Consider the following 70,460-nt stretch of genomic DNA (forward strand, 5'->3'; position numbering starts at 1 on the left):
CTTAGGGCAGTAGATCAGAAACATCTGGAAAGTTTCGAAATGTGGTGTTGGAGAAGAATGCAGAAGATCAGTTGGACCGATTATGTGAGAAATGAAGAAGTGTTAATTAGAGTCAGTGAGCAGAGGAATATCCTACACGAAATAAGAAAACGGAAGGCTAATTGGATTGGTCATATCTTACACGGTAACTGCCTTCTTAAAGAAGTTATTGAAGGAAAGATAGAGGGGCAGATAGAAGTGACCAGAAGACGAGGAAGAAGATGTAAGAAGATGCTGGATGACCTTGAGGACAGAAGAGGATATTTTCATTTGAAGGAGAAAGCTCTAGATCGCATCAAGTGGAGGAACTGTTTTGGAAGAGACTGTGGACCTGTCGTCTTGATAGATTACAGATGAATGAATGAATGAATGAATGAATGAATGAATGAATGGCGTTTTATCCCAGAAGACAGTATTCTTCATGACAATGCCATGAGAACTTAAAATCCAACATTCAACAGCCTCAACATACTCTAAAACTCACTTGTTCCATATGGTGAATTAAAACACTCTGGTAAAGCAATCAAGTATGATCCATTTTCCTTAGCCTTCTTGATGAAGCTTAAAGCTCGCTTTACATTTTCTGCTTTATCTTCACCAACAGCAAGCTGGATCAAAGCAAGGCGGAATGCTATAAAAAGAAAGATATAAAAAAGGGCACACATAAATAAAAATGACATCACAATATGATAGCATACAAGGGATTTAAGGTACCTTGCCACACACTCATAACGCTCAATGACATATTTATATATAAGGGTCTATTATCTTTTTACTAGACAAGTTTCAGAGCGTTAGTAAGCACAAGTATAATGTTCGCATTATGCAAAGTTAATCGAATATCCAAATTTTATTTCCCTCTTATAATTATGCTTGGTAAAGCTATCCCTGTAAGACTGTGGAGGCCCATAAGGTTTTCAGATGTCAAGGCTCCCACATTTTCCTGGCGACTGGCTCACAGATGGCAATGAGGTTGCTAGCCTTATGGGCCAGCTGTTCTTTATCCCCAGGAAAATTTCTGCAACTCACTTCTGTTAGAGGATGAATTTTGTCCATATAATCACTCTTAACCAGTGACAAGACACCTTTCTCTTTCAGAGAGTGATAATACACCTCAACACATCGTCACAACCTAGAGGTCCATTCACAACACCAAGATCGTGCAATCCTTGTATGGTCACAGTCCTAGAGTCAGAAACAAATTTTAGCTTTGCGATTATTCACTCAATATTCACTCCATTGTGAGTTTTACATTTATGTGGTCTATTCTGATTGTGTTTAACTGAAGTTTTTGTTTTGCTTTTCAAAATTCCAGGGAAAAATATTTTAAGAAATGTTATTCTCAAGAATTAGGAACATCAAAATTGGCATTGTAAGAAACGTTGTCAAAAATTGTTAATGTGACTGAATGAAGCACCAAATACATTCTTTCATGTGTATTTTTCCAAGTGATCAATATACAGCAACTACAAATGGATCACTTTATCATCAAACAGGTTGTCTCTTCTTTTGCTGCCAAGATATCAAGCAGGGTAGTAGGGTGGTTATTGTCTAGACTCATACACAGGAGGTGATCAGTTTGAATCTCTGCCAGTACAGCACCTATCATAACTGAAGATTTTCACAGTTTTCCTCAATCCTTCCAGACAAATGCCAGGATCATAACTCAACTAGGCAACAACTGTTTCATTTGAAAGATATTCCATTCATCGAACATCCCAACTGATAATATTTTTATTGATAATGCAAGGATAAATTCACATGATGTTATCTTTATTAGTAATGGACTATCTGATCACGACACACAGTGCCTTGTACTAAAAAATATCGATAACCTGGAGAAGAAAAAAGTGCAAGGAAGCACAACAAGATTAGTAAACAAAAAATCAATTGCACAATTTCTTAATAAACTCTCTAATGAGAAGTGAGAAAATATATATAAACTTAATGATGTAAAAGAAATATTTAATTCATTTTTAAATAAGTATTTACTTGTCTATGAGTCATGCTTTCCGAAGCAAAATGTAACAAATAAACATAATGACAATGACTGGATAACAGCTGGAATATGTACCTCCTGTAGATGGAAGGAATCTCTGTACATTCTCAGTAGAAGCAATTACAACTATTTATTTAAATCATAATATAGAGCCTACTGCACAATATTAAGGAGAGTAATAAGAGAAGCTAAAAGGAAATATTATAATCAGTTAATTACTTCAGCTGAAAACAAAATAAAAACTACTTGGAACATTATCGACATTGAAACAGGGAGGAAAAACAATAATAATAATAAAGAACGTTTACCAAAAACTTTTCAAAATAGCATTAAAAAAATAAATATTGAGCAAGCTGCTCATAGTTTTAATAAATATTTCACATCAATAACAAAAAATCTTAATATAAAGAAAACGACTGTTTATACTGCAATGTCACACTTGCATACCCATTTCCCTAACGGCTTTGCAGAAATGAATTTTAACTGAGATGCAGAAGAGGAAACAATTAGTATAATTAATAAATTAAAATCGAAAAACTCTTCAGGGTACGATGGCATAACTAATAAAATAATAAAACTGTGCAGACAACAAATTAGTAAACCTCTAACCTATGTAAGGGGGCACACGGTAGCGGAAGGTCGCGGGATCGAATCCCAATGAGGTGGATTTTTTTTCAATTTACCTAATCCTTCCAGCCACACTATGGCCCTGGAGTTGACTCAGCCTCTAATAGAAATGAGTACTAGCAATATTCTTGGAATATTCTTGGGGGTAAAGGGTGGCCGGCGTGTAAGACTGACAACCTTACTGCCATCTATGAGCCAATTGTCTAGAATATGTGGGAACCTCAACATCTCACAACCCTATGGGCCTCCACGGCCTGTTACAGAGATACCTTTACTTACTTACTTATGTAATTAATAAGTCATTAACCATGGGTCTACATTCAGAAAGATTAAAATATGTGATTATTAACCCAGTATACAAAAAAGGGGAAAAGGCTGTTAAAAGTAACTACAGACCAATATCTATAGTAACTGGGTTTGCAAAAGTATTTGAAACTGCAATTTCTTGAAGACTCAATGATCATATCTTAAACATAGGATGTTAATTTCAGAGCAGTATGGATTCCAAAAGGGATTATCAACTGAAGATGTTATATATAAATTAATGAAAGTAATATTTACAGCTTGGAATAAAAAAGAGTATGTAACTGGTATATTTTGCGATATAGCCAAGGCGTTTGACTGCGTCAATCATGAACTTCTATTAATGAAACTGCAGTACTGTGGAGTGCAGGGTGTATTATTGCAATGGTTTAAATCTTACCTCCAATACAGGAGGCAAAGAGTGGAATTACATTATATAAATAATAAATATTGTTCTAACTGGGAAATTTTTGGATGTGGTGTGCCTCAGGGATCGGTGTTGGGACCCGTACTTTTAAATATATACATATATGATTTCCCCCTTGAACTAAGTAAAACTTCTGAAGTTATTATGCTTGCAGATGACACTAGTATTCTTTGCACAGCTAAAGACTACTATAATTTAAAAATAAAATTGGATGTTGTTTTTAGTCATATGTTTATGTGGTTTCAAAACAATCAATCTGTGTTAAATCTGGATAAAAAAGATTATAAAATTCACCCCAACAGCAGCTACGAGCTACCCACTACATATGTTGTTTCTTAACAAAATGCTGAAAGAAATACAAACAATAAAATCTCTCAGTTTGCAGCTGAACAATCATCTGTGTTCTAAGGGACATACAGAGTTTTTACTTCATTCACTGAGCAGAGTTGGTTTTTTAATGCGAGATTTATCCTATGTATTAAATATTAGCAATCTTAAAGCAGTATATTATGCATATTGTCACGTATTGGGTGTATAACACGACAAATAACTTCACGCCGTTGTTTGGTATAGCGAATTTATTCTGTTCGCTCGCCTTACACACACTTTACAAACATTTGCCCTTGCAGTGTTACAATCACTGCTTATGATGTCCCGGCAGTACTGGACTCTCTTCTCTGGCGGTTATTCTAGGACTGACTTCTAAGATGGCTCGACCGCGACTGACTTCTTAGCTGGCTATTCCGCGACTGAAGACTTCTCGTCGAAACTGGGCTTTTATAACTTTGGCCGCTGCTAGGCAAATGAATCCTCTGTTATAGCAGTGGAAACGTTGCTTTGTCGGTTCCCCGTCTCCTACGCAATGACCCATTGTTATTGCGCTGTCTCTGTGGGAACGCTTCGCGTATTCGTCGTAACCGTGGAGATTCCTGTTAGAACTACAGTAGAGCGAATGTTGTTTCCTATGCAACGGTCTGTTCTAGCGTTTCCATAGAAGTGACTCTTCTGGATTCCAGACACGTTACAATATTATCATTCATTGGTGAAATATGCTTACTTACTTACTTACTTATGGAGCTGAGCCCTTCTTGAGAAGCCAAATCTGCAGCTACTCAAGAATTTCCCAGCATTTCATGGAACCCGAAGGTTCATTACCGTGTTCACAAGAGTCCTCCACTGGTCCATATCCTGAGCCACATCAATTCAATCCATACCATCCCATCCTATCTCTCTAAGATACATTTTAATATTGTCCACCTACCTATGCCTTGGTCTTCCCAGTGGGCTCTTTCCTTCTGGCTTTCCCACCAATATCCTATATGCATTCCTCTACTCCCCCATTCAGGTTACATACCCTGCCCATCCCATCCTCCTTGACTTGATCATCTAATTATACTTCGAGAAGAATAAAAGTTATGAAGCTCCGCATTATGCAGTTTTCTCCAACCTCCTGCCACTTCATCCACCCTCGGTCCAAATATTTTCCTCAACACCCTGTTCTCAAACACCATAAGCCTATCAGTATGAGGGGTGAGCCATAAAAACCGGCCCTTGCACCACGAACTTCAATGATCAATTGTGCTTCCCCTTTGGCTTAATCCTTTATTAATTCTACACTTTGAATGAAATGTAGCACTTTATTTATTGGAGCGTCATAGAAGTCACTTGGTTCCATAAAGAACTGACCCAAGTAGCGAAATTTTAAGTAAGTTATAGCCTCACAATCACATAAGATGTGTGTGGCTGACTCATCTTCTTGTAGGCACCTTTCCCAAGTTGGGTCATCTGTCAGTCCCAGTTTGAAAAGGTGCCCTTTTAGGTGGCAGTGTCCAGTATGTAATCCTACCACTGATCTTAATTGATTTTCCTTTAATTTTAACAGGTCCCTCGTTCTTTTGGCAGAGGGTCCTGATATACATCCTTTTGCCTACTTCAGTTCAGTCGTGGATTCCCAGTGTTTTTTGTGATTTCTGTTAGTAGAGTCCCTGAATGCTTTCTTGGCAACTCCAATTGAGATGCTGCAAGCTGGTTCAGGTCCTCTGAACAGTTGTTCAGACCCTGTTCTTGCCAGATGATCTGCGGTTTCATTCCCAGCAATACTCTCCTACTGAGATTCCGCAAGCTGGTTCAGGTCCTGTTCTTGCCAGCTGATCTGCGGTTTCACTCCCAGCAATACTTTCCTACTGAGATGCCACAAGCTGGTTCAGGTCCTATGAACAGCTGTTCAAATCCTACTCTTGCCAGCTGATCTGCGGTTTCATTCCCTGCAATACTCTCCTACTGAGCTGCCCCAAGCCGGTTCAGGTCCTATGGACAGCTGTTCAGATCCTGTTCTTGCCAGCTGATCTGCGGTTTCATTGCCTGCAATACTCTCCTCCTGAAATGATGCAAGCTGGTTGAGATCCTGTTCTGGCCAGCAGATCTGCGGTTGCATTCCCTGTAATACTGCAATACTCTCCTATTGAGATGCTGCACGCTGGTTCAGGTCCTATGAATGGCTGTTCAGATCCTGTTCTTGCCAGCTGATCTGCGGTTGCATTCCCTGTAATACTGCAATACTCTCCTATTGAGATGCTGCACGCTGGTTCAGGTCCTATGAATGGCTGTTCAGATCCTGTTCTTGCCAGCAGATCTGCGGTTGTATTCCCTGTAATACTCTCCTACTGAGATGCTGCAAGCTGGTTCAGGTCCTATGAACGACTGTTCAGATCCTGTTCTTGCCAGCTGATCTGCAATTTCTTTCCCAGTGATACTATCCACCTGAGATGCCGCAAGCCGGTTCAGGTCCTATGAATGGCTGTTCAGATCCTGTTCTTGCCAGCTGATCTGCAATTTCTTTCCCAGTGATACTCTCCTGCTGAGATGCCGCAAGCTGGTTCAGATCCTGTTCTTGCCAGCAGATCTGTGGTTTCATTCCCTGCAATACTCTCCTACTGAGATGCCGCAAGCTGGTTCAGGTCCTATGAACGGCTGTTCAGATCCTGTTCTTGCCAGTTGATCTGCTGTTTCATTCCCTACAATACCCTCATGATCTTGCACCCATATCAGCTGAACTCTGTTGTCTGGCCAGTTGTGTGAGGGATTGGTGGCACTCCCAGACCAATTTTGAAGTGACTTGGGGTGTTCCAAGTGCTTTGATTGCGGCTTCAATATCTGGTAGAATATAGATATTCCTATTTTTGTAGTTTCTATCTAAATTCTCAACTGTGCATGCCTTAATGGCATACACTTCTGCCTGGAATACTGTCATATACTGACCAAGGCCAAAACTACGTTTCCGTCCTGTTCCATCACAATACACTCCAGCTCCAGTGCCTTTATTTGTCTTGGAACCATCTGTATACCAGATTAGTCCCCACTTTGTCGGGTTGAAACCCCTCTTTGCATTCACTTCTATCAGGAAATCTGATCATGAAGGGTTTATCATAGACATGTTTCAGTATCATTTTATCAGATCCAATCTGTATGATGGGTTCCTTTTTCATGTCCTGAATCATGTATGCATGTCCAAAACCTTCAGATTTAGGTCTCCATTGATCATTGCAATGTAATCTGTAATTTCCTAACTTGGCCTCTGCTTCCATCTGCAGATGCAGTGAGGGGAGTCCTAGTAGGATTTCCATTGCAGCTGTTGGAGCTGTTCTCATTGCTCCCGTAATTCCCAAGCAGGCCGTCCTTTGCAATTTGCTTAGTTCAGCCTGACTTGTTTTAAGTTTAACTCTAGGCCACCATATAGTGGCAGTATAGGTAATTACACGTCTTACTACAGCAGTGTATATCCAATACACCACCTTTGGTTTCAATTCCCAGGTTTTTTCAAACATGTCTCTGCATTTGATTTGTTTCATTCTGGTCTGTCACACTAACAATTACAAAGACAAAAACAACAACATCCAGTGTGACTATTTAAGTTTTATCACTTGCAAACTCATCATCCTTACAGTTTCAATCCCTACAGACCATCCTCAGAGGGTATCAATACTTTTTCTGGATTCTTAGTATTGTCCGTGTTTGTTCATGGCTTGCTAAGAATCTCCTTTCTCAAGATAGACAGGCGGCACAAGATCAGCCACCTCCAAGAAAGACAATAGGAGAATTGACACGAACCTGCATGGTTTATAAATGTTAATCCTAAACAACAAAGTTTTTAAAAAACTTTAAAAATTTTAATACCAGGAAGGCTGCTGTAACTGAAAAGTTGAACATTGTGTACATTGTGTATTTCAGATATTATATGTGTATGTCTATAATTTAACACCTATTGTAATAGTAGTTTCCGGAAAAAGTATTGATACCCTCTGAGGATGATCCGTAGGGATCGAAACATGTAAGGATGGTGAGTTTTCAAGTGATAAAACTTAAACAGTAACACTGGACGGTGTTGTTTTTGTCTCTGTATGCCTCTGCATGTCCAGAAGACCCCTGACACAGTATAAGGGATTTCCCATTGATAAGGATTGCTATGTCATCAGCATATCCTACTGTGAAATGACCTTTACTGTTGAGCTCCCAAAGATCATCCACGACCAGGCTCCACAGCAGAGGGGAGAAAACACCTCCCTGCGGACACCCTCTCGCCGCACATGCTCTCAGGGTCTCTCCAGACAATGTAGCACTTATATTCCTGCTTTGCAGCATAGCACAGCTCAGTCTGCATATTGCGGGCTCAATACCATGCCTTTCAGCAGCCTGTTTTAGTATGTCAAAAGAGGTTCTGTCAAAGCCTCCCTCTATGTCAAGGAATGCTCCAAGGGCAATATCCTTCTGTTTGATGGTATTTTCTATGCGTGTAGCCACATTATGCAGTGAGGTTTCAGTAGATTTACCTGTTTGGTAAACATTTTGGTTTCGGTGCAGAGAATGAATCTTCAATGCACCGTTCCTAATGCATCTATCTACTACTTTCTCCATCACTTTCAAAAGGAAAGATGACAGGTTGATAGGATGATAAGCCTTAGCCTCGGTATAATCAAGTTTCCCGGGCTTGGGTATAAATGTCACTTTTGACATGCCTCCAGGCCATAGGGATAAATCCATGCACAATGCAGGTTCTGAATATGCAGCATAGGTGTGGGACTAAATGTTCCACCCCTTGCAGCAGAAGTGCTGGTACAATTCCATCTGTTCCCGCACTCTTAAATGGATTGAAGATACCTAACACCCATCTAATTTTAGATTGACTGATTACCCGACTGGCCAGGTTCCAGTCTCCCCTCTGTTATGTGTCCACATATGCCCAGGTTCTGCTGGACCCGCCCATCACCTGAATCATCAATCAGCTTTGAATCAGGGAAGTGAACTCTGAACAGTTCTTTTAGTGTCCCTTTCCCAGTTTGAGTATACTTGCCATCAGACAGCTTGATAGTGCTGACCTTGTTGGTCACCTGTTTTGCCATGAGCCTCATGAGTCTGGCACCAACTAGTACATCACTGATCTCCTGGCAGTACCTCCTCCATGAGGATCATTTGGCTTTCCTTATTTCTTTATTATAACAGGTGAGGGGTTCCTTGTAGGTGTCCCACAGCCCTGTTTTTTTGCTATATTAAATAGCTTTCTTGTTTTAGCTCTTAGCCCACTCAGCTTGTTATTCCACCAAGGTGCACTTCTTGGTAAGCGAGTGGTCTTGGCTGGACAATTATGATAATAGGACAAGATAATGGCCTGTTGCAACTGCTCAACAACTCAATCTATGTCCCTTATCATGTGTATACTTGGTGAAATAATCTCCATATTTACCTTTAGGTCATCCTTGTACGATTCCAAATTGGTTCTCCTAGGATTCCTACAGGTAACTTGCTTTGTTATTATGTTAGCTATTTGAAAGCATATTTATCTATGGTCTGATAAAGATGGCTCACCAGATACATGCCAATTACTTATCAGGTTTTCTATTTTATCTTTCCCTAGTGTCAAGTCAATAACCTCCTTCCTATTGCAGACCACAAAGGTAGGTTCCTTACCATGGTTTAGAATATTCAGGTTCGAAATCACCAGAGATTCCATAAGGCTTTCTCCCCTTGGATTGGTGCTGGTGCTCCCCCCACAGAATGTGGTGTGAATTGGCATCACACCCAATGATGAGTTGCTTTTCCCTGCTATAGCAGTAGTTTATGATGTCCCTCATTTCCTTCGTTGGTGGTGGTTCAACTGCATCATATGGTGTAGAGGAGAATATTTGGACCAAAGAGGGATGAAGTGACAGGAGGTTGGAGAAAACTGCATAATGAGGAGCTTCATAACTTGTACTCTTCTCCAACTATAATTAGAATGATCATGTCAAGGAGGGTGAGGTGGGCAGGGCATGTAGCATGAATGGGGTGAAGAGGAATGCATATAGGATATTGATGGGAAAGCCAGAAGGAAAGAGACCACTGGGAAGACCTAGGCACAGGTGGGTGGAGAATATTAAAATGGATCTTAGAGAGGTAGAATGGGATGGTATGGATTGGATTGATGTGGCTCAGGATAGGGGCCAGTGGAGGGCTCTTGCGAACACGGTAATGAAATGAACCTTCGGGTCCCATAAAATGCTGGGAAATTCTTGAGTAGCTGCAGAATTAGCAGCTCCTACAGAAGGGCTGTTCCAGGAGTAATAATAATAAAAACTCAGAGAGGGGTGTATTATTCAGATGTCATTCTATTTAATACTCCGCCCTAAAATATCTCTGCTTTAAAAAAATGATAAAAACAAATTCAGGTTGTTCTACGAAATTATTTGCAAAGTAACTTTTTTTACTCTATTGACGAATTCGTTGAACATACAAAAAACTCAAATGTTAGGAGTGAATAAACAGTTCTGTGTGCTTATATTATACTTTGTTGAGACTTTGCTTGTTATAAGTGTGGTAGTATTTTTTATTGCTAATGGGGTGGGACTAAGTCCCTTGTACTGCAGCCACTACTGGCCTCTTGTACCAGCCCCAGATGATAGGTGAGGGTGATTGTGGAGCAATTGGTGGAATGAAGATTGGCAGGGGAAACCTAAGTACTCAGAGAAAACCTGCCCCAGCGCCACTTTGTCCACCACAAATCCCACTTGACCAGACCCGGATCAAACCCGGACCGCTGCGGTGGAAAGCCAGCGACTAACCGCTTGAGCTATGGAGCGGCCTAAGTGTGGTAGTATGTATAATAACAGCTCGACAAATCCCACAGTTTGAATTTTGAAATATGTTAAAATGAAACTATACTTATAATATAGTTGGCCAATTCATGCAGAATAACCAAAAGTGGCAATTACACAATATCGAATCATTATAGTTGGAAATATGAAACATTTTATTCAGGGTCGAATGTGACAATAGTGTTTCCTCGACTTATCTATGTCTTGACCACTTGTGCTGTCTGCATGAGGCCGATTTATATACTCTATTGGACCTAAGATGTATGTCTTATCATGAATTTGTAATATGTGACATATTTTATATCCAGCCCCACGGCGAAAGGATTGGCTCGATGAAATGAAAATAAATGTAAATCCCACAATAATAAACAGTCTAGATGGTGTCATTACATAACCTCCCCTCCCCTAAAAAGTCTCCTATACTCATCAACTTCTGTCAATTTTGCCAATACCACTGCCTAGTCTTCGTATCAAATTGAAATTTGAACTGAAACTGTAGTAGGACATATACGGTACACAATCTGTTTTGCAAACTACACTATCGGAAAGTGCACCTAACCCTATTTCGGTTCGGGTGACGGAAAACATCTGTATTCAGGTATCAAATTCCGCTACATAAAGAAATATGCTCAATTACAACAATATAATGCGCTTTTGGATATTATATGTACTAACACGCAAACATACGTACTTCGGGATACCATACTATCCACTAACGAGGCTAACGAGACACCTGCAAAACTTCGCTTAACCGCGCTCATCACTGTAGCACGCACGGATTACACTATGCTGCACGGACAAACAAACACATCAAGTCCATTATACGCTTTTCTTCAAAGAGAGGGTAGAGAATGAATTACTTACTTACTCAAGGAGCTGAGCCCTTCTTGAGGAGCAGCCAATTCTGCAGCTACTGAAGAATTCCCCAGCATTTTATGGAAACCGAAGGTTCATTACCGTGTTCACAAGACCCCTCCAGCAGTCCTTATTCTAAGCCAGATCAGTCCAATCCACAACATCCCATTCTGCCTCTCTAAGATCCATTTTTATGTTCTCCACCCACCTACACCTTGGTCTTCCTAGTGGTCTCTTTCCTTCCGGCTTTCCCACCAATATCCTATATGCATTTCTCATCTCCCCCATTCATGCTACATGCCCTGCACACCTCATCCTCCTTGACTTGATCATTCTAATTATACTTGGAGAAGAGTACAAGTTATGAACCTCCTCATTGTGTAGTTTTCTCCAACCTCCTGTCACTTTATCTCTCTTAGGTCCAAATATTCTCCTCAATGCCCTGTTCTCAAACACCCTCAGTCTATGTTCCTCCCTTAATGTCAGAGACCAAGTTTCACACCCATACAGAACCACAGGCAAAATTATACTTTTGCATATTCTCATTTTTATGTTTTTGGACAACAGACAAGAAGACAAAAGGTTCTGGACTGAATGGTAACAAGCATTACCCAAATTCAATTGCCTCTTAATTTCCTCCTGAAATCAGGTTTCAATCTGTTATCGTTGTTGCCAAATATCTGAACTGTGCCACATTTTTAAAACATCTGTTTCCTATCTTTATGCCATGATTTTGCCCTGCATTTTGGTGATGAGACAGCAACATATACTTAGATTTCTCTGTGTTTACTTCTACATGCACGTAAGTGCATTGATTAAAGTTTGTGTTTTTTTCTTTATGATATCTATATTATCACCCAGTAGATTCACATCATCGGCATAGACCAGCAGCTGATGTGTTCCATTTAATTGCAGTCCCACCTGGTTTCCTTGGACCTTCCTAATGGCATATTCTAAAGCAAAGTTGAAAAGGAGTGGTGATAAAGCATCTCTGTGTTTTAGACCATTCTGGATAGGAAATTAATCAAATATTTACCTACACGGACTTTACTATATGTTTCGTTTAAACATATTTTAATCAGCCTAACTAGTTTCATGGGTATCCCAAACTCTATTAGAATATTGTACAATACTTCCCTCCTAACTGAATCGTAGGCTTTCTTGAAGTCTACAAATAGCTGATGTACTGTCTAATTGTACTCACATTTTTTCTCCAATATCTGACGAATGCAAAAAATCTGATCTGTAGTTGATCTGTTATGTACAAATCCACACTGATGATCCCCAATAATTTCATCTATATAAGGACTTAACCTTGAAAGAAGAATACTGGATAATATTTTATATAAGTTGATAGCAGTGATATCCCCCGATAATTACTACAGTCAGTTTTATCACCTTTCTTGTGAACTGGTACAATAATAGACTCCTTCCACCGATCAGGCAATTTTTCCTTATGCCAAATAGAAGTAATTAGATTGTGGATCTTAGAACGTAGTATTTTGTCCCCTGCTTGAATAAGTTGTGCTGGAATTTTATCATTACGTGGCGATTTATAACGTTTCAATTTTGCAATAGCACTTTCAACCTCAAAAGGGCTAGGATCAGGTACTAACGGCTCAACTGTATTGATTTCTCCCTGCCTAACATCACTGACCCTACGTACATTCAATAAATGAGAGTAGTAGTTCCTCCACCTATTCAAAATGTTGTGGGAATCAGCAAGATCACCATTCTCATCCTTCAATTAGCTACTTCTAGGTTGGCAACCCCTCTTAAAGTCACTTATTCCTCTATATCGGTCTCTAATGTTCTTGTTCTTACTGTTTATTGCAAGCTCATCAATTTTGTCTTTCAGATATTCCCTATTTTTGATCCTGAAATGCTGGCTGGTTTCGCATCTTATATTGTTCAGATTATCCAAATTTATTTTGTTTGGATCCTGTAACCATTGCAATTTGGCTTGTTTTCTTTGGTCTAATAATTTTGAGCATCCTTCATCAAACCACGGCTTATGCTTCTTCAGTTCATAATAACCTAGACTAGATAACTAAAGTCCAAAAACCCAACATATCAGTAACCTAGACTCTCCTTGGCAGAAATTTTTATATTCTCTCTAATGGTTTCCAAAACTTTATTAACATCCACCTCAGCGTCCAAGTTTTCCAAAGCCGCAAACCTATTTGAGATTTTAACACGATACTGCTCTTTACCCTCTACCTCATTTAATTTCCTGAGATTGAACCTCTCCATATGAACTGTGTGCATTGTTTGTTTGCTCACTGCCAGTCTTTCCTTAACCTTTGCCACCACCAGGTAGTGGTCAGTATCACAATCTGCTGCCCTGAATGATCGGACATCAGGTATACTTGAATGCCATCTCCTATCTATCAAAATATGGTCGATTTGATTGTGTACCTTCCCATCACGAGATGTCCAAGAAAATTTATGAATGTTAACATGTGGGAACATTGTACTTTAGACAGATGTGGCAAAGTTTACTACTCTAATTCCATTATCATTACTAATTTCATGCAAACTCTCATTCCAAATCGTTGGTTTGAAAATGTCTTCCCTCTCTACTTTCGAATTACATAAGAAAATTATATCAGCACACACGTAGTTGAAGTCTATTAGGATAAGGGCACACCAAGGAAATTGGAAATCGCAACGCAACCACAATTTTTTAGAATTGTTATCAGCCTGAGTTGAACACATTACTGTACTGAGGAAACTGCAACATAGTTTCCTCAATTTGCGCTGCTCCATTAAGTAACAAATGTTCAACTCAGGCTGATATCAATTCTTGGAAATTGCGGTTGCCAGTTTCCTTGGTGTTCCCTAGCCCTTAGTGATATATGTCATATGTAATAATGTAATACTATGAGGTAGCTGGTGTCGTATCACTATTCCAAAGGTTCATGCCCCAAGAGAGGATACAACTAATGATATAAATGTAGTTTCCATGAGGAACCAGAAGGTGCATTCGATAAAATGTAAAGGTGTCCCTCTGACCCTAATTAATTAAGCAACACGCCATGATGACGTGGAAGGGCGGACAAATAGCTCCACCATCTTTTATCTCAGCAGCCAGAGAAGGTATTTTCCAGCCACCACTTTGGAAAGACTGTTCACAGGAAATTAGTAATGATAATGGACTTAATAGCAAACTTTGTGACATCCATAAATCTAATTGTCAGGAGTATAATGATCCCACATTGTAACATTCATAAGTTTGCTTGGAGATCTCCTGATGGATAGACGCACAATCAGATCGACAATATTTTAAATGACAGACAGCATTTAAGCGGACTACGATACTTATCATTATCTGATGGTGGCAAAAGTTAGGGAGAGACTGGCATTAAGTAAACGAACGTAAAAATTTGATATTCAAATTCAAATTTGTTTTGCATTCTACAAATCCATGATAGAAAAGCCTCTTGGATACAGAATAAGTTATACGTCTTAAATTAATCGTGGAATTAATTATCAGTTCCAAGTCTTGGTTTATAGATAACGGAAGATAAAGAATACAAAAACTGACATTAATGACCGACGTATAAATCGATTAATTGCACTGAAAACTTAAAACTACTGACAGTGGAATGTGTATCCATTTGTAAAATGTCCTTATACTCAGTACAACAATTAAGAAGTTGGTAAGAAATACTCAATAAACACATACAAATTAATGAAAACACAAACGATTTATAAATTTACGAGTTCATCAAGAATAATTATTATTTTAATACGATTAAAAGTTGTTAAAAAAACTGAGTATAGAGAATATAAGAACACAATGAGTATGGAAAATATGTTTGAAATTATCTTTAATTACAGAATTAATTACTAAGGCTAAAGTGAGGTCTCAGAGCTATTAAGATGTGTGAGCGCTGGAACATAGAAATCAATTAATGTAAGACTCAGGCCATGTACTTTTCTCATAGACTTAGGCCTCTGAGGCTCATCTTACACTGAATGGATGGAATATGTCTTTTGTCAATCATGTAGAATATCTCAGTGTAATCTTCTGTAAGGGGATTACATGCTTTGCACTTAGAAATTATTGTAGCCAAGGCCTTCAGAACACTTATCAGAATTTATTCCCCACTGAAAGGGGAACGTTTAAGCACCAACATCAAACTAACTCTCCATAAGGCACTGATCAGATTAGTAATAACGTACACTTGTTCCGCCTGGGAATTAGTGGTAGACACCTACCTCTTAAAATTGCAGCGCCTGCAAAACGAGGTTCTGGGAACCAGTGGAGATTTTTCAAGGTGCACACCAGTCCGTGATTTGCACCAAGCTTTTAACCTTCCATATTTATATGATTATATAATAATATTGTGCAGGAAAGAAGCAGAAGTCATACAGAATTATGAGAATGAACATGTTCAGTGCATAGGACAAGGTGTAGCCGGACACAGAAAATATAAGTGGCTTAATCTTGGCAGTGTTCAAGCTTACGACTATTCAAGAGACTAGGCTGCGGTTGTAGCGTAAGACATGTAAGATAGGCATGATATGCTCTGCAAAGCCTATACTGACAGAGGGCTTGAGTGTAGTGTAGAAGCAAGAAATTTTCAGCAACATGCTATATAGGTGAAATGTACACTTGACGAAAGGCTAAGCATGTTCATAGGAGACAAACCCGTCTTCTTCTCAGAGAGGATGTTTCATAAGGACTATGACCTCAAGGGGTTCAGTTGAAAAAGAAATCTGGTGGTGAGTCTCAAGGGGCTTCATGCCAAGAACTGATTGGCAGTAAACCGACAGTCATAAAGTAACTCTGAGTCTGACTTGATAGTCAATGTGAAGAGTAGGAAGTTTGTGTGAGACAGCCGCCAGCCTGGGAGTTGTGGGATTATTGCCGGCCAGTAAGGGCATGAAAGCTGAGGAAGCTATGGCGTTGGTAAGCGTTACCAGGTGACAACCGGTGAAGATACAGCAAAATGAAGACTTAGTAAGTGCTGCTGTGAATTGTAGAATGTGTTAATTAGATATGGCACTATAGTCGCTTGTAGTTATGATCTGTAAGTGTTAAGTAAATCCAATTACCAATCCAAATCCCATACATAGCCACTCAATCACACGAAAATATTAAGATGTTCAATCAATCTAGTGTACATTGCCTTTCAAAAACCCTAGAAAAGGAAGTTAAAAGTGATGTAGGTATATAATTAGCTGCATTCATAAAGGTTTTATAATAGGGAATTTTAAGCAATCGTGAAAAATTCCTGATGAGATGAACTTATTGCATATGTGTTATCGCAGAACACGCAACTTGCTTTTTAGAACTTTTAAGTTTTAAACGTTAAAATCTCCTCTACATCACTAGTGTATATATACTACATGTTTTGACCAACACTGGTCATCTTCAGGTGTCTCTAAAATTGCTGATGAAACCACTGTGCTTCCATTTATTAAGTTAAATTTTTGGGACATGCCCTCGTCTATGTGCTCATGTGTCCTGTGGTGACAGGTAGTTCCTCTTATTGTGTCGTGTGTAGCTGTTAACAGCTACACACGACAATAAGAGGGTTTGGTGGGAAAGCCAGAAGGAAAGAGACCACTAGGAAGACCAAGATGAGGTGGTAGGATAATATGGAGATGAATCTTATAGAAACAGGATGGGATTGAACTGGATTAATCTGGCTCAGGAGAGGGACAAGTGGTGGGATCTTCTGCACACTGTAATGAATGTTCAGTTTCCATAAAGCATTTGGATATTGAGTAGCTCAGTGGCAGTCAGCTTTCCAAGGACTCAGCACAATGGAGTGTGTTAGTTATGTAACCCTAGAACACTGGTTGTTAATTACACTGACAAAACACTCACACTGCTAATATGGGGATGTAATATACTCATATTACTGGAATTAACATACAGTATCTGAAACGCTCTTCCATAACTTATCCATTTCACTGTTGTGGAAAGAATACAACAATGTGTGGTTGCATATTATGACAGCAGCATTTAATTCCAGTACATGATAAAAACAAGTATAACATTTAGTAAGTAAAAGGCTACTATGTTGAAACTAGGCCATGCCATAGTTCGGCAGTTAGTTGCTGGCTTCCCACTGCAGTGGCCCGGGTTCAAGCCCAGATCGGGTTATGTGGGATTTGTGATGGACAAAGTGCTATTGGGGCAGATTTTCTCCAAGTACTTCGGTTTCCCTTGCCAATTCTCATTCCATCGATTGCTCCACATTCATCATCATCTATCATCCAGGGCTGGTACAATTGGTCAATTAGTGGCCGACATGCAAAGTGGACTCAGTCTCACCCCAACCCAAGGAGAACACAGTTGAAACAAATCACACAGTCAATAAATTTTGGAAGTATCACATTTATCCATTATCTATACATCAACTCTCCATATGTCTTCAAGGCATACTGCTTAATTAGTTAAGCACAGGGACAACATTATCTTTCACCTTTATGAGCGAAAGTACTCAATAATGTACAATGTACACAAAATCAATTGAACTGAATCCTACTATAGTTAAGTGCTCACAAAGAGCTGAATCATGTTGTACATATTGTTAAAATGTCAGCAGAATCAGAGAAGACGGTAATGTAAGGCCATACGGTCTGCTACATATCTACCAACATTCTGGAGGAACATGATGCCACTGTCACCTATTCTACTCTGAAGATGGAGACCCTAAGGTCCTCAAATATGTTACCTACCTATCAGACCCCATAGAAAACCACAATTCTCACCACTATGAGAATCTCAAATAAAATACAAGCCAGAGAACTCTTCATCACATCTATTAACTTTCTCCACTAATTTCAGAGTAGATGCAATACAAGACATGTCTCTCTTGATCCAAACTCTGAACGCGCTGTTTCTCTTCCCATACAACCTATTATGAAAATCTATTTGTATCTCTTGCACACTGGCTGTAGGTTTGAGCATTAAAAAAGACTTGTCATTTTAACACACAACATAGCAGGAGGAAATGCCCATAACAATGAAAAATATGAATGTGTGATGGCACTACACATCGAACATTAGAAGTGCAAAATGCAAGCACAGCAGTCTCAACAGAAAGTTTTAAAACACCTTACAATGACAAATTTTGATCGAAAATGTAGTGTACAATGTGGTTTTAAATAGGTTTAAGTCTCATTATGTATATGTAGTAACTTTTAAATGAAGTTTTAAAGGAGTGTTGCATGCAAGACGGAATATCAGAGACATCTGTTAATTAATAAACAATGTGCAACAGGATGCTACAACATAACCCTAAAAAAGAGTGAGATATTTATAAAATTAATTCAATGGTTTTGAACAGTTTACTGCAGTCAAAAAGTTTGTTTCTCCATTTCAATGAAGGAAGGATCATCCAGATATGACTTCTTCATACTACTTCCCAAATCTCTCATCACATCTTGAACAAGAAAGAAACACTATGTAAGATTTGAGGCTTTCACGGCGGTGACTATGAAGAAAGAAACACGTCAGGATAATGTATGACCCTTAAATTACTAAGCACTTGGTATCATGCAAAATTCTTTTTAATGTTCAACATATTGTGGGGGGGTTTAACAACAGGCGGCAGGTTACACATCCATCTCAATTACAGAAGTTTAATTCACACAATAATCCTCATATTGTTTGGAATACACTGCATGATAAAAAATGTCACATATTGCTTAATTTTTTATGTATTTGTCCAGTGAAGCACGGGTTTTGTAGATCATGTGACAAACATACAGATCAATTAACAATTTAAAATTGCTTAAAGGAAATGTGAAACTTGTTCTGGACCCAACATTACCAGCCTCAAAATGGGTTTCAGTGTATCACCACATTCTTTTTGTCACAGTAATATCACTACATACTTTCATTTCATTGCAAAAGTTACTTACATACTTATCACATCTACAACACAGTAACGTCTTCACAAACCTCCCCCCCCCAACACACACACACAGTTACTGAATCATAATATTTCAAAGAAAATAAATGGGGGAAACAATACAAACAATAAAATTCAATCACCCAACATTTGAGGATTACTGATCAGCATAACGTTTAATTATTTAGAAAAGAATGAAAATCATAACATGATCTGAAATATTGCATATTTCAAACTAATGCCATATGTCAAGATTTAATTTATCTCGTGTACCTAACCACTGGGGAAGATGTCACTTTTTAGGATTTCTCAAAACAACAGACTGAAGTGTTGTGATCATACAATCCACACTGCAATTAATTGCAATTTTCATTATATACATCAAAAATAATTTAAGGTTGGCTAACCCAGCTGCACTATGGCCCTGGGTTTGACTCAGCCTCTAACAGAAATGAGTACCAGGAATTAATTAAATAATTTTCCTGGGGAGTGAAGCACAGCTGGCGCGTAAGGCTGACAACCTTACCGCCATCTCTGAGCTGATTGTATAGATAATGTGGGACCCTCAACATCTCACAACCCTATGGGCCTTCACAGCTTGGTACAGGGATAGCTTTACTTTTTTACCCGTGTTCTAGTGTGTGCACCAACACAGGGGCATGAACAGTATTATGTCTTCAGTTCGAGCCAAAGCAAGGTGTGCCTGTGAGAAAGGAAGGATTTAATATTCTGCACCTACCCTCAAACCAGGATCTGACTTGCAACCAATGGTAAAAACTGTTACACTGATTTAGGTTCATCACCGTAGCAAGTTAGAACCCTCCTAAGAGACAGTCTAACTACAGAGAGTGGTGATCTTGCCTTATGTGAACTACAGGTCCCATTGGTCCGGTGGTAAGGGTTACAAGGTGGGTAGACATGACTCTTTCATCATGCCAGGTAACCTGTCTAAGGGAAGGAAACATTGAATAAAATCCCTGGCCCTCCAAGAGGCTGGCAACTTGCTCAAGTAAGAAGAGAGTTACTCACAATCCTCATTGTTTCATGTTTGAGCACAGAAGGGGCTACCAAGCTCAACCTTTGCAGATGATGATGATGATGATGATGGTGGTGGTGGTGGTGGTGGTGGTGGTGGAGGAGGAGAATAATAACATGGTTCTTAGGATGGTGTAGAGGCAGGGTTCCTGATCACCATTCCTCCGAGTTTGACTGGGACAGGGAGTTCTTACAGAGATGGGATGAGGCAGTTCATGGACTAAGATGGAAGAAAGGAGATTTTAGATACACAAATGACAAGTCTGGAAGCAGGCAGCTGTTTCATTGCTCACAATAAGACACCTATATTAAGCGATCATTCTGTTGTGGTTAAGGTGTTTATTATTAGTGATTTGTGCTGTTCAACAAATAAGATTATCAGATTCAGAAGAGAACTGAACCTGGCTTGATTAGTCTTGAAACTGAGAGCCAAGATCTTCATCACCTAACTCAAGCAAGCAAGATCCCGTCCGAAGCCTACAGGCTTTTCTGTTTTGGTACGCAACGCACCACTTATACTCTGAGACTCATGCTCACTGACTAGTCTGGTGCCCTGTTAACCAGTCCACTCTCAAGACCATACACTACTCCAAGAACCACAAAGGGAATACATGAGGTTGCTGACAGATGAAGGTCAGTGACAACAAAGGTTGATTGCAGTGTATTATTACAAAATATCTCATACACCTGCATATATTTATGAGTTTAATGCACATTTCTCTATAATTAAGAGATATCCTAGATTTTAAGATACATGACACTAACAGTGATATCTTCATTTTAAGTCAACTCTTGATTTATTTGAATTTCTGCAATTTATTACATATCTATGATTAAAAAAACTGAACTCAAGAATCAACCCACACAAATATCACTGCAATAGCCCACCTTAATCCTGATCATTCCTTCTACTGGGACATTACTCTTAAATCACATACATGGATATTATGAAAGAAACATGGAAGTAACAGGAGTCACTATGGCATTAGAACATACAAAAACCTTTGAGGTTATGGCATAACCTACAAACATTAACACCCAAACACATGCCTGGAAAATTCAGAATTCTATGTTCATGTGATACAAAAACTAAACCATCATAATTAAAAAAGTGTATCTAAATGACTCCAATATTACATTCCAGATCAAGTTTGGAAGGCAAGAAAATGTAAGGCCATAGTCAATAAAATTATGCCATTTAGAATCTTAGAAACATGAGTGTTGCTTCTTTGTCCATTACTGAACTAACTATATAGAGTGCAGATCTATATAACTGCAGCATATTTTAAAGCACAGTAAGGCATCCTGGCATATGTATAACAATGTTTGGCAATATGCAATGCAGACTGCTAGAAAACATGCTACTCGAAATGTAATTCATTACTTAATGTGTAGAAATTGCACAGTTCACAAACTCTCTTCAATGAAAAAGAACTGTGACGTGTTCATTGAGAGATTTCCTATTGTCATTTCCTCAGATACTCATTCTATGCTCAAAAGGAAGGCAAACGAAATTAGTTGAAAATCCTACTCTCTCATATCTTGTTTTATATTGGTTTGAGAAAACCTAACAAAGTGACATTCAAAGCTGATTTAACATATTTGCCTTTCCAGATCTATAATCACAAAATAAGAACATATTTTTGAAACATGCAAGATGGACAAAGCCATGAGCACACACCATTTAATCATACTACTGTAGACTTAATAGAAAGGGAACTGGAACTTTCAGTAGAACAAGGACATTATGATTGCGGTTCTAATCCTGGTTTTTTGAAAAAATATCTGAAACATTCATTCTTCATAAAGCATTGTTTAACAGTAGGAAGATGCGGATAAATAAATTTAATAAAATAGTCAGAGAAGGCTGAAGCATATAGACCTAAGTCACTGTCCCTAATAAAACCATTTTCATTTCATTCATCCTTCTTTTGGGGGGAGAAAAAAAAAGATGTTAAGACTACATTTATTTCCATCTTCAGACAATTCACATAATATTAAATTATAAGTAGAATATAAACATAAACAAACTACAATTTTGGACTTACCTTAACTTTTAAATACAGTAAACTCTTGGTTATGCAGTATTCAAGCACCTAGAATTCTCATCCAACTGGCAAACATTTCAAGGAATATTTATCCTTTTTATGGAGTCATTCAAAAACAAATTTTTCATGTGCACATGTTCACCCCCATGTGGAAATTCTGCCAGCCATCACTTGCAGTGCTACCACCTGTCAATCTTCTTGCAGATACCATTACTGTAAAGGCTAGTTGAATTTGTGACTGCATTACAGTATATATATCTGAAATCTTTCATCCACCAATCATTAATCAGGTATGTTACCTAGCAAGACTGGAACTACAGCAGAAGAGATTCATTCTGATATATTGGGTTTTCGGACTTTATCCATCTTCCTGGTTTTTAAGATAACTAATAAAAACACGACGTTTCGGAAACTGGATCTGTTTCCGTCCTCAGGTGAAGGAAAACACCTATTCTGTTGGGTCCGTTAGAAAGAGCTAGCCTCAATCACTGGACGATTGAGTGATCCAGTGAGTGAGGCTAGCTCTTTCTAACGGACCCAACAGAATAGGTGTTTTCCTTCACCTGAGGACGGAAACAGATCCAGTTTCCGAAACGTCGTGTTTTTATTAGTTATCTTAAAAACCAGGACGATGGATAAAGTCCGAAAACCCAATATATCAGTGTGTTATACACCATCGTCAGAATCCTACAGTAACTACTAGATTCATTCTGACCCTGCATAAGAATTCTGCAGGTTTCTCTCATGGAATCAGCCAATTCATGTATCCAGCAGAATCCCTTTCCCCATACATGCTGAACAAGGGGGTTTACTGTACTTATTATAACAAAAAATATACCAGACTTGTATCTTTGAAGCTGAAATAAGAAAACAAATATTAAATTATACAATGTAAATGAACTGACAAAATTATCATGTAACAACATGGAATATTCAGTTGACTGTGTGCATTACTAACCTGCAGCTATCCACATTCCATCATACAGATAAAGAATCAAAACAAAACAGTTCAGATGAGCTCATGGTCAGCCCTGAGGTAGCATTTAGAGTTCTAAAATATAATCTACCTGCAAAGTGTGATAAGCAGGAACAGAAACTGAAAATGCACTACTCTGTTCATTAATACCTTATATTAAGTAACATCATTTTACAAATACAGTCACAGTAAACTACATTTCAGATACTGTGCTCTTCAATGATGGGGATAACAACTGCTGGAATGAAGACAGGAAGACAAAAAAAAAAAAAAAAAAACTTAAAAAATGAGATGACATATAATCACTTTCATGCTACATCATTAAAATTAATGTTGCACAAGTCTTAAAGTTTTCAAACACACACCTTTAGGGCAATCCTTTTCATATGACTGAGCATTTTTCAAAATAATTTGCAATTCATGACACGCATTACTTCAGGAAATGAAAGTGTGACATCCACAGAAAAGAAACAGAGTTTGATAAAATTTCATGCCACTTGATCTGTAGAATTGCAACTAACAATTACAGCAAGTGCAAATTCTCTAAATGCCACCTCAACACCCATAACACCGAAGTCACAGATACAGTGTATATAAAGGACTAGATAAACTGCTACAGAAATTAATTTCTCTTTCAGACCAAAAGCCTTTACACTGAGCAGTGCATTCAAATACCATTTTCTCAAGTATCAGCAATCTAATAAGAAATACATTAACTTGACACACAGGGTAAGGATTGCACACAAAGACAATAATCTCACAGATAACAGTTTCGCATTAAATTAAAATAGTGTCAAAAGCCAAAAAGTTGCATACAAATATTGCATCACATCATGACATGTTCTGTTAATGTTATATTAAAATATGTATAAGTTACCAAAAAAACAACACATGTCCATACTCATGAGGCAGGTTAATCTATAACAACTCAACTTGCCTATCAACAAGTGCAATGTTTGAGAATAAAATTTCTTAAATGTGTGAAATTAAGTAACTCACAACACAAGGACAAGAGTCTTTCAATTAGTTGGTGACTTCTGTGGACATTAATACTTCCAACTCTGTTATCTACATAATAAAGGGTCTATAAACATTGCATGATATTGGCATCAAGAGGATACAATATCCCTGGTATGCTACTGCAGTTTTCTCATTGATGCTGGTTCATATTTTTATATATTATATTAAGTATAACTAGCATAAATTATCACAACATTCTTTTAAGTCTAAGCACTTCTGCAGATGATATGAAAATAAAATGCCTATTTTCTACATTGGCATATGCTTTTATCATGTCACATGAAGCAGACAGCACCTCCTCCAGCAAGTCTAATGTCACATCTTGTGTACCCTGCAATATAATTCCTTTCTTCCCTTATCACACAGATTTATTTGTTACGATCACAGTTGCATTATTTCGGAGACTGCAGCTATGGTTCCAGATTCATCTCCACTGTGGTCAGTCCTGGTAATGTTGGATGATAACGGTGGTGCTGCCACCATCACCACCGCTGCCACCACCAACATCACTGCTGCCATACTTCTGCGCTCACAGTCGAGCACCTTATGCTGGCTCAGACAGGCTAGTTGGTCTCGTAACTTGTAAGCAAGGCTGCATCCACTGGCTCCATGCATGATGGACATGTGAAGCTTCTCATAAGCCAGTCATCAATACATTCCACATGATAGGTGTGCATGCAAGGCAAGTAGCGTATTGCATCGCCTACCATGAATTCGATCATGCAGATAACACACCTGCAGGCAATGAAAAAAAAAGTGTTGTTGGAAAAAATATTAGGAATGATATGTCTAGAATAAAGAAAGTTGGATACAGTCTTCTGTATTTAACTTCTGCATCATGTTATGTTTAGTAATTAAAAAATAATAACTATTATGTTTACCAGTGGAGGGCTCTTGTGAACACGGTACTGAACCTTCGGGTTCCATAAAATGCTGGGAAATTCTTGAGTAGCTGCAGAATTGGTGGATCCTCAAGAAGGGCTCAGCTCCCTGAGCATAACTATTAAGTTTACTTTCATAACTGCTCACACATTTCAAGGATGACATTTTACTGAAAACTACTATACTTTTCAATCTCTCAGGACATCAGCATGTGGTACACTATAAAATTTATTACTGAATTCTCATATCTTTCATAATTACTATATTAAAATAGGATTCAGTTCTGAATATTGTTCTACTGCATTACATATGCTTAAATTATTATTATCTCTTTTCCAAATAAAATCAATATAAGTAAGTAAAGTAAAGGTTTACCTGTAATAGGGGTCTCACATTTTCTAGACAATCGGCTCACAGATGGCAGCAAGGCCAGGGCCATGTCTAGAGGTAATGTTCCCACCTCATGACTCGTGGTACGCGGGTTCAAATACCCGGCGGAGGTCGTCAAATTTTTAAGGGCGGAAAAATTCAGGGAACAAGTCCTCCAGGAGGGACTTTAAGCTGTGTGTCCCGTGTCGTAACTTTATGGCACGTAAAGAACCTCATATCCCCAAAGGGGATCACTGAGCCAAATTCCAGGACGTTTCCCGCCCAACAATAGTCTCTAAGGCCTCTGATAGATGGGGGAAGCATTATAGACACCGCTAAGCAAGTGACCGAACTTGCTTGCTCGGCAGGACTGATGGTACGCACCATTTATCGGTAGGGTATAGAGACTGGTAGAATATAATAGAGGGAAGCACAATAGATCAAACTGGTCGCGGTGCACGGGGAAACCCACCCTCTCTAAAATAACTAACTAATAAATAACTAAGGCCAGGGCCATAGTGTGGCTGGAAGGATTAGGTCAATTGAAAAAAAATCCAATGACCTCATCAGGACTTAAACCCGCGACCTTCCGACTTGTAGCATAGTGCCTCAACCAACTACGCTACTGCATGCCCCACCCCCTTTGTTTAACAGACAATACTAAATTTCAGTACCCTTCTGGAATTGTGCACAGAAGCCTTGATTTTGAAGCAATGATTTCCCTTACCAATCAAACTAAAAAACAGGGTACTGAATTTGTGATGAGTTATAAGTGCATAAAAAATTTGGGGAAATAAAAATGAGACCTACTCCCTGTTCTTTTTACATCCTTCATATGTTCCTGCAGGAAGATGCTGAATCAATCCAATCCGTTTTGCAATTTTGACTTGTTCCTCTTCAGTCAGCTGTGCAGCAGGTCGGCACACGTTGGGGGACGGATAGTAGACTGGCATAGCCTCCTGAAATGCCCCAAATAATAAAAGTGAGACTAGCACAGGCAAGAGACGTTAAAATTACACAACTCACAAATACATTTTATTTATATGCTTGAGAGCTGGACACCTGAAAGATGAAATGAGAGCCGTCCAAGAACTGTGGGAAGAAGAAATATTAACCAAAATGGAAAAAACGCCAAGAAAAGATGGATGTCAAGATAGACTGAAATCAAGAATTTCAAAGAAATACAGATGTACACTATTTAAAAACCAGACATAAACATGACCTGCAAATGGCAAATGTTAATCTCACTAAATGTCAGGCAGGAGCACAATACACAGGTAATAAGTTATTCAGTAAACTCTTACACCTGAAATCAAAAGTTTATATCATGACATGAACGTAGTAAACCCTGCATAAAAAGATTACCTCTTAACTCATTCTCCCTACTCTGTAGATGATTTTACTTACTCACGCATGGAGCTGAGCCCCTCTGGAGGAGCCGCCAATTCAGCAGCTACTCAAGAATTTCCCAGCATTTTATGGAACCTGAAGGTTCATTACCGTGTTCACAAGAGCCCTCCACTGGTTCCTATCCTAAGCCAGATCTATCAAATCAATAACATCCCATCCTATCTCTCTAAGATCCATTCTAATATTGTCCACCCACCTACGCCTTGGTCTTCCTTGTGGTCTCTTTCCTTCTGGCTTTTCCACCAATATCCTATACGCATTCCTCGTCTCTCCCATTTGTGCTACATGACCTGCCCACCTCATCCTCCTTGACTTGATCATCCTAATTATACTTGGAGAAGAGTACAAGTTATGAAGCTCCTCATTATGCAGTTTTCTCCAACCTCCCGTCACTTCATCTCTCTTCGGTCCAAATATTCTCCTCAACACCCTGTTCACAAACACCCTCAGATGATTTTACTCACACCGAAAAATGTTAAGCTTTTTGTATCTCTGTGTGAAATAAGATTCTTGTTTGTAGTTCTCTTAAACATTTTTAAGCTGCATGTGTATCTATATGTGAAATATGTTTCTCTAGTTGTATTGACATGTTCTACATCTTTCAGTTTTGCTCAAAGAAGGACCTATGGAATGCAAAGAAATTCTCCTCTACTCCCCTCTAAGCCACTCAACTGATTGTTTTATATCTTGGTCACAAAACTTATTTGCATTCAGTTCTGCACGAAAGAAAAGTTCCTATAAAAATCATAATTTCATCTTATGATCTGGAGCAGAAAAAAAACACTTTGTAATACACCAGTTTCAAATGACATGCTAAAACACATTAAGACTGAAATTAAATACACTTAAAAGTTAGCACATGTAACTTACTTACTAATGGAGCTGTGCTCTTCTTGAGGATCTGCCAATTCTGCAGATACTCAAGAATTTCCCAGCATTTTATGGAACCCGAAGGTTCATTACCATGTTCACAAGATCCCTCCGCTGGTCCATATCCTGAGCCAGATCAATCAAATCCATACCACCCCATTCTATCTCTCTATGATCCATTTTAATATTATCCACCCACCTACACCTTGGTCTTCTGAGTGGTCTCTTTCCTTTGGCTTTCCCACCAATATCCTATACTAGCTTTTGCATTTATAGATGAAGCAACTATAACCAAAATTAAATCTTTTTGTTCATCAATGAGCTCCATTATGTACCACACAAACATAAAGCTGTACTCTAATAAGTGGCAATGTGTATCAGTGTATAAAGCAAACAGAGTTACATGGAAAAATTGGCAAATTGGGCATGGAAAATCAAGAACATATTGTTCAAGTCTGGTGCAATGGAAAAAAAGAAAAGACTGAGAACATGAAGGAAATATGTAACACGATAGTACCTTAAATTAGGCCATTACCATTTCCTTCCACATTCTAAGTCATTATTCACTAACCATCCTATTACTTCATGCTACATAATCTCAGAAATTGGAAGGATCATTAAATGAATCAAGAATGAATGATGAACACACCAAATTGACAGGAGCAGGGGCCTCAAATCTGTAGAGTACCAATATATCATTACTGAACTAACTAACTCCATGGAGCTGAGCCCTTCTTGAGAACCCACCAGTCACTCAGATACTCAAGAATTTCTCAAAATTTTATGGGATCCAAAGATTCATTACTGTGTTCACAAGTGCCCTCCAATGGTCCCTAAGCCAAGGCAGATGAATCCAGTCCATACCTGTCTTTACTGAACAGAATATTAATTAAAACCAAGAGAAGAGTCAATTAACAGATTAAATTAACAGTGGAGGGCTAACATAAAAGTGGCTTATACTTAAGAACATCACTGCTCTCCAACTGAAGAATTTGTTACCATTACACGAAGTATTTTTATGTACCGGGAAAAACAAGAATTTGTCATTTGGAAACTGAACTTCTTCAATAAGTCTGTATATAGTTCATCTATATATTACTTTACATCCTGTCATTTTAGTTTACAATTAGCTGCAAGCTTCAAACCAGACATGGTTACCTACTAGGCACCTACATTATTTTTTAATTTTTTATGGATTTACATTTGATACACAGACCATAAATATTTTCATCTATTATGATTGCAGAGACTCTTAAAACATGTTCTAGTAGTCAAGTGATGTAAAATGGTTTCAATAGTTTTAAAATTGTTGCATGTGAGTTCTTTATAAAAGGCTAGATCATTCATGAATTTTATACAGGAAGACAAAGAATTTCCACTGTTAAATTCAATTCAATTTTATTTCATCCATGACTCATTATACATGATATGGGACAAGTCAAAGAGTTAAAGTTAAAGAGTTCAGCCATTTTGTAAAATCTAAACTAAAATTCAATTTTACATAAGCTGGGAATGGAAGGAAGGCCTTTCGAACCTTATAAGAAGGGCTCATCAGCCTGGCTAGTAGAGGATAACTGACCTGTTACAATTAGTATTGTAAACAGAAATTATATTCAACACATCACTGTTACCTTAAATACTCTTATATAACAATGGAATACACAAAAGTAATCAGTATTACTGTATCATTCTTGTCAACTATAAGAAATTTCATTCTGTAATAAAATGTTAATATTAAGAGATATAATTAAGCATGTGAAAAGGAAACTACGTGCATACTGATAATTTTTTTCGCAGAACTATTGTGAGTATCCATTCTCTTACATCCACCAATTTGTTACATATGTAATGGTAGAAGTCATATGCTCACAGACAAAGCGTGCAGGAGACCCTAGAAGAGATACTCACTACAATTGAAAGTGAAAGCGGAAATGCTGAAGTGCAGTGGAACAATATAAAAGAATGCATGTTAGATACTATCAGTGATTTGGTTGGTAAAGTTGAGAAGATAGCAAGAAAACCATGGGTTACACAGGAGATGATGAGTAAAATGGAGGAGCAAAGGAAATGGAAGAATGTAAACAATGAAGAAGGCAGGAGGAAATACAGGAGACTGAGGAATGAATTGAAAAGAGCCAAGGACAGGGCCAAAAAGGAATATCTTGAGAAGATATGTAATGAGATTATGGAATTTCAAAGAACAGGCCGTTATGATTTGATGTACATGAAGACAAAAGAACTAGGATGGAAAGAGAATCATGGGATTCAAAATGTTGGCATCGAAGACTCCCAGGGGAATAGAATAGTAGATCAGAGGCAAGTGCTGAAAATTTGGGAAAAGTATATTACAGTATATGATCAATCTAACCAGCCAGAAACCTTGGAAGTGGAACCCGAAGAATAAGTAGATACAGAAGAATATTTTAAAAGTGAGGTGGAAAAAGCTATCAAGGACATGAGGAATGGAAAGGCTACAGGAGATGCTACAGATGCTGTACCTGGAGATGTGCTCAAGTTACTGGGAGAAGGTGGTTTGAAAACACTGACAAAACTAATGAACACCATATATGAAAGTGGAGAGTGGCCCAAGGACTTTACAGAAGTTACAATGATTGCCTTAAAGAAAAAGACAAAAGCTACAAAATGCAGCGACCATCGCACAATAAGTCTTATTGCACATACAGCAAAGATAATAGCAAAGATACTTAAAAGAAGAATTGAAAGGAAAATAGAGGATGTACTTGGAGAAGATCAGTTTGGATTTAGAAGAGGAAAAGGAACCAGGGATGCAATTGGGATGATGAGAATTATAGCGGAACGAACTTTGGAGATAGATGAAGAACTGTGTGTTTGCTTCATAGACTGGCAGAAGGCATTTGACCGGGTAAACTGGACCAAATTAATGCAGATCCTGAAAGAAACAGGTATCGATTGGCATGAAAGAAGATTGATTAGCAAATTGTACATGGATCAGAAAGTTAGAGTACGACTGGACAGGGGGGAGACAGGAAGTGTGCAGATTGGAAGAGGAGTTCGACAAGGATGCTGTTTATCACCAATTCTGTTCAACTTGTACAGCGAATGCCTTACCAAGGAAGCTCTGGATGGGCTCGGTGACTTCAAAGTAGGAGGGCAAATTATTCAAACTGTGAAATATGCAGATGACCTTGTGTTAATGGCTAAGGAAGAAACTGTGCTACAGGGCATGATTGATAGACTAATTGAAATTGGAAGGTGCTATGGCATGGAAATGAATGTGGAGAAAACAAAAGTAATGAAAATTTCGAGACAACCAACCACAGTCACAATAAAGATAGACCAAAAACAACTGGAGAATGTGAAATGTTTTAAATATTTGGGTAGCTTGTTAACAGATGATGGATGGTGCACTTGCGAAATTAAATCTAGGACTGCCATGGCAAAAGCTGCATTTAGCAAGAAGAAGAATCTTTTTACCAGCAAATTGGACTTAAATTTAAGAAAGAAACTAGTGAAATGCTACGTTTGGAGCATCGCTTAGTATGGGGCTGAAACTTGGACAATTAGGGCAGTAGATCAGAAATACCTGGAAAGCTTTGAAATGTATTGTTGTAGAAGGATGGAGAAGATCAGTTGGACTGATTATGTGAGAAATGAAGAAGTGTTATTTAGAGTCAGTGAGCAGAGGAATATCCTACATGAAATAAGAAAACGGAAGGCTAATTGGATTGGTCATATCTTACGCGGTAACTGCCCTCTAAAAAAAGCTATTGACGGAAAGGTAGAGGGGCGGACAGAAGTGACCAGAAGATGAGGAAGAAGACGTAAGAAGATGCTGGATGACCTTGGGGACAGAAGAGGATATTTTCATTTGAAGGAGAAAGCTCTAGATTGCATCATGTGGAGGAACTGTTCTGGAAGAAACTGTGGACCTGTCGTCTTGACAGATTACAGATGAATGTAATTGTACCATATTTACTTATATCATGTTTCAATGCTTAGTATATGGAAAAAAGCAACCTTTTGTATAAATTCTGTCATGCCAAATTTCACATAGCTTTCGTGATAATGGTTGTAACTTTCAAGGTTAATTCTGCAAATTGATCACAGTTATCTCGAGTTCCATCCACTGCTTATTTTGTTTCAATTTACTATCTCCTTATTTTTATACTACTGTCTCTCAACACCTTGAATTAAAATCTGTAAATACTGTTTTAGTTATGAAACAAAACAAAATTACCTGGTAAGGAGGCGGTGGACCCAGCTGATCAGAGGAAGACGAATCCCTTGTACCATCACTACCTCTCAATAGAGATATGTCATCAGCTGTAGAACCTTTCAGGCAGTTCCCCATTTCCTTTCTTACGCTGAAACTGACAAAGGAATGGCGAAACACCTCCCACCAACAGGACACATTTACTAACCAATGTAACAAGCTGACAAGATGCAAATGTGACCGTGCTGTACTATTGCTGTTTCATCTTGAAAGCTATAAAATTAGAACGACACCAGAATCATTTCACCTAATTTTGCCGATATGAATGGGTGCCCTATACTGAATGTTATCTTACGTTTCCAAAATAACAATTCATAATTTCAATGTGAGGCTATGTATCACGACCAAGTTTTCCTTAGCTAAAGCGGATTGATACAGGACACAAAGAAGTCAACACTAAATCACAACAAACACACCAGTCGACGACAGAAATGTATACACTTGCGCTCTAGCGGCACAGATTTACTCACTAATACAGTTCACTAACATTACGAAAATTACTATATGCCTAATATGCTGCCATCTGTCCAGTCAATCTGGCACTTTAGCACTCGAATATGTTAACGAACGGCACCCACGGACGACAATAGAAGCTCTAAAGAAGCCACAATTTTTAACTATGGAATAATATTGTCGCGTGTTGGCTGTGTGACGAGACAGATAACTTCACGCCGGTCTAGGATCTAGAGAATTTATTGCACACTTTTATCCATACTTACACAATTCACAATTTCAGTGTCCCAATTACTTCTTCTGCTATAGTCACTTCCATTGGTGCATTGAACCCCCTTACATAGACCTCTCGCGGACCACACAGAAAACAGCTTATATTGTTGGACGTGTTTACCAACCGATTTCTTAGCAACTCAATGTTGCGTGACGTCACAACCTAGCGTGGCGGGGTGTTTACCGAGCGTTGCGTAGTGACAGAATAAGTGGGGATAAGTGATGTCACTTGCAGAAACACAAAGTTCACGTGACCCATACTTCCTGTTGCGCTATCCAAGAGTTGTCACCTAGCAACGCGCTGATACAATCCGCAACTCTCCCTTTGCGAGCTTGACCCGAGGCCTCTGTGGCTAAACAGTTTCTGCACAGAGCGAATACCCCACAATGAGGATTCATAATAAAGGGTGTTATGCAACCCGTTTCTGAGGAGCAGCTCGGTAAACACGTCTCGCGTCAACAAATACGCGATCAACAATAGAATAGCGGTATTTTCTATGTGGCCCGTGCCTTGAAGTTATATCCGGGACACGTACCCTTGTGGAGACGGGGTCGAATACCTCCACCATGACCCTGAGAGTCGTAGGAAGCGACGAAAGGGGAAGTCTCAAATCTGAGACAATAAAATATAGTCGTGAGTCCCAAGGGACTCGGACCAGAAAAAGACTGCTCTGACAAGGACCAGTAGCGTTTAAAAAAAAACAGACCCATCCTCTCGTCAGAGTGGGTGCCCTACAAAAACAAGACCGTAACTGTCAAAGAGTGATAAAAATCTAGTCATGAGCCCCAAATTGGGCTCGAAACCAAGACTTACTGACTGACTGACCGTCAGTCGCAATGTGAATTTGACAATGAGAGCAGTCATAGGAGGGGACGGAAAGGGAACCAGTGTCTGGGCGTATAACTGGGCTACCATCTTTCTGAGTGATATAAATACGGGGATCCGGCCCTCCAGGTTGGGAGAGCCTCGAATATGAGAGAGTAAAGTATGGTTATGAGTCTCGAGGTACCCTTACCTTAGAATGACTGCCCTGGCAAGGGCCAGCAGGAATTATAAACGACAGACCCGTACTCTCGTCAGAGAGAATGTGACATAAAGACTACAACCACAAGTGTTCAGTTGACAAAAAATAATGGTAATGGGTCACTAGCAGCTTGGCGCAAGTAGTAAAGTAATTCTGAATCTGATGAGTTCAGTTGAGTCCTGCACGGGAGGATGTGAAGATAGGACCTGGGTGCGTGAAGCTGAAGACTCTCCAGCGTTACAAACCGTTTCCAGGGGACGGCTGGTGAAGATACAACAGGCCATAAATGGCTTAGCGGATGCTGTTGTGGTTTATGAACTGTGGGGATTAGTGGTGACTCATAACGGTTCCAAAAAACCCAGAAACTTGGTTCTAGTATAGTTGCATCTGAATTCCGTTAGATGGATGCAGAGGATGACATCTGGTTCAATTTCTAGCTGGAGTATTGGCTGTGAGCAAGGGTTTTAGTATCTTCAGGTGGATGCTGGGAGACCGCCATAAACTATTCAGCAAATACTTGTTCCTCATTCCTTTCCAGACCATTGTATTCTAGTCTCTACACTTGCAATCAGGAGATATCCAGGTTGAATCTTAGCCACATTACCAGCTATCCTTATCGCAGTTCAAATGATTCTCTTAATTTTTCAGTTTAGTGAATCCCTGCATTGTAACAAGGTTTGACTACCATCTTTCAAAATATTACCTTCCCACCAGTCAAAATAATCCTTCCAACTCTTTTGATTTTAAAGTACTGCAGCTGATACAGTGCTGATACATGAAATGTGATTATATAATGAGCAGTTAAATGAAAACTGGTCACCACGCATAATTCACAAGGCACGAAAGTTGGTAACACTGGAATTTGCTTACGGTACGAACATCTGGTGGGGACTCGGGAAAGAACAGTGACAACTTGTCTTTGCACGCTAGTTGTTTGTTTATTGTGCTGGAAGTAAGGTTAGCGCTACGTGTGGTCGTCCAACGTCAGTAATGGAGGCGGGTAAAGAAGAACAGCGAAGTGTAGTGCGCTTTTTGACTGCTGAAGGAGTAGGAGGACGAGAAATTCATCGTTGCATATCTGTTGTTTACGGCGAACACAGCATGTCACGTTCGCGTGGGCTGGCGTGGCATAAGAGATTCCGAGGAGGGACGTGTGTCACTGCAAGATGATGCTCGCCCAGGACAGGCTCATCGTGTCATCACTCCTGATGTTATTGCTGCGTTGGATGGTCATATTCGGCAAACCGACGGATCACTGTGGAAGAAATTAGTCTTTTTATAGGAATAAGTCACGGTTCCACGCACATCATTGTAACAAAACACCTGCTGTACAGAAAAATCTGCGCGCAATATTTTCCACATCAACTCACGGAGGAACAGAAGACTCAGAGTGCCTGCATCACTGGGTCACTTATAACGACACCATGAGGAAGAGTATGTTTTCTGTCCCATATTGCCACTGGGGAAAAACTTGGTGCCACCATTTTACCCGAGAGCAAACGGCATCAGAGCTAACATTGGAAACGGGTGAATTCTCCCCCACCGAAGAAATGTAAAGCCGTGCACGCAAGTTCCGGTAAAGTGGTGATGACGTTCTTCTTCGACTGCAAGGGCCCTGTGCTTGTCGAATGTTCGTTAATATATTTTGGCTTCTGACCCGTTTTAATTTGACTGCCCCTCATACATGCCATATTAAATAAATCTGCTTTGTAAATGGTGTACACTTAGATTTTGATAAATGCTATGTTTTGATTTTGACTAACATTTAAAGCAGGGCCGCGCCATAGCTCAAGCGGTTAGTCGCTGGCTTCTCACCGCGGCGGCCCGTGTTTGACCCGGGTCTGATCAAGTGGGATTTGTGGTGAACAAAGTGGCTCTGGGCAGGTTTTCTCCGATTACTTCGGTTTCCTCTGCCAATCTTCATTCCACCAATTGCTCCACAATCACCCTCACCTATCATCTGGGACTGGTACAATAGGCCAGAAGTGGCCGCAGTACAAGGGACTTAGACCCACCTCACTAGCAATAAAAAATAAATAAAAGTACATTAAAAATATCTGAACTCCAGTGCTGATAAAACACAAAATATAGCCTTTATCAGGGCTTTGAGCGTAAATCTAATTTGGGCATGTGGAGTTCGAATCTTAGTTTCAATTAGGTTAAACAATTTGGGCGATACTCGAAATGCAACATTATATACGTCCATGGTTAAGGGAAACTTCTCGTATTATTCTATAAGGTCCTTGACTGGAAAATTTGTGTATGCGTAACGCCACGACCATTGCTGCAAAGAAACTTCGCGGTGCTTGAAGGCTGTGATACTAGGTGGCAGGGAACGACAGTTCCACCTTACGCGATTTCGTTACAATCGATAATGTAGATACTCCTTTTTGTTGATGGCCATCTTTTGGTAGCGATCTGGAGCGGGATGTGACCGCAAACGAGGTCAACACTAGCCCGTGGCAAATGAATGTTATTGGCTGTTAAAAATAGTCGCCGTGACTTATGCCACCTCTATATGAAGCTGAAAGTCTGTGGTTACAAAATGGCCGCCACCAGTGCCGAGAATACGGTCGGTAAGAAGGTATGATATCGTACCACCAGCCTATGTGTACTTTCCCCAACTCCACATTCACTAGTTCACAAGACTTACTTACTCATGGAGATGAACCCTTCTGGAGGAGCAGCCAATTCTGCAGCTACTCAAGAATTCCCCAGCATTTTATGGGAACCGAAGGTTCATCACCGTGTTCACAAGAGCCCTCCACCGGTACCTATCCTGAGCCAGATCTATCCAATCCATACCATACAATCCTATCTCTCTAAGATCCATTTTAATATTGTCCACCCACCTACACCTTGGTATTCCCTGTGGTCTCTTTCCTTCCAGCTTTCCCACCAATATCCTATATGCAGTCCTCTTCTCTCCCATTTGTGCTACATGACCTGCCCACCTCATCCTCCTTGACTTGATCATTCTAATTATACTTGGAGAAGAGTACAAGTTATGAAGCTCCTCATTATGCAGTTTTCTCCAACCTCCTGTCACCTCATCTCTCTTCGGTCCAAATATTTTCCTCAACACCCTGTTCTCAAACACCCTCAGTCTATGTTCCTTCCTTAATGTCAGAGACCAAGTTTCACACCCATACAGAACCACAGGCAAAATTATACTTTTGTATATTCTAATTTTTATGTTTTTGGATAACAGACGAGAAGACAAAAGATTCCGGACTGAACGGTAGCAAGTATTACCCAAGTTCAATGGCTTCTTAATTTCCTCCTGAAATCAGGTTTCGATCTGTTATCATTGTTCCAAAATATCTGAACTTTGCCACATTTTTAAAACATTTGTTTCATATCTTTATGTCATGATTTTGCCCTGCATTTTGGTGATGAGACAGTAACATATACTTAGTTTTCTCAGTGTTTTCTTCTAGACCAACCTCTTTACTTGCGTCAATAAAAGTTTATGTGCTTTTCTTTATGGTATCTACATTATCACCAAGTAGATTCACGTGCCGAGGGGACCTAATATGGATTCCACCTCACACTATGAGAAATCTTAACTATTGTAATCTCCTGTAATCTATTGTAAACAATTTTAAGTATTGTAACTTTATTCTCTTATTGTAATCAGCCAATGTACAGTAACAGACTTGTCCTATATCATGTAACAATGATCTATAGAGACGATATAAATACATACATACATACATACATACTCGTACATACATACATCACCGGCGTAGACCAACAGCTGATGTGTCCCTTTTAATTTCAGTCCCACCTGGTTTCCCTGGACCTGCCTAATTACATATTCTAAGGCAAAGTTGAAAATGAGTGGCGATAAAGCATCTCTCTGTTTTAGATCATTCTGGATAGGAAATTTATCAGACAAATGTTTACCTACACGGACTTTACTATATGTTTCATTTAAACACTTTTTAATCAGCCTAACTAGTTTCATGGGTATCCCAAACTCGATTAGAATATTGTACAATACTTCCCTCCTAACTGAATCATAGGCTTTCTTGAAGTCTATGAATAGCTGATGTACTGTCTCATCGTACTCCCATTTTTTCTCCAATATCTGATGAATGCAAAGATTTGATCTGTAGTTGATCTGTTACATCGAAACCCACACTGATGATCCCTAATAATTTAATCTATATATGGACTTAACCTTGAAAGAAGAATATTGGACAAAATTTTATGTGAAGTTGATAGCATTGATATCCCCCGATAATTACTGCAGTCAGTTTTATCACCCTTCTTGCGAACTGGTCCAATAATAGACTCCTTCCACTGATCAGACAATTTTTCCTTATGCCAAATAGAAGTAATTAGTAATTTAAATATTAATTTCATGCATCCTGCTGTGTTACAATACAATCTCTTTATTTGACCGTCACAACACAGCAAATATAGCTGTGTTGTGACGGTCAAATAAAGAGATTGTATAGAAGTAATTAGATTGTGGATCTTAGAACGTAATATTTTGCCTCCTGCTTGAATAAGTCCTGCCGGTATTTCATCACTACCTAGCTCACAAGAATAGCAATAAATAATTTTGCAACCTTGATCTCTTGATAAGCCCTTGATAAGGGCTTCCTTACATGATGTACTACCATACTCTTTCATGCTGGAAAATAATATACTTCGCAAGAGACTGCCGTTATAAAAACTTGTACATTTCATTACATTAATCCTCATAATAAAATCGTATTACTGATAGTGTATTCTGTTTTTCAGACATTTTAAATTACTCTAAAGACATTGGTATTTGTGATGCTCTACGTGACTTGCATTTTGATATACAGATTAATAAGTAATAAATGATGATGTCAGTGTCATTTGTTTTACCACATCTGGATTCTGGAGGCAAGAACTTTGAAAATTAACCCTCATTTTTCTCATTAGCCTCTTCTCTTGAAACAGAATATAATTTGTAGCATACTGTTCAGTGATTCTTACCTGCAGCCAACAGAGTGTTGAGACTTGCTGCAAAAGAATGACTCATTACCTTTTTGGCTAAGCTCATTTCTGTGCAGTGGGGTTGAGTTGGGTGTCTGTCAACTTGTACAGCTGATGAAACGGTCTGAGTTTGTTGAGTTCATACAGTTTCCTTATGTGTTCCAACCTAGCACTAACAGGAAGTGAGTTGCCCAGATGCTCAGATTTCAACTGCACATCATGCTTGAAGAATATATTTTGGGTGCACCTCAGGAGTTGGAGTTCATGTACAATTTTAATCTTTGATTATGAATCTGAAAATTTGTTTCCTTTTGGTACCACCCAATAGTTTAATGCCGTGACATTGTCGGTATCAATTTCACAGACAGTGGCAACAGCCTTCAGTCCAACATTTTGATAGACATAAAGAACCTCATTCAAGTACTGCACAGTCACCTGTGTCTAAGAGCTTCTGCAAGTAAAGTAGTAAGTAACTTATTGCTTCCACTTTCTATGTAGGCCATTGATTATGAAAGTAAGTGCATGATTTTCAATGTTACATGTCCTACCTTGACTTTCACAATCCTCAAAACCCTCACTGCAGTAAAATTTCTGACTCAAATGAAAGTTCTTTCTGACTGATATTTCATCAAACGTGAGACAACAATATTATCTCTACCAGATATTTTCTGCAGAGAGTGCTGAAGTGCATGAAACACATGAGCATTGATGCTTGACCTAAATGGAAGAGTGTTCAGGACAGATTTCTAGGATCATCTGGATGGGAGAGGGAGTAGTGTGCAGAGGAGGATACATAGGATCTGGGACTATGTTTAATGGCAGAGAGAGCCAACACTTTGTCTTCAACAATCCACCTCCTGACATCATGCCAGGCCAAAAATCTGGCAGCCTTCGAACTCAAAGGAGATGAAATATCCATGATCACTGTCCGCATCACAGAGCTTTTTCAACTTCTTTTCCCTGTATTTCTTTTTGAGTATGGAAAGTGCACTTCACTTATTCCAAATATGTTCATGCAATTTCCTTTTCCTTGGTGCCAATTCTGAAAACAAAGCCAAATTAAATTCTTTTTGCAGAGAATTCCCTACTCCAGGCTTAGAGGAAGAAAATTGATGACTTACATGCACGAGGTCCCTATCAGAAACATTTATGTTTACAGAGCTTAGGGGAAAAGAGGTTTCTTTCACTGCAAAGGTGTTGGCTGCTGTTAGTGATGGTTTGACTGCAGACATTTTAAAGGAGTAGATGGACTGTCTTCATGGATAGGAGTAGGTGTTAGAGGGCTGTGCACCAGATTTTTTTTCTTTGTGGTGGGAGGTATTACATGAATATCATCTGACCATATCAGGCATTTCCAGTTGTCTTATGACCAGGGTTTATGGTCATGACACCATCATTTATGCATCTGAGTATTATTTTCAGTAATCAGAGATTCAGCAATTGCAGCCCTACTGTGAATGTTGGATTTGTAAAAATCAACATCAGACAGTTTCTGTGGAAACGGGGTCATGAGGATGAATGTTCTGTTCTGCTGTCACCTATGCTGCAGTAGTTCTGTGATTTTTCAGACCACTCCTTCTCATTGTATGAAAATCTCTTTCTCTCAGTGTTGATTTTCGCCCACTGTTCCTCTTTGCTGATGTTGTCTTCCTGTGACCCGTGTATGCTAACATAACCTTAGAAACTGCCACTCTCAATACACCTAATAATGTGGCAATTTTTTGTCACAGATGCTCCAGCTAAATGTGCACCAGCTACCTGTCCTCTTTCAAAATCAGAGAGGTCTCCCATTTTCCAATTCTTTCACATGGACTGTCACTCAACAGAATCATTAATGCAATTGCACAGACACTACAGACAAGTCTTCCATTTTCCAATTCATTCACATGGACTGTCACTCAACAGAATCACTAACACAATGGCACAAGCACTACAGAGTGTAAATAATAGAAAAGAACTTTCAATGTGACAACTGAAGTTGTTTCAATATAGCCAACACAGAAAGACTCTATTCTTCAATTTCTCAGTGTTTCCATTATTTTTCCTACCCTCTGTATATGTCAATTCAGGGTCCAGTGTTGAGACAGAAGGCTGAAGAAACAGCTTTAAAACTGAACACTGAATTCTCATCTTCCAGTGGATGGCTTGATCAGTTCAGAAAATGTGCAGGGCTTAACTGCAGAACAATTAGCAGAAATACCAAAAGTGCAATTGAAGAGAAAGTAGGTACCTGGAAGACAGGAGTGCCTTGATCACCTCTGAGTTAATGCAATCGAAAGCATATATTTAATGCAGCAGATTGTGGGTTGCGGTTTTTCATCCTACTCCCAGACAAAACATGCTATCAATGGTGGGAGAAAGAGGAGTACAAATACAGTTACTGAACTCATATGTGCAAATATGAATGAGTCTGAGAAGATGCCATTGCTGGTAATTGGAAAACAAGAAAAGTAAAGATGCTTCAAGAATTGTGGAGCCTCTGTCATGTACATATATACATAGGAATAGTGCATGGATTATGTATACACTGTTCATGGTGTTATAACATATTTGGAAAAAAATATGGCAGCCCAAAACTGGAAAATTCTGTTGTTTTTAGACCAGTGTGTACCACTAATTCCTCAATTACATTCTTGAGGTGCCAGATTTAGTTGTAAGAAACCTCAGGGAACAGGAAAATTTTACTTAAACTATGTTTGAATGTCAAAACAAATAACACTAGATACATTCTTCAAGAACAGGCTTTTTGACTTTAACCACTGCAATAGGAATATTAGGATATATTTGAAATCCTGCCTATTTATTATGTTTCTAGACATTTATTCAGTTTAAAAATATACTGTCTATTCTGTTAGTTTTATGTTAGTGATAAAACTGTGGGAGGTCGATGTTCTAAGAGACAACCATGTAAAACTATAACAATTGTATATGTTATTCTCGAATATACTGAATAGTTGCTCACAAGTGTGCGGGCCCTGAAAAGGCCATTTTTCAACTGTGCTTGCACTAGTAGCATTAGCTGCTTTGTAGCAGACCAGGTCTTCTTTATGGCCGTTCAGCTGGTCTGGCTGGCCGGTGATGTGGTGCTGCGTGCGCCTGTAGGAACAGCTGCCTACATTCTGTAAATGTTTTCCTGTTTAAGAAGCATATTTCTTGGTTCCTTCGAAAGTTTCTTAGTATGAATCCACTGTATATTTTGCAGGTCAGCACCCATGGCTACTCTCAAAACCAGATACTTCTATAGAAGTATCCTAGCCTGAAACAGGTTGCAAACTTCATTTGCCACTCATATAGAGCGCATTATATGGCAGTGTTTCCTGATGGAGAGGCAACTGTAACTGGCGTTGGTGATGAGGTTCTTCATCTTTGAAATGTGTTCAGCAAAGTTCCTTCAGAGAAGGTGAGTGCTCAATTTATTCTCTGGGAATAAATATTTTTTAATAGATCATGTTTTTTAAAATGACATTTATACTTACAAAAATTGATAAATATTCTTAGTAATTTTCAACTTATGTTACAAGAGAATAACTCAGTCCTCAGTCTGTTCACCAGCATCCAATGATGAGTCTGGAGATGCCAAATTCATCAAATGCTCAAGTCATCTAGTTCTGACTTGTTACTAAATGATATAAAATTATATTTTAATATGATTGAATGACTACCAAGATTAAGATGGGAAGAATGTGTGTGGCAGGACATAAGAATTTTGGGTGTAAAGAACTGGAGGAATGTAGCATCGAACGGAGAAGAATGGCGAGCAATCCTGAGGAAGGCCAGGGCTCACAAAGTGATGATGATGATTGAATGACTATAGACAGGTTTTGGATTGTTGATCGCATTTATTTGACTCTTTGATACACTTTACATTTCACTGTTACACACACACTAGCGTCCACAGTCATGTCTTCACTAACCATTGCTTGGTAGTGGCTTCCAATGGCGGATGTTCCCCTTCTTCTGAGTTCCCCAACTGTCCCCGGTCTCAGCTACCAGCTTCTCACAGCAACAGCTCACAATGACTGAACCTCAGCAGTTCTCTGACTGACTAACTCAGTCATTCACAAACCAACTAACTCAGTTCAACTGTCTCTCACTAACGGTCCTGCTTATAACATCTTAGCACAGGCTACACAGAATACACTGATCCTCTGTTGCTGCATTCAATTATTGCTGTGGAAATAGGTTTGTCTGCAAAGCTTATACTTACCAGTGGCTGCTGTATATTTTCTTATCTCATGGTCGTTGCCCAGCAACAGGTGTACATGCCACAATATTTTTTCTTTGTTCTACAGATGTTTACATTATGTACAATACTTTCAATGTAATTTTATTATTTTTTTGTATATCATATTTAACAGTTTATATTTATTTAATGTTAATAAAATTTGTTCTCATATACACATGACTTGTTATTTATTGCACAAAAATATAAGTAAAATGCATATTTGGTAAAGCTTCCAAACTAGAAGTAAGCTAGGTACAGAGACATTACTTGCTGTCTTAATCAGGTAAATTTCCTGTCAAATTACAACTGATATTAGACAAGAAACATAATAAGCAAGTTGGTGCATAAATAATAGTTAGTTAGTTATTGGAGAGGTTGGGTTTCCCCATGCACTGAGACCAGTATTGGTCCATTGTGCTTCCCTCTATGATATTCTATCAGTCTCTATACCCTACCGATATTGGTGCGTACCATCAGTCCCGACCGAGCCAGCGAGTTCGGCCTCTACTGGCTTAGCCGTATCTATAATGCTTCCCCCATCTATCAGAGGCGTTAGAGACTACTGTTGGGCTGGAAATGTCCTTGAATTTGGCTCAGTGACCTCCTTTGGAAACATGAGGTTCTTTTACGTGCCGTAAAGCTACGACACGGGACCCACGGCTTAAAGTTCCTCCCGGAGGACTTGTTCCCTGAAATTTTCCGCCCATAAAAATTCCACGACCTCCGCCGGGTTTGAACCCGCGTACCACGAGTCATGAGGTGGGAACGTTACCTCCAGACTACGGAGGCCGCTTGTATAAACAATAAGTCAGCAGGTATGTGATTGATTTCAATCAGGTTATGATCATCATGGCTGAGGCTTTTTTTCTGTGGCTTTCCTCGATCATTTCAGGTAGTGCCAGGATAATTTGGTGAAGTAAAATGGAGCTGTCTCTTCAGCATGGCCTTTATAATTGAATAATTATAAGATTTTTAATAATATTATTTAGGCTTAGGTTTGTTGTTACAAAAAATAATACTTGTCAATGGTGTATAATGGTTGAAGACTATTAAGACAGTGAAATTTGAGATTCTTATAGAGAGACTTAATATTACTGCGTTTTGTATGTGACGCCGTACAATTTGGTTTCCTTTGAACATCTTATTATCCTGAACATGGAGGCAGCAGGTATCTCAGAAACGTTAGTATTAATTGTTTAACTACGCGATGTGTTATCCTGTAAGTAATCTCAAATTACATTTGTTTAGGGGAGGTCAGGTAATAGGAAGGCTGCACAGGACGGTGAACTTAAACAAAGTGGAACCTTTAGAAGGACGCTGGACCACTTGAGCCATGCACTTGCCGAAGAGAAACGGGACTGCAGTTGTATCTGTGGCACCCCAGGATTCTTTAAATGTTAAATTACTTATTTCAATCTGTGTTGTTTGTGTCACGGAGAGCTGATTGGCTTGCTGGTAAGGTCAATTACAGTACTTGATGTACAATGTAAACAGTTGAACGGGCTATTTGAAAATCTTGGATAGGTCAATGTCTATGTGAATTAGTTGTGGGCAACCCAGACCGAGTGTTATTCTCCCGTTTCCTGGCGTAAACGAATTACAAAGTGTCTGAGAAAAGTGGGAAAAAAGGAAAATTCTTAGGCGGAAAAGTATTTATTTTACAGGAGTGGTCTCACAATTCACCCCCAACCTAGAAAATTCCAGTGTGAGCACCATTACCTGTTCGACACGAGGTGAAAGAATATTCGATCTTGTTTCACGTGTTCACTTTAAACACTGTTACAAACGCATCCGTCATGCGATGTTGGAGATTTCGAAGATTTGCAATTTGCTATTGATAGACGATATTCTTCACGCAACATCAGAAAAAAAAAATACACTGGCTTTAGTTGTAGCGATCTTGGAGGCCATGATAGGAAACTCTTTCTTCCAATCTCCTTGTCCGGAAGACGTTAGTTTAAGAAGTGAAGGACAGTGTATCCAAAATGTGAGGGGGCTTCCTCCAGATGGAACCATGCATCACAAGGCAAATGCGGCACTATGTCGTGTTCTAGCATGTCCAAGTATGAATGGCTTGTCACGGTTGCTTCATGAAAGAAGATAGGTCGAATGATACGATCTTTCATCATGCTACGTTAACCGTTGGTGTATGCCTCTTTTTTTTACTAGTATAATTTCTTAAGGTGGTTGACTTTCCCCCAAATTCTGCTGCATATCCTTATATAAAAAAACCTCCACGGCCTGTAGTCCGCAAGCGAACTATACCGACAGAGCGATCGCCGCTTATCGACGAAGTTACTACCAAATTTTGCGGATAGAGGGTGTCACGTGGTCAGCGCAACGAATCTACACGGCCGTTAATCTCGGTTTTCTAGACCGGAGCCCTATTTCCTTGAAATAGCTCCTCAATTATGTTCACGAAGATGAGTGGACCCCGTCCCAGACCCACTACTTCTCAGGATAACTTGTAGCGCCGGGAATCGAACCCGGGACCTCTGGATCTACAGCCAGGACTCTGACCACTAGACCACAGAGGCGGTACATATCCTTACACACCCTCTTTTTAATCTCTTTCTGTAGTTTCGGTCTGCGGGTTTCATGTGCTGCCACAACGGCAATTTATATGTCATAAGAATAAACGTCAGTCTGTGTAAAACATCATGAATTTTTGAGCATGGAAGATGCAGTTGATTGCTTCCTGTACGAATCGACTTCAGCGGGGTATGTAGAAACGCTTGTCTAATGCTCTTCTTGTCTTCGCTGGTTGACCTTGGATGTCGAAGCTGTACCTGATACACAGCAGCTGCATTATCTCAGAGACTTCTATCCCGTATCTTGATGGAGTTGCTGCTTGCTGCTGAACCTCCGTAATCCTAACCGAACTCAAGTAATGGATCTCTACCCCGCTAGCCACAGAAGCAATTCATTTTCTGCTGAAACGTTGCCATCACTAGTTATTCAAGGGAATGGCGCATGCGCGACCATTGGTACCAAGAGATACATGACTTCGATCTTCAGGTCACTCAGTGACGAGGTTGTTTTCTCTGTGTAAGAAATATTTTCTCGTTTTCACACCGTCTTCGAACATTCTGTACATAGTAATTTCCCACTCTCGAATATCTCAGTGCTGATGTTTATGGAGCACATCCAAGGGGCCGCTTGACTTCAGACACGCAAGATCTTGGGCAGGGAGAGAACTAGGATCTTAGATTCGAGTTCCGCTAATGACTCGTATATATTCTTCTTTCTTCTCACCTTCGTAGTTGTATACATTGACAAAATCCACCTAATTTTGAGTTCTGATATGATGAACATCCAATCCATACAGATAAAATACGAGTATTTATGTCTTCCTGAGAAGTGTTCGAAGGAACAAGATAACTGAAGAAACCCACGCTGCTTACTCGCTCGCGGATTTTCCTGCCTTGAAGATGGAGGCAATACATTTATCCGAAACGTCGGTTCACAGAAGATCTACACGGCATCATATTCCAGGAGACGACATTCTTCATAGTGACCGCCGTGAAAAACCTCAAATCTTACAAAACAACAGATATATTTACAATTTTTATTTCACCCCATCTTTTCAGCAATTTAAACTTTTAGATACGTAACTCTGTAATTAATTTTTGGCAGGGGTGAAGAACATGTATCTTCCAATATTTTATCCCCTTATGTCCTATACACACAAATATAATACGATACAACAATGTCTCGATTCTGTGTTCCTAGTCATTAATAGAGCCTGTATTTTCAAGCAAAGGCGAAAAATAATTGTTCTTCTGTACCAAAATAAATATATGGACTCTAAGTCTTTTATGGTATATCAGTAAATAAATTAAGTTTTAATTTTATTTTTTCCAATTTCATGTATACAATTAGACTTCGTCTCTGACATTAAGGGAGGAACATAGACTGAGGGTGTTTGAGAAAAGGGTGTTGAGGAGAATATTTGGTCCGAAGAGAGATGAAGTGACATGAGGTTTGAGAAAACTGCATAATGAGGAGTTTCATAACTTGTACTCCTCTCCAAGTATAAGTAGAATGATCAAGTCAAGGAGGATGAAGTGGGGAGGGCAAGTAGCACGAATGGGGGAGACGAGGAATGTGTATAGGATATTGGTTGGAAAGCCAGAAGGAAAGAGACCACTAGGAAGACCAAGGCGTAGGTGGGTGGACAATATTAGAATGGATCTTAGAGAGATAGGAGTGTATGGTATGGATTGGATTGAGCTGGCTCAGGATAGGGACCGGTGGAGGGCTCTCGTGAACACGGTAATGAACCTTCAGGTTCCATAAAGTGCTGGGAAATTCTTGAGTAGCTGCAGAATTGGCGGCTCCTCCAGAAGGGCTCAGCTCCATGAGTGAGTAAGTAAGTAAGTTATGTATATATTTATAAAACAGAACAAACCGAAGGAATCAAAAACTCATACTATTGCCCTAGAACAACAGTTATTAAAATTATAGCAATTAATTTCATGCAGATTGCAGGTTTTTCAGAATAAAAAATAAACATTGTGAAAATTATAAAATAAATTTCTCAGTATTTAACTAACATCAACACAAAAAATCAGTTATTCTCTCATATGCTAGTAATGTATATTCGATCGAAAACTTTAATTTACGTGAGTTTCTTCAGTCAGAATAACACCGCAAACAGGATAGTGTAGAAAGACATTTCTACTAAACTCGTTAATACATACCTTACAAACTGATAAGTGACAACTGATTACCTTCGTATACACCCTGCTGAAGAGATCAACGGAAGGCTAGTATGAAACATGGTTGTACAGTCAGACTATGAAATTATACTCGTAAAATTTCAATCAAAACACTCTTCAGTATAAGTTACATATGTATTTGCCGATATGCTTAACGTACAGGTATAACTTTGGTGTCAATTAGCAATTGGGAGAATAATCTGTCAGTGGGAAACTTGTTCAATATGTGAACCGTTAGCATTTAAGACCTTTTGAAATGGCTGTAGAAACTGACGACGCTTCTGCAGTGATTCTTATGGTAACTTACTTACTTACTTACTCATGGAGCTGAGACCTTCTTGAGGAGCCGCCAATTCTGCAGCTACTTAAGAATTTCCCAGCATTTTATGGAACCCGAAGGTTCATCACCGTGTTCACAAGAGCCCTCCACTGGTCCCTATCCTGAGCCAGATTTATCAAATTCATACCATCCCATCCTGTCTCTCTAAGATCCATTCTAATATTGTCCACCCACCTGCACCTTGCTCTTTCTAGTGGTCTCTTTCCTTCTGGCTTTCCCACCAATATTCTTAGGGTAACTAGTGGAATTTATTTATTCAATTCAACTGCGTGACATCTGTTTTTGTACTGTGTTTTATACACCCCCGTCTCAACCCCCGAGTTTATGTACATACGAGTATATCCACTGTACAATGCGAGGGACAGGATGGAACCTTGTGACACCCTTGCCTTTATGTTGCTTGGCGACGCCAAGTTGGCGTAGACATTTCACCTTCGACTGATACTCCGAATTTTCTCTCAGAATGGAAAGAGCTAATAATCTTGATTGGAATAAAAGAACATTTTAATGTAGATAAATTATATAGGAAGCCCAAGTCCCATGATGTATAAAAGGCTTTTTCGATATCCAAGAATACGGCAGCTGTAGACACGTTATAGTTGAAATCGAAGGTCACGTGGCCCGCAGTCCTCATACAATGAAATGTCGTGCTGTGACGTGCAAGGAAAACAAACTAGCCTGCATTAAGCAGGCATGTTTCTTCAATGTGCCTTTGGACAGTTTTCAATTAACTTCCGTGAATAGCTTACCTACTGTAGACAAAGGGCTAATCCGACGTAAATTGTGGGGAGGGATTCTGGGTCCTTATAGGTTTTCGGTAACGTTATAAATTTTGCTCCCTTCCAAGGCTTTGCAAAATGGGACAGCTGAAGGCTGTGATTAGATAAGTGTGTCAGATGTGCCAGTGTCTTCTTGGAAGGGCCCTAGGCATTCATTTGGAATTCCATCAAGTCGACAGGTCCTTTTCAATTTCAATGTCTTTATTAATTTCTGTGTCATGAGGCTTTACTTTTTCCAAGGGAATGTCATCTACAGATGGAAGCAGAGCTTGGACCCTAACCTGCACCAATGATTCTCGGGTTTTGTGCACACAGGCTATGAGATGTGAAATGAGTTTATAAAAAATTCTCAATCACGTTGGCTTTCTCGGACGGGCGATATGTTATTACTGAAGGACCATGAACAGCGGTAGATGCCTTTGAGCCATTATTTTTCGTAAGGGATTTCGCAATAGGTAACAAATCTTGAAGTGCGACCTCACAGTTCCATGTTTCCCACCGTTCGAGTGCCTTTTTATGGGTCATTCGTCTGATGGTTTTGGAGACCCAATTAAAGGCCGTTTTAGATGCTGACTTTGGCCCTTAACCTCCGTTTATATTTTACTCATAACACATGTTCCAGATCAGGTGTATCTTTACAGAAGCAGTGAATTCGCGACCCACCTTGTTGGTTCCTTCTCGCCGAGGTAATTTGAATTCTAGGTGATATTAACTCACAGGCCAGGTTTCTAAACGACTGAAATCTGTAAATTTGTTAACCGGGTCCGAAGGATTCCTAGTTCTAACATGATCCAGTAAGTGGGGGGGGGATAATAGTAAGTATTTGAGTCAAGAATGTCAGAGGCAATGAGTTCTGACAGCCGGACATTCTTGTGCGCAACAATATCGAGCACGTCACCGTTTCTCCTAGGAGAGCGATGAGCAGGAATGGTGCTGAAATTTCACACACATCTATAGCCAATAAATTTAATAGTTTTTGGCCTAAGCGTTGGTAACTAGACTATCCCAAAATGAACAGCCTTCATATCTTCCCCTAGTAACGACTTACGTCTTAAGCTTAAGAACTCAGTGATGTTTGCATCACTCTATGCTTGGCTTGGTGACATACATATAGACTACTGCAAGTAGCACTTTGCTATCCCGATCGGTCTGCAGACCCTTGTGGCTCCTGTAGAAACAAGAGGAATGTATTTGCCAACCGAAACGCACTTCCCCATATTTTTCCGTTCCGGGAAACGATCAGTCAGACAGAAGTCATAGTTTGGAATGAATAACCTCTCATGGGGTTTGAGATGAGTCTCTGAGAGAAGAGCTATATCTATATGTAAGTCTTGCAGCTGTTTACTGAGCTCACAGCGCTGTATCCAAAGACCATTTGCATTAAATGCTATGACTTTAAGCGGTGTATGAGCTCCAGCAGCCATTTTGTTTCAGCAAGTTGAGTACCAGTTTTGTAATAACCATAATTTTGTTTTTTTCTGATGCAGCTTCGCCGAGCTTTGTCATCAACAATATTAGCTCTATATTTCGAGCGTTTCAGTTAATAAAAATTTTAACTGAAGATTATTTTTATTGAACTTGTAAAGGTAAAAGTAAAGATGTCACTGTAACAGGCTGTGGAAGCCCATAGGGTTGTGACATGTTGAGGTTCCCACATTTTCTAGACAGTCGGCTCATAGATGGCGGTAAGGTTGTCAGCCTTACGTGCCGGCCACCCTTTACTCCCAAGAACATTCCAAGAATAATCCTGGTAATCATTTATGTTAGAGGCTGAGTCGACTCCATGGCCATAGTGCGGCTTGAAGGATTAGTAAATCGAAAAAGAAATCCACTTCATCGGGACTTGAACCCCGCTACCTTCCGGCTTGTAACATAGTGCCTCAACAAAATACGCTACCGCCTGCCCCATTATTGAGCTTGTAAAATTTCAAAAGCAACTGCACTCTTTTGAAAAAAAAAATGTTGTTGTGTAGTAATTCCTTACGATATATTTGGACCTACTGAAATGCATTGTAAATTATTAGCCCCTCACTTTCAAGGAGTGAGGGGAAAAGAATAAACCCATAGTAAAGAATGTGCTGTATGCTGCAGGTGTGATCCCAGTCCTAGCAAGTGAAGTCTTTCTGTTTCCGAAAAAGTTCAGCAGGAATTGAGAGGCTGCTCTCTCGCAAGTAACTTCAATAGGTGGGCAGAACACTAACCCTCCACTGAACCTACATACGTGCGCTCAGTACAGTTAACATACCTAAGTCTTAATAGCTTTTCAACATCCAGCTCATATCGATACAACATGAAATTAGAAAGGATTATTAATATTATTCGTAGAGATTTAAACTTCCAATTATATTAATCTGTTAAGGCCCAGTGTCATTTTTCAATGCTTCGACATTAATTTATTGTGCAAGAAGTTCTGAGAAGACATATTCGCATATTTTCCTTTGATAAGACATGAAACTCACCGAAAATGACGCCTCCAAAATTTTTCTTTGTCACCGGAACTTGTCTACCGTAGCGCCGAATGAAGAGATAAATTTAACCGAGCCGCTGATCTCCAACCATAGGAAGGATAGTCATACAGACACACAGACTGATGGGAGTTTATAAAGTACGCTCTTGAGACGGGCTAATATCCATGATACACACATCAAGTTTCATAAAAATTGGTTCAGGCAGGATATAGATCATGTAAACCTACATACACTTAACCGAGCCGCTGATCTCCAACCATAGGAAGGATAGTCATACAGACACACAGACTGATGGGAGTTTATAAAGTACGCTCTTGAGACGGGCTAATATCCATGATACACACATCAAGTTTCATAAAAATTGGTTCAGGCAGGATATAGATCATGTAAACCTACATAAGACAGTAAGCTGATGCATATGAACATAAAAATAAAGTCTTCCTCCTACTTAATTAATCACCACTTCCTAAGGACATGTGGTGAGGTGGAGAATAGTTTCACGTATTGTTAACTACTACACTACTGTACCGGGCTCTGATCTTACGAAGAATGCAGAAAGCCCGGAGAGCTGAATGCACGACAGACAGCATGGATCATGGACTACAGCCTGAGCAAAAAGGAAATTCACTGCTTAATACATGGTGGCTGCGTAAGCGTACTGGTATATTGTTGCAACATATTGTGAACTGATGCTGTAATACACACACAAGATTACAGACGAACGTACTGACAATCAAGCAAGAGATTTTATGCACCAGCAGCTCAGTCGATATAGCGACTGTCTACGGCCCGGATTCAATTCTCGGCATTGCAAGATATTTCTCCTCTCCACAGAGTCCAGACGGGTTCTGGAGCACACCCAGCCTCCTATCCACTGGGTGCCGGGGGCTCCTTCCCCTGGTGTAAAGCAGAAGGGGCCTTAAGCTTGCACTCCATCTAGTGCCGAGATCAAGAATGGTGGAGCTCTACCTCCACTCCCCCACACGTCTTCTGCTTAACTAATTAAAACAGGGATAAATTTACCTTAACTTACAGCAAGAAAACACGGCCGCCACTGGAGTCACGCATCCGCACTGATATTGTCGATAATTTTATAATTTCATTTATCTTAATTACAATAGTATTCTAATATCTCTTGAGTTCTAATGGTAGAAGTCAAATTTAAGGAACATGTGTTTATCATATGTAGTGTTGGCTTTGCCTTCTGATGATTGCTAATAAAGGTCGAAACACGTAAATGCTTTTCAAATATTAAATTGTTGCTCTTGATTGACCTTGATACGCCTTATTTGTTTTTGTTTCCTTCCATTCTTTCATTCTTTCCCCCTTCACCCCTCTTCCTCACTTTTCAAGTCTCAAGATCTGAGTCTTGTACAGTAGATGGAGGTGAGAGGTCAGCTTCACACTCCGGCCGCTTTAGCCACCGGGACAGAGCTTGCAGTGTGCTGTGTAGAGGAGGATGGATGGACCTCAGAGGCTGTCTGGGTAATGTGGAGGAGAGAATCTCTGCTATCCCAGGAATCGAACGTCGGTTCCCTCGGCGTCCGGTCATTAGACTAGCCACTCTTCTGACTGAGCTGTCCTAGCTCCTCTATAAATGTTTTGTTACTTATTCAACAGCGGAGGAGTGTTTGTTGATATAATGTAATTTCATATACGAACAGGAGTTGCATCTTTATGCAAATCGTAGTCTCGTCACTCTAAGCTAAACTGCCACAGTCAATAAGTTCGTGGAATGGCCGCAAGGTGTCGTACAGGAATTTACTGCCAATATGTTTCAGCAATGTTTTCGGCAACTATATCAACGTTGGCAGACTTGCATAGCGGCCAACGGCAACTATTTTGAGGGCCGATATGGATCTGTGTAAGTTTATGTGAATACCTTGTAATATGATGCGATAAAAGAACACTCCAAGAACTTAATGACTCGACCACGTACATCCATACAAATAAGCATGAGGCAAGCAGAGAGGAATATATCTGGAATTGGCAATACCCCGGCCCCCAAAATATACACATGCACCAGTATATAACACACAAGTCCCACAAAGCATATACCCTATAGATATCCCTGTAACAGGCCATGGAGGCCCGTAGGGTTGTGAGACACAGATGGTTCCATGTTTTCTCTAGACAATCGGCACACAAATGGCGGTAAGTTTGTCAGCCTTACCCGCCGGCCGCCCTTTGCCCCCAGCAAGAGATTGAGACCATCCCAGAGCCACAGTGAGCCTTGAAGGATTAGATTAATTGAAAAAATCCTCCTCATTAGGACTCGAACCCACGACTTTCCGGGTTCTAGCATAGTGCTTCAACCAACTACGCTACCACGTGCACCCATATACCCTATACACCATCCGTCCCACCACATTCTTCCTACCCCTTTCCACTAATAACCTATATAATATCAACCAAAAATTAAGTTTTTACCAATTTTAGCTCACACTATGATATTAGTAAACATAGACTTATTTACAACAATTATTTAATTCAATATATAATTTCTATATTATATCTTGAGGAACAGGTTGTACAAGACGTGACTAATAATAAAGGATCCATTGTAATAAGCAGTAGAATGACGTACATCTTGAATATTTTTAATATTTTTGAATGGCTGATGATGACCATGTATGCACAAAACGTGTATCGAATATTCTTAGTGATTAAATTCTGATTTCGTTGATAGTACGCGTGTCTTCAGCTGTTTATTTATATTGTACTGTGATGGAGCTGTATACGTAACTTGATGCAAAATCCCCATGTAAAGCTATAACTCCTCATCTTGCATTAAATTCTGTATCTAGGAACTTATTTAATTATTTACGAGCTGTACCCGGCTACGCCTTGCTGTGGCTCAGTCTAACGAAATATTTCAATTCAAACGCAATCAATCGACACAGCTCAATACCACCGCCAATTGCACTGAAAAATAAGGAAAACAGTTAAGAAAACGAAATAAAAAACAATGAAAAATAAACTATACTCACGAAATGAACGCTATGGCAAACGACACAGCCCAATTCCAACGCAATGTCACACAAAATAATTAAATTAAATAAAAATAAATCGAAACTGTTTGTATTCGGCGGTAGGTATCCCAAGACTGACTCCTTCGGCGGTTACTTCCAGACGCTCTTCTGTATCCCTCGGCATCTGCCCCAAGACTGACTGCTTCTTGTCCAAGCTGGACTATTTATACCTCGGCGGATGCTATACAGTGAGCCTTCTGTTGTCTATCTCCGGGGAAACGCTGCCAGAGTCGAATCCAAAACTCTGAGTGCNATTTTTATTTACATAGATTATTATCATTACCAGAAACGAAGTCGAGGTTTCTGTTCTTTCAGTTTTCTATACGATTGTTATCACTGAATTGATCAGATGTAATGCAAACTGAAAAATAAAATGACTTCCTCAATGTCAGAAAGTTCGGGCTATCAACATATAGTTACACAATTCATAGTATACGTCCTTCTGTCCGTTACAAATTGTATATCTTGTAATAAAAACGACGATGGAGTCCTGTAAATAAAAACGTTGACGTTTTCGGAAGGAAAGATCTAAAAAATTGGTAATTTATCTGCTACATGCGTGGGTTCAAGTCCAAGTCGTTCTTTCACAGATCTTTCTCCTAAAAGAGAAGCAATGGTCTCACAATGGCAACAAGTATGTACTTACTTACTTGTGGAGCTGAGCCCTTCTTGAGGAACCGCCAAATCTGCAGCTGCTTAAGAATTTACCAGCATTTCATGGAAACCGAATGTTCAATATCGTGTTCACAACACCCGCAACCAAACAAGGAACACACAACACGAGACACGATATACACTGAGAGTAAGAGGAACAACTCCCATAGTGGTGGAACTATGCGCGGTGTTAGAATTGGGACAGATAAGATAAATAAACTTAAGAAGTTTTATTATATAAATATTTATTATAATTGATGAACATTTTTAAATTTTACAATGACATAATGGCAAGCAATGAAATAGATTAACGTAAATGGAGCACCTGATGATGGCACTATAGTGCCGAAACATGTGAAATAACAAGTGAATTTGAGCCCAAAAAAAGACGGACAATGCATACATATCATGAATCGCAGAGAAATTTCGAAAAGGAACACCTGGTGTTATGACAAAAAAAAAAAGCAGTGAGAGAGAAAGTTCGAGAAGAAATCCCAAGTGTTATGACACAAAGATGGAGAGAGAGAGACTTCGAGAAGGAAGTCGTGGTGTTATGACACAAAGAAACAGTGATAGAGAAAATTCGAGAAGGATACTCTGATGTTATGAAACAAAGAAGCAAAGAGAGAAATTTCGAGAAGAAACCTCGGGTGTTATAACACACAAGAAGCAGTGAGAGCGACTTCGAGAAAGAACGCCTGGTGTCATGACACAGAGAAGCACTGAGAGAGATTTCGAGAAGGAACTCCTGGTGTTATGACACAAAGAAGCAGTGAGAGAGATTTAGAAAAGGAAACTCTGGTGTTATGACACAAAGAAGAAGTGATAGAAATTTCGAGAAGGAACTCCTGGTCTTATGACACAAAGAAATAATGCGAGAGAATTCGAGAAGGAACCCCTGGTGGTATGACACAGAAAAGCATTGAGAGAGATTTCGAGAAGGAACCCCTGGTGTTATGACACAAAGAAGCAGTGAGGGAGACTTAGAGAAGGAACCCCTGGTGCTATGACACAAGGAAGATGTGATAGAGATTTCGAGAAGGACGCCTGGTGTCATGACACAGAGAAGCACTGAGAGAGATTTCGAGAAGGAACTCCTGGTGTTATGACACAAAGAAGCAGTGAGAGAGATTTAGAAAAGGAAACTCTGGTGTTATGACACAAAGAAGAAGTGATAGAAATTTCGAGAAGGAACTCCTGGTCTTATGACACAAAGAAATAATGCGAGAGAATTCGAGAAGGAACCCCTGGTGGTATGACACAGAAAAGCATTGAGAGAGATTTCGAGAAGGAACCCCTGGTGTTATGACACAAAGAAGCAGTGAGGGAGACTTAGAGAAGGAACCCCTGGTGCTATGACACAAGGAAGATGTGATAGAGATTTCGAGAAGGACTCCTGGTGTTATGACACAGAGAAGCACTGAGAGAGATTTCGAGAAGGAACTCCTGGTGTTATGACACAAAGAAGCAGTGAGAGAGATTTAGAAAAGGAAACTCTGGTGTTATGACACAAAGAAGAAGTGATAGAAATTTCGAGAAGGAACTCCTGGTCTTATGACACAAAGAAATAATGCGAGAGAATTCGAGAAGGAACCCCTGGTGGTATGACACAGAAAAGCATTGAGAGAGATTTCGAGAAGGAACCCCTGGTGTTATGACACAAAGAAGCAGTGAGGGAGACTTAGAGAAGGAACCCCTGGTGCTATGACACAAGGAAGATGTGATAGAGATTTCGAGAAGGACTCCTGGTGTTATGACACAGAGAAGCACTGAGAGAGATTTCGAGAAGGAACTCCTGGTGTTATGACACAAAGAAGCAGTGAGAGAGATTTAGAAAAGGAAACTCTGGTGTTATGACACAAAGAAGAAGTGATAGAAATTTCGAGAAGGAACTCCTGGTCTTATGACACAAAGAAATAATGCGAGAGAATTCGAGAAGGAACCCCTGGTGGTATGACACAGAAAAGCATTGAGAGAGATTTCGAGAAGGAACCCCTGGTGTTATGACACAAAGAAGCAGTGAGGGAGACTTAGAGAAGGAACCCCTGGTGCTATGACACAAGGAAGATGTGATAGAGATTTCGAGAAGGACTCCTGGTGTTATGACACAGAGAAGCACTGAGAGAGATTTCGAGAAGGAACTCCTGGTGTTATGACACAAAGAAGCAGTGAGAGAGATTTAGAAAAGGAAACTCTGGTGTTATGACACAAAGAAGAAGTGATAGAAATTTCGAGAAGGAACTCCTGGTCTTATGACACAAAGAAATAATGCGAGAGAATTCGAGAAGGAACCCCTGGTGGTATGACACAGAAAAGCATTGAGAGAGATTTCGAGAAGGAACCCCTGGTGTTATGACACAAAGAAGCAGTGAGGGAGACTTAGAGAAGGAACCCCTGGTGCTATGACACAAGGAAGATGTGATAGAGATTTCGAGAAGGACTCCTGGTGTTATGACACAGAGAAGCACTGAGAGAGATTTCGAGAAGGAACTCCTGGTGTTATGACACAAAGAAGCAGTGAGAGAGATTTAGAAAAGGAAACTCTGGTGTTATGACACAAAGAAGAAGTGATAGAAATTTCGAGAAGGAACTCCTGGTCTTATGACACAAAGAAATAATGCGAGAGAATTCGAGAAGGAACCCCTGGTGGTATGACACAGAAAAGCATTGAGAGAGATTTCGAGAAGGAACCCCTGGTGTTATGACACAAAGAAGCAGTGAGGGAGACTTAGAGAAGGAACCCCTGGTGCTATGACACAAATAAGTGGTCAGAGAGACTTCGAGAATGAAATCTTATTGTTAAGACACGAAGAAACAGTGATAGAGATAGTTCGAGAAGGAACCCCTGGTGTTAAGACACAAAAAGGCAGAGAGAGGAACTTCGAGAAAGAAATATAGGTGTTATGAAAGAAAGAAGACAAGAGAGAAATTTCGAGAAGAAACCCGTGGTGTTATGACACAAAGAAGCTGTGGGAGGGATATCGAGATGGAACTCCTGGTGTTATGACACAAAGAAGCAGTGATAGAGAAATATCGAGAAGGAACACCTGGTGTTATGACACAAAGAAGCACTTAAAGGGACTTCGAGATGGAACCTCTCATGTTATGACACAAAGAAGTAGAGAGAGAAAGACTTCGAGAACGAACTCCTGGTGCTATGACACAAAGAAGCACTGAAAGGGACTTCGAGAAATAATTACTGGTGTTATGACACAAAAAATCAGTGAGGAAGACTTTGAGGAGGAAGTCCTGGTGTAATGACACAGAAAGAGAGGCAGAATCTTCGAGAAAAACCTCAAGTGTTATGACACAAAGAGGCAATGATAGAGAAAGTTCGAAAAGGATCCCCTGGTGTTATGACACAAAGAAGCAGAGAGAGAGAGAGATTTTAGAGAAAACTACTTGTGTTATGACACAAAAAAGCAGAGAGGGGAACTTCGAAATGGAACCCCTCGTGTTATGAAACAAAAATGCAGTAAGAGAGACTTGGAGAAGGATCTCCTGGTGTTATGACAGAAAGAAGAAGTGATACAGAAATTTCGAGATGGAATCCCTCATGTTATGACACAAAGAAGCAGAGAGGGAGAATTCGAGTTGGACCCCTTGGTGTTATGGCACAAAGAAGCAAAGAGATAAACTTCGAGAAGGAAACCTTTGTGTAATGACAGAAAGGAACTAAGATAGAGAAAGTTCGAGAAGGAACCCCTCGTGTTATGACATAAAGAAGCTGCGAGAGAAACTTCGAGAAAGAACCTCTGATATTATGACATAGAGTAGTAATAGAGGCTTCGAGAATGACCTCCTGGTGTTATGACACAAAGAAACAATTATAGAAGAATTTCGAGAAGTATTCTTTGGTGTCATGAATCAAAAAAGGAGAGAGAGAAAAGTCGAGAGGAATCCCTTGTGGTATGACACAAATATGCAGTGATAGAGAAACTTCGAAAAGGATCCCCTGTTGTTATGACACAAAGAAGCAGTGAGAGGAATTTTAGTGAAAGATCCCCTGGAGTTATGATAGAAATAAGCAGAGAGAGAAACTTCGAGAAGAAACCCCTGGTGTTATGACAGAAGGAAGCAGTGATAGAGAAATTTCTAGAAGGAATCCCAAGTGTTATGAAACAAAAAAGCAATGATAGAGAAATTTCGAGAAGGAACTTCTCCTGTTAATGAGAACAAGACGCAGCCAGAAAATTTCGAGACGGAACACCTGGTGTTATGACACAAAGAAGCAGGAGAGATTTCGAGAAGGAACTCGAGGTGTTATGGCAAATAACTGTGATAGAGAAATTTCGAGTAGGTTCTCCGATGTTATGAAACCAAGAAACAGACTGAGAATTTTCGAGAAGGAATCTCTTTTGTTGTAACACAAAGAAGAAGTGAGAGAGACTTTGAGGAGAAACCCCTCCTATTTTGTCACAGAGAAACATTGAGTAATTTCGAGAAGGAATTCCTTGTGTTATGACACAAAGAATCATTAAGAGAGACATAGAGAAGGAACACCTGGTGTTATGACACAAAGAAGCAGTCAGAGACACTTAGGGAAGGAACTCCTGGTGTTTTGACTCAAAGAAGAAGTGAGAGACGTCGAGAAGGAACTCCTGATGATATGATACAATGAAGCAGAGATAGAGAAAATTCGAGAAGGAACCCCTGGTGTTATGAAACAAAAAGCAGTGATAGAGAAACTACCAGAAATAGTCCCTGGCGTTATGACAAAAAGAAACCGCGAAGAAGAAGTTTCGAGAAAAAACCCGCGTGTTTTATTACAAAGAAGAAGAGAGAAAAAATCTGGGAAGGAACCGCTGTGTTTATGACACGTAGAAGCAGAGAGAGATGTCGAGAAGGAACCCCGGGTGTTATGATACAAAGAAGCAGAGAGAGTAACTTAGAGAAGGAACACCCCTTTTTATGACACAAAGCAGGAAAGAGAGAGATTTCGAGAAGGAATTAATGGTGTAATATCACAAAGAAGAAGAGAGAGGAATTTGAAGAAGGAACTCCTGCTGTTATGACACGAAGAAGCATTGATAGAGGAACTTCGAGGAGGAACCCATTGTGTTATGGCAAAAGAAGTTGTGAGAGAGACATAGAGAAGGAACCCTTGGTGTTTTGACACAAGGAAGCAGTTATAGATACTTCGAGAAGGAATTCCTTGTGTTATGACACAAAGAATCCATGATAGAGAAAATTCGAGAAGGAACCCCTCGTGTTATGAAAAAAAGAATCAGTGAGAGGGACATCGAGAAGGAACTCCTGGTGTCACGGCACAAAGAAACAGCGAGAAAATCTTCGAGAAAGAACCCCTGTTTTTATGAATCGAAAAAGTAGTGGTAGAGACATCGAGAAAACCCCCTGGTGTTATGGCACAAAGAAGTAGTGAAAGAGTCTTCGAGAAGGAACTGCTGTTGTTATGACACAAAGAAGCTCTTTTAGAGGAATATCGAGAAGGAAACCCTGGTGTTATGGAACATAAACAGTAAGAGGGACTTCCAGAAAGAACTCATATTTTTATGACAGAGAGAAAAAATGAGAGAGACATAGAGAGAAAATCTTCGTGTTATGTTACAAAGAAGCAGTGAGAGAGACTTCGAGAAGGAACTCCTGGTGTTATGACACATAGAAACAATTATAGAGAAAGATCACGAAGGAATGCTTAGTTTCATTGCACAAAGAAAGAGTGAGAGAGTCTTCNGAACTTCGAGAAGGAACCCATTGTGTTATGAAAAAAAGAATCAGTGAGAGGGACATCGAGAAGGAACCCTTGGTGTCACGGCACAAAGAAACAGCGAGAAAATCTTCGAGAAAGAACCCCTGTTTTTATGAATCGAAAAAGTAGTGGTAGAGACATCGAGAAAACCCCCTGGTGTTATGGCACAAAGAAGTAGTGAAAGAGTCTTCGAGAAGGAACTGCTGTTGTTATGACACAAAGAAGCTCTTTTAGAGGAATATCGAGAAGGAAACCCTGGTGTTATGGAACATAAACAGTAAGAGGGACTTCCAGAAAGAACTCATGTTTTTATGACAGAGAGAAAAAATGAGAGAGACATAGAGAGAAAATCTTCGTGTTATGTTACAAAGAAGCAGTGAGAGAGACTTCGAGAAGGAACTCCTGGTGTTATGACACATAGAAACAATTATAGAGAAAGATCACGAAGGAATGCTTAGTTTCATTGCACAAAGAAAGAGTGAGAGAGTCTTCGAGAAGGAACTGCTGGTGTTATGACACAAGGAAACAGTGATAGAGAAATATAGAGAAGGAACCCTGATGTTATGGCACGAAGAAATAGTGAGAGGGACATCATTTTATGACACAAAGTAGCAGCTATAGAGAAACATCGAGAAAAAACACCTGGTGTTATGACACAAGGAAGCAGTTATAGATACTTCGAGAAGGAATTCCTTGTGTTATGACACAAAGAATCCATGATAGAGAAAATTCGAGAAGGAACCCATTGTGTTATGAAAAAAAGAATCAGTGAGAGGGACATCGAGAAGGAACTCCTGGTGTCACGGCACAAAGAAACAGCGAGAAAATCTTCGAGAAAGAACCCCTGTTTTTATGAATCGAAAAAGTAGTGGTAGAGACATCGAGAAAACCCCCTGGTGTTATGGCACAAAGAAGTAGTGAAAGAGTCTTCGAGAAGGAACTGCTGTTGTTATGACACAAAGAAGCTCTTTTAGAGAAACATCGAGAAGGAAACCCTGGTGTTATGGAACACAAACAGTAAGAGGGACTTCCAGAAAGAACTCATATTTTTATGACAGAGAGAAAAAATGAGAGAGACATAGAGAGAAAATCTTCGTGTTATGTTACAAAGAAGCAGTGAGAGAGACTTCGAGAAGGAACTCCTGGTGTTATGACACATAGAAACAATTATAGAGAAAGATCACGAAGGAATGCTTAGTGTCATTGCACAAAGAAAGAGTGAGAGAGTCTTCGAGAAGGAACTGCTGGTGTTATGACACAAGGAAACAGTGATAGAGAAATATAGAGAAGGAACCCTGATGTTATGGCACGAAGAAATAGTGAGAGGGACATCGAGAAGGAACTCCTGATTTTATGACACAAAGAAGCAGCGATAGAGAAACATCGAGAAAAAACACCTGGTGTTATGACACAAAGAAGCACTGAAAGGGACTTCGAGAAGGAACCTCTTATGTTATGACACAAAGAAGTAGAGAGAGAAAGACTATGAGAACGAACTCCTGGTGCTATGACATGAAGAAGCACTGAAACGGACTTCGAGAAGTAACAACTGGTGTTATGACACAAAGAATCAGTGAGGAAGACTTTGAGGAGGAAGTCCTGGGGTAATGACACAAAGAAGCAGTGATAGAGAAACAACGAGAAGGAACCCCTGGTGTTATGGCTCAAAGGAGCAGTGAGTGGGACTTCGAGAAAAAGAACTCCTGGTGTTATGACACATAGAAACAATTATAGAGAAAGATCGCGAAGGAATGCTTAGTGTCATTGCACAAAGAAAGAGTGAGAGAGTCTTCGAGAAGGAACTGCTGGTGTTATGACACAAGGAAACAGTGATAGAGAAATATAGAGAAGGAACCCTGGTTTTATGGCACGAAGAAATAGTGAGAGGGACATCATTTTATGACACAAAGTAGCAGCTATAGAGAAACATCGAGAAAAAACACCTGGTGTTATGACACAAAGAAGCACTGAAAGGGACTTCGAGAAGGAACCTCTTATGTTATGACACAAAGAAGTAGAGAGAGAAAGACTATGAGAACGAACTCCTGGTGCTATGACACGAAGAAGCACTGAAACGGACTTCGAGAAGTAACAACTGGTGTTATGACACAAAGAATCAATGAGGAAGACTTTGAGGAGGAAGTCCTGGTGTAATGACACAAAGAAGCAGTGATAGAGAAACAACGAGAAGGAACCCCTGGTGTTATGGCTCAAAGGAGCAGTGAGTGGGACTTCGAGAAAAAGAACTCCTGGTGTTATGACACATAGAAACAATTATAGAGAAAGATCGCGAAGGAATGCTTAGTGTCATTGCACAAAGAAAGAGTGAGAGAGTCTTCGAGAAGGAACTGCTGGTGTTATGACACAAGGAAACAGTGATAGAGAAATATAGAGAAGGAACCCTGGTTTTATGGCACGAAGAAATAGTGAGAGGGACATCATTTTATGACACAAAGTAGCAGCTATAGAGAAACATCGAGAAAAAACACCTGGTGTTATGACACAAAGAAGCACTGAAAGGGACTTCGAGAAGGAACCTCTTATGTTATGACACAAAGAAGTAGAGAGAGAAAGACTATGAGAACGAACTCCTGGTGCTATGACACGAAGAAGCACTGAAACGAACTTCGAGAAGTAACAACTGGTGTTATGACACAAAGAATCAGTGAGGAAGACTTTGAGGCGGAAGTCCTGGTGTAATGACACAAAGAAGCATTGATAGAGAAACAATGAGAAGGAACCCCTGGTGTTATGGCTCAAAGGAGCAGTGAGTGGGACTTCGAGAAAAAGAACTCCTGGTGTTATGACACAAAGAAGCAAAGAAAGATATGGAGAGAAACTCCTAGTGTTATGACACAAAGAGGCCGTTAGAGAGATTTCGAGAAGGAACTCCTGGTATTACGACACAAAGAAGCAGTGATAGAGAAATTCCGAGAAGAATCCTCTCACGTTATGGCACAAAGAAGCAGAGAGAGAAAGACTTTGAGAACGAACTCCTGGTGCAATGACACAAAGAAGCACTGAAAGGGACTTCGAAAAGTAACTACTGGTGTTATGACACAAAGAATCAGTGAGGGAGTCTTTGAGAGGGAACCCCCTGGTGTTATGACACAAAGAAAAAGCGATAGAGATTTCGAGAAGGAACTCCTTGTGTTATGACACAAAGAAGCATTTATAGAGAAATTTCGAGAAAGAACACCTGTTGTTATGACACAAAGATGCAGAGAGAGAGAGAGACTTCGATAAGGACCCCTTTGTGTTATGACACAAAGAACGAAAGAGTGGATCCTCGAGAAGGAACCCTTGGTGCTATGAGAGAAAGAAACGATGACAAAAAAATTCGAGAAAGAACACTTGGTGTTATGACACAAAGAAGTAGTGAGAGAGACTTCGAAAAATAACCCCCTGTGTTATGACACAAATGCAGCGAGAGATATTTTGAGAAAGAACCCCTAGTGTTATGACACAAAGAAGCAGTAACAGAGGCTTCGAGAAAGAACTCCTGGCGTTAGGACACAAAGATATAGAGATAGAGAGGTTTCGAGAAAGAACCACTGGTGTTATGAGACAAAGAAAGACAGAGAGAAACTTCGAGAAGGATCTCCTCGTCTTATGACACAAAGAAACAATGAGAGAGAAATTTCGAAAAGGATCCCCTGGTATTATGACAAAAAAAAAAGAGATAGAAATTTTTTAGGAAAACCCTCTGGTGTTATTGCACAAAAAAGAAGAGATAGAAACTTCGAGAAGGAACCCTGGTGTTATGACAGAAAGAAGCAATGATAGAGAAACTTCGAGTAGGAACCCCAGGTTTTATGGTACAAAGAAAGAGCTATAGGGATTTCGAGAATATCCCCTCGTGTTACGAACCAAAGAAGCAGAGAAAGAAACTTCGAGAAGGAACCCGTGGTGTTATGACAGAAAGAGGCACTGATAGAGAAATTTCGGAAAGGAACCCCTGGTGTTATGACAAAAGTAATCGCTCATAGAGAAACTTCGAGATGGAACCCTGGTGTTATGACTCAAAGAAACGATTACAGGCAAACTTCGAGAAGGAACCCATGGTGTTATGACAGAAAGAAGCACTAATAGAGAAAGTTTGGGAGGGGGGCTGGTTTTATTGACACAAAGAAACAGAGAGGGAAACATTGCGTAGAAATCCCTGGTTTTATGACACAAAGAAGCACTGAAAGAGACTTCGAGTAGGAATTCCCCTTGTAATGACACAAAGAAATAATGATAGAGATCCTTCCGGAAGAAACCCCTGGTGTTATGACAGAAGAATCAGTGAGAGAATTTTCGAGAAGGAACTCCTGGTGTTATGACAAATAAAGCTGTGAGAGAGACATCGAGAAACAACTCCTGGTATTAAGACACAAGAAGCCCTCTTAGAGAAATTTCGAGAAGGGACCCCTCTTGCTATGACAAAAGATGCTGTGAAAGAGACATAGAGAAGGAATTCCTGGTGTAATGACACAAGGAAGCAGTTATAGGGACTTCGAGAGGGAACCCATGGTGATATGAGTCAAAGAATCAGTAACAGAGGCTTCGAGAAAGAACTAATGGAGATAGGACACAAAAAAAAGAGAGATAGAGAAGTTTCGAGAAAGAACCACTAGTGTTATGAGACAAAGAAATAGAGAGAGAAGCTTCGAGAAGGAACTCCTCGTGTTATGACACAAAGAAACAATGAGAGAGAAATTTCGAAAAGGATCCCCTGGTGTTATGACAAAAGAAGCTGTGAGAGAGATTTAGAGAAGGTACCCCTGGTGTTATGACAGAAAGAAACCGTGCTAGAGAAACTTCGAGAAAGACTCGCGGGTGTTATGAGACAAAGAATCTGTGAGAGACGCTTCGAGATGGAACCCCTTTTGTTATGAATCAAACAAGCAGAGAGAGGAACTTCGAGAAAGTACCACTGGTTTTATGACACAAAGAAGCAGTTAGAGAGACTTCGAGAACGAATCCCTTTAATTATGTCACAAAGAAGCCGAGAGAGAGATTTCGAGAGGAAACCCTCACGGTTATGACAAAATAGATCCGAGAGAGAAACTTCGAGAAGGAACTCCTGCTGTTAAGACAGGAATAAAAATTTATAGAGGACTTCGATAAGAACCCATTGTTTTATGGCAAAAGAATTTGTGAGAGAGACATCGTGATGGGACCCCCGGTGTTATGACACAAAAAAGCAGCGATAGAAACTTCGAGAAAGAACCCGTGGTTTTATGACACGAAGAAGCACAGAGAGAGATTTCGAGAAAACCTCGTGGTGTTATAAATCAAAGAAGTAGTGATAGAGAAACATCGAGGAGGATTCCCTTGTGTTATGGCAATACGAAGCAGCCAGATAAATTTCGAGAGAGAACCTCTGGTGTTATGTCACAAAGAAACTGTAATAGATTCTTCGAGAAGAAACTCCTGGTGATAGGACACAAAGAAAGTAATTTCTAGAAGGAACCTCTAGCATTATGAAAAAGAGAGAGAGAGAAAAATTACGAAAAGGAACCCCTCGTGTTATGACACAAAGAGGCAGTGACAGAGAAACTTCGAAAAGAATCGCCTGGTGTTATGATACAAAAAGACAGGGACAGATATCTTAGAGATGGAACTCCTGGTGTTATGACACAAAGAAGCTGAGAGAGAGACTTCGAGAAGGAACCCCTGGTGTTATGACAAAAAATGCAGTGAGAGATACTAAAAGAAAGGACCCCTTGTGTTATGACGAAAAGAAGCAGTAATAGAAGCTTCGAGAAGGAACTTCTGGAGTTATGACACAAAGATTGAGTGATAGAGAAATTTTGAGAGAGAACCACTGGTGTTATGAGACAAAGAAAGACAGATACTTCGAGAAGGAACTTCTCGTGTTATGACACAAAGAAGCAATAATAGAGAAATTTCGAAAAGGATCCCCGGGTATTATGTCACAAAGAAGGAGAAAGAGAAATTTTAGGGAATAAACCCTTGTGTTATGATATAAAAAGAAGAGAGAAACTTCGAGAAGGAACACCTGGTGTTATGACAGAAAGAAACAGTGATAGAGAAACTTCAATTAGGAACCCCAGGTGTTAAGGTACGAAGAAACAGTGATAGGGACTTCGAGAATAACCCCTTGTATTATGACACAAAGAAGCAGAGAAAGAAACTTCGAGAAGGAACCCATGGTGTTATGACAGAAATGGCAGTGATAGAGAAATTTCGGAAAGGAAACCCCGGTGTTATTATACAAGGAATAACTGATAGAGAAACTTCGAGAAGAAATCCCTGGTGTTATGACACAAAGAAACGTTGATAGACAAAGTTCAAGAAGAAACCCATTGTGTTATGACAGAAAGAATCACTGATAGAAAACTTTGGAAAGGGCCCCCTGGTTTTATTGACTCAAAGAAACAGAGAGGGCAACATTGCGTAGAGATCCCTGGTTTCATGACACAAAGAAACACTTAGAGAAACTTGGAGGAGGAATTCCTGGTGTAATGACACAAAGAATCTGTGATAGAGAACTTTCCGAAAGAAGCCTCTGGTGTTATATCAGAAATAATGAGTGAGAGAATTTTCGAGAACGAACTCCTGGTGTTATGACAAAGAAGCAGTGAGAGGGACATCGTGAAGGAACTCCTGCTCTTAAGACACAAGGAGCACTGATAGAGAGACTTCGAGAAGGAACCCCTGTTGTTTTGACAATAGAAAAACTGAGAGAGACAAAGAGAAGAAACACCTGGTGTTATGACACATGGAAACAGTTATAGGGACTTCGAGAAGGACCCCCTCGTGTTAGATACAAAAATTAGCGAGAGAGACTTCGAGGAAGGAAGCCCTGATTTTATTACACAAGGAAGCAGCGAGAGAAACTTCGAGAAAGGACCCCTGGTGTTATGACACAAAGAAGCACAGAGAAAGACTTCGAGAAGAAACCCCTGGTTTTATGACACAAAGAAGCAGTGAGAGAGACTTCGAGACTGAATTCCTGCTGTTATGACACAAAGAAGCAGTGATAGAGAAACTTCGAACAGGACCCGCTGGTGTTATGGAAAAAGAATAAGAGAGAGAATTTTCGAAAACGAACTCCTGATGTTATGACACAAGGAAGCTGTGAGAGTGACTTCGAGTACGGACTCCTGGTGTTAAGACACAAAAAGTCACTAATAGAGAAATTTCAATAAGGAGCCCCTAGTGTTATGAAACAAATAAGCAGAGAGAGAGAGAGAGTTAGAGAAGGAACCCCTGGTGTTATGACAGAAAGAAACTGTGAGAGACACTTCGAGAAGGAACCCCGTGTGTTATGACACAAACAAGCAGAGGGAGGTTGTTCGAGAAAGAACCCTTGGTGTTATGGCACAAGGAAGTAGAGAGAGAGATTTCGAGAAAAATCCTTAGAATTATGACACAATAGATCCGAGATAGAAACTTCGAGAACTAACTCCTGCTGTTAAGACACAAAGAAGCACTGATAGAGGAACTTCGATAAGGAACCTGTTGTGTTATGGCAAAAGAAGTTGTGAGAGAGGCTTAGAGAAAGAACCCCTGGTGTTTTGTCACAAGGAAGCAGTTATAGAGGCTTCGAGAAATGTTTCCTTGTGTTATGACACAAACAAGCCGTGAAAGAGAAAATTCGAGAAAGAACTGCTCATGTTATGACACAAAAATTAGTGAGATAGACTTCGAGAAGGAACCCCTGGTGTTATGACACACAGGAGCAGCGGGAGAAACTTCGAGAAAGAACCCCTGATATTATGAAACAAAGAAGCAGAGAGATAGAGACTTCGAGCAAAACCCCTGGTGTTATGTCACAAAGAAGCAGTGGGAGCGACTTCGAGAAGGAACTCCGGGTGTTATGACACAAAGAAACAGTGATAGAGAAACTTCGATAAGTAACCCCTAGTGTTATGACACAAAGAAACATTGATAGAGAAACTTCGATAAGGAACCCCTGGTGTTATGGCACAAAGAAGCAGTGAGATTGTCTTCGAGAAGGAACTCCTGGTGTTATGACACAAAGAAGCAGTAATAGAGAAATTTCGAGAAGGAACCCCTGGTGTTATGGCACAAAGAAGCAGTGAGGAGAACTTCGAGAAAGAACACCTGGTGTTATGACACAAAGAAGCAATGAGAGAAATAGAGAGAGACCCCTCGTGTTATTACACAGAAAGCAGTGAGGGAGACTTCGAGAAGAATCTCCTGGTTTTATGATCCAAAGAAACAGTGAGAGAGTCTTCGAGAAAAACCCCCGGTGTTATGGCACAAAGAAGCAATGAGATGGACTTCGTGAAAAAACTCGTTTTATGACACAAAGAAGGAAAGAGAGAGATATAGAGAGAAATCCCTCGTGTTATGACACAAAGTAGGAGTTAAGAGACTTCGAGAAGGAACTCCTGCTGTTATGACACAAAGAATTAGTGAGGGAGACTTAGAGAAGGATCCCCTGGTGTTATGACACAAAGATGCAGTGATAGTCTTCGAGAAGGAACTCTTGGTGTTATGATATAAAGAGGTAATGAGAGATTCTTAGAGAATGATCTTCTGTTTTATGACACAAAGAAACACTTACAGAGACTTCGTGATGGATCTCCTGGTGTTATGACCCAAAGAAGCAGTGACAGGAAAACTTCGAGAAGGAACCCATGGCGTTATGACACAAAGAAGCAGAAAGAGAGACTTCGAGAAGGAACCCTTGTTGTTATGACACAAAGAAGCAGTGATACAGACTTCGAGATGGAACTCCTGGTGTTATGACACAAAGAAGCAGTGATAGCGAACTTCGAAATGGAACCGCTGGTATTATGACCAAAGAAGATTTTAAACGTATATGAACGCATTAATTATAAGTGAAAAATACTAATGATTTATTAAGGGTTTTTGTTAACTGACCATACTGTGTTGCAACTGAATATTAAGGCTCAAACGCCGTATATAATGAAACATGAAATGCTTATATACACCCAGCGTCCTGGTCTGAGAATGTATGCTACGTTTAAAAAAAATAACTTCTTCGCTCTTCAGTTGTGTATATTTCATTGTCTTTAGTATATTTTGCCTTTGGGACAATTTCTATAATAATAGAGGAATGTCCGTAAACATTCTCATAGAAACGAATACAGGCAACAATTGAAGATCTGCTCTTTCTAGCGACGGCCGCTAAACACCCACCTTATGAACGTGAAACAATATAGGGGAACTGTGTTCTGTATGTGGTCCGTGCCAAGCGAATGCACCGAGCAATAGGGCATATATTACCAAGCAACGAAGCTGTAAACACGCATCCTTAACAGAAGAATACGTTTTCCGTGAAGTCCGTTCGGAGAAATTTTCTTGAAGACAATCGGCGCTACGAGTCAATCAGTTCTCGGTAGGAGATAGCCACGGGAATTTCGTAGTAGGCGATGAATTAGAAATTGGTCTGTGAAGACTTAACGCGTGATTTGAAGGCATTATGTAGTGCAGTGATATCTGGAGTGTGACAGTTATAGTATCTGTGTTAAAATACATTGCCAGGAAACAGAGAGGGAAAACTTTGCAGAGAAATAGCCATTGTTTAGATCTGTTACTTAACAACGACTAATTAAATCATATACAGAAGGTTTTACTTATGTTAAATAATTACAGTAATCTTGGAAGTGTTATAATTAATTGTAGTTACGTCCTGTAAGTGGTCATTAAATCCAGTTACCAATCCGAACCCCGTCTTTAGTC

General features: G+C 39.7%; 2 protein-coding genes across 2 annotated transcripts in view; both read right to left on the minus strand.

The window, feature by feature from the left end:
- The window catches only part of LOC111869899 (omega-amidase NIT2), a 33,705-nt gene extending 22,423 nt beyond the window's left edge, over positions 1-11,282 (minus strand). The window contains exons 1-2 of the mRNA XM_023861769.2: positions 11,211-11,282; positions 524-670 (exon numbers count right to left, since the gene is read on the minus strand). Coding sequence (XP_023717537.2) covers positions 524-670; positions 11,211-11,280 — 217 coding nt within the window. The 5' untranslated portion in view covers positions 11,281-11,282. The remainder of the gene's footprint in view (positions 1-523; positions 671-11,210) is intronic.
- Positions 11,283-22,950: 11,668 nt separating this feature from the next.
- Positions 22,951-32,602, minus strand: LOC111869909 (RING finger protein 11). Its single transcript, XM_023861780.2, has 3 exons — positions 32,081-32,602; positions 26,392-26,540; positions 22,951-25,065 (listed from the first exon to the last, which is right to left on the minus strand). The coding sequence occupies exons 1-3, from the start codon at positions 32,192-32,194 to the stop codon at positions 24,894-24,896; spliced, it is 435 nt and encodes a 144-aa protein (XP_023717548.1). The 5' UTR covers positions 32,195-32,602; the 3' UTR covers positions 22,951-24,893.
- Between the last annotated feature and the right edge of the window lie 37,858 nt (positions 32,603-70,460).

This window comes from Cryptotermes secundus, unplaced genomic scaffold (assembly GCF_002891405.2).
Source record: "Cryptotermes secundus unplaced genomic scaffold, Csec_1.0 scaffold958, whole genome shotgun sequence".
Classification (NCBI taxonomy): domain Eukaryota; kingdom Metazoa; phylum Arthropoda; class Insecta; order Blattodea; family Kalotermitidae; genus Cryptotermes; species Cryptotermes secundus.

What these genes read in the sequence shown, in the direction of transcription:
- LOC111869909 (XM_023861780.2), bottom strand. Translation starts at nt 32,194, where the DNA reads ATGGGGAACTGCCTGAAAGGTTCTACAGCTGATGACATATCTCTATTG. An exon ending in GTCCACCGCCTCCTTACCAG is followed by an intron (nt 26,541 to 32,080) that starts GTAATTTTGTTT and finishes GGGGCATTTCAG; the next exon opens with GAGGCTATGCCAGTCTACTA. An exon ending in GGATGTAAAAAGAACAGGGA is followed by an intron (nt 25,066 to 26,391) that starts GTAGGTCTCATT and finishes CATTGCCTGCAG; the next exon opens with GTGTGTTATCTGCATGATCG.